This window comes from Carcharodon carcharias, chromosome 1 (assembly GCF_017639515.1).
Source record: "Carcharodon carcharias isolate sCarCar2 chromosome 1, sCarCar2.pri, whole genome shotgun sequence".
Taxonomy (NCBI): Eukaryota; Metazoa; Chordata; class Chondrichthyes; order Lamniformes; family Lamnidae; genus Carcharodon; species Carcharodon carcharias.
Genome location: NC_054467.1, coordinates 177,246,345 through 177,318,433, shown reverse-complemented (window position 1 = coordinate 177,318,433; position 72,089 = coordinate 177,246,345).

Here is a 72,089-nt window from a genome sequence, read left to right as displayed (position 1 = left end):
ATCTGAAACTCAGTTTGAGATGAGGGACTGGGGGGGTAAGTGAGCTGTGACTTCAGAAATTACTCTTTAACTATTTTTTAACCTTATGAAGGGCTGTATAAAGTAACCTTTACTGTCTACATATCTCTTTATCCTCATAAATCATGCAGAAAGATTCAAAGAAAAGAACATGCAATTTTGACCCTCGGGGTCAATCCATCTCCTTGTTCCATCAACAGCCCTTTCATCCTAGGGAAGCCAGCAATCTTGTGAAAGTTGTTTAACCTGTCTCTTTGCTGCACAGGGGGAAGGGGGAAGGGGGATGTTTGTACTTAATAAAGTCCAAGTTCCAATGCTCTGCAGAAAATGACAATTGTCACATTGAATGCAGGTCCTCAATGCTTGACAGCTAATGTCGGAAGTCTCCAGGGCCTGACTGGAAGAAGCCAGAGCCATAGAAATTGAGGGATGTTTGTACTTTTCTTGCCACTGTTAAGTCCTGATGGGAGCTGGGCCACAGTCTCAGGTCTTCAATATGGAGCATCACACAAACGTGGCCAATTGTTTCCTTGCTGAAGCACAGTCTGTATGTACAGAGCTCCTCAGACAGTGCCTCAAAAGATATCCTTTTCCTGTACATTGTGTGCGGGGATGTTGGGAGCATGTGGTAGCAGCGATATCGGTTCAGGCTTTAACCTACGATAAGTCTGCTTCCTCAGATCCTCCTCCAGGGCATCCCTAATAATCTGCAACTGGGAAATACCTAATGGATAAACTATTAAAATACTTTCACCTTCCTAATAGGTAAAACTAGCTGGGAGTTCTGAAAGCATTTGCCCTAAGGCACTAATTTCATGCTGGCTGACAAAACTGTCGAGAAAAGCTGGCCAAAAGTGAGAGACTTAGAAAAAGAGAATTCTGAAAACAATTTCAAGTCTGCCAGAGGAAGGCTTCACAGCTTTAATAGTTCCTTTGTTGGTCTCCCCAGCTGACAGTCAAGTGAGGGCCTTAAATCACATCAGTGCCAGCTTACCCAAACTTCATTTTTCAGTCTAAGTGCTTGCGGCGAAAATGATGATGTTAAGCCCTTCAAGTTGTGGATTGTCATTGACAAGAGAGGTTTCTGTATTGCAGTGGTTGGAAATCGGGTGGAAACATATTTTCCAGCACAGACACGATGGACAGAATGGCCTCATCTGTATTTTAAACTTCCATGACTCCATGATTTTCCGGCAATGGGGGCTGAGTGATGAGAATACACTTTTATTAACTTTGGCGAAGCTAATGGAACAGCAGCACAAATGTCCTAGCAGATTAAGGTGCAACATGAATAATGGCAAACACATTTCCTCCATTATCTTCTGGAATTGCATGTATTAAGAATGATACATGCCATTACTACAGGGCAAGTTTCCAGGAAATTCAGGCCTAATGTTACTAAATCCTATAGTTGCAGTGGAGAGTGAATTCTTTTTCTTGTCTAATTTCCTTGGTGGATTGTTTCCAATAATGAGCTCCAGTCTTCACCTTGGCCGAAGAAATTTATCTCAATTGTGATAAACAGATTTGAGTGACAGGCAGCCTTATTGATTTGTGTAATATAGGCTTGGATGTTCTGGGCTCTTTGAGGACAGAGCCAGGGGCAGGAAGACTGACAAAATGACAATTAGGTGGTGTGCCTAATGCCTTCCTGCAGCCATGCCATTTTTCCAGTGATAGGAAAGGTGGCAGGTGGCTGGCCCTGTCTGGAATCCAATTGAGACACTTAAGTGGTCAATTAAAGGCCTCTTCCCATCTCTTCTGGTATCTTACCAGCAGTGGAAGGTTCTCTGATGCATGGGCAGATCACAAGGTAAATCCTGACCAACTTCCAGTGGGCTCTGGAGCGGAGTATCAAGAGGCGCTCTTTGGTCCATGAAGGGCCAACCTCTCTTCCCCCTCAGCTGCAATAACTCCACCCTGGCCTCAATGCTGCCAGCCCTCAGGAATCACCTACCCCTGCTATCACCAGGCCTTTCTGACTGGCCACTTAATTGGCTGCCACCCATAAAATGAGACTGAGTCTATCATTGGTGAAACAGGGTCCCACAACCCCACCCTGCTTTGGGCTCCAGTGGCGGGACCCCTGCTGCCTCCAAAATACCCAACTATGAAGTCAAGATAACAAGGGCTAAAGGCTAAATAGTTTTCCAAATTGAACACATTTCACTGGAGGTCAAATGTTTGCAGTTAATGCATTAAATTAGATGTACTATTCTTTTTAATTTGAGGAAATTAGTTTAATGTTTTTGCAAAAAAAGGAAACTGATTTCCTCAGGATAAGGAAATAATCATTTTTTGGAATATAGTGGTTCCATTTTTGTTATAGACAACTTTTCTTGGACATATTTAACTTTATTTATAAGACAGCAGCAGCAACGACATGTGTGCATCAAACTCCATAACTAAAGAAGAACTCTCCTGTAGAGGTTCCCCTTGCTGCTAACTCTTTGGTTTACACAGGTCATATGATTTTACAACACAGGATTATTCTTACAGCAACAGCCTTACGTTAATCCAAATTAGTTCAATCTTTCAGGTGGTTTGCTGATCTGTGTGGAACGTCGCAGCTCTATGACTTCAGATTTTTTTAGTAGGAAACACATTCTCTGAAACCGCATTAACTTCAGGTACCTCATTAAGACTTGCAGTTCAGTGTCTTCCACTCTGACAGAAACATCGGGCATGTCTGTCCTTGGTTGAGCAACTTCAACAGGAACCACTGGTTCAGTAATGGTTATAGGTGGAACATCATTTTGTTGGGGTATCTCTCTTTTTCTTAAATGATCCACTTGCTTATGGGTGATCCGGCCCTCCACTTCCACGTGGTAATGCAATGGTCCGGTCACAGATCTCATTTTCCAGGTAACCACTTCGGTCCCCCAGCGAAATTCTTTACATATACTGCTTCTCCAACAGTAAACTGATGTTCATGACTATACAAATCACGAGTCGCTTTTTAGTTCCCTTGACATTTCTCCACCTTCCCTTCCAAATTGGGAAGTATCAGGCTTAATCTTGTTCAAAGATGGCACTTCATTGGTAATTCTGCATCCTTTTACCATGAGTCTTCTTCTTTTTACCACAGAATTTAGTCTCGGCCTTCATTTTGACTTCACTGTTGGTCAAATTTCTCTTAGATAAAACCTCAACTTGTCTTTCTTCAGTAGTTGAGCTATCCATGATTTCATTATCTGCACACATCTTGGGAAGTTCTTCAACGTTTGCTTTCAAAGCTTCTTTAGCTTCATTTAGCTCATTCTTCAGCTCTTCTGTCTTCTTTGTGTATCTGTTGGCTTCCTCCTGGAGCTTTGAACATTACAGTCTCTTCTCTGCCAACTGGTTCTTCAGTTTGTTCAGGGAAGTGTTACAGTATTCCTGTTTCTCTTTGTAATTTTCCAGAGGCACAAGTATTGACCTGAGGAATCCTTGTTGTGTGTGGAGGTCTTTCAACAGGTTTTCCTTTTCTTTGTGAAACTCACTTACTTCATCTTGAATTCTGTCATCCAGCAGAGCTTCCTTGAGTTTCTCCTGCTGTTCTTCCATGCTACTGTTTAAAACATTCTTCATTTCTTCAGGTTGCTGAATGGCGACAGACTCCTTTTTCACCCAGTTGCGGTACTTGGACTCTCCAGGCTCTTTCTGAAGCACTTTGCCTTGTTCCTTTCCCAACTCAGGAACTCTTCCAGCTTCCTTTTGAAATTTCACTGGCCAATCAAGGTTAATTTCCCTCAATCAGTTTCAACCTAGAAGGCTTGGTCTTCTGTCCATAACTGGGGGATGTGCTGATTAGTGTCTATGATGAATAGTTACTCTTGTGATACCTTTTACCTGTATTTCTTTGCCCATGTACAATTTCAACTTGGCAGATGTTTGTTCCAAATTTAATTGTTAATCACCTTTATTTAAATATCTGAAAGTGTGTTCTCCTATTACAGTGGCAGCAGCACCCTATTTCTACTTCCATTTTTAATGGCTAACCATTCACCACATTGTAACAAATATTGGCTCTGTCTTCCCTTTCATGTTGAATAATGAATAAATGGTTGTTTCTGGCTCTTCTACATTTTTGACTTTATTGGACTTGGTTTGTTATTTGGAGGCCTGTTCAAACCTCACTTTGCACTGTCTCATTATGTGTCCACTTCTGTGACAAAAGTAACATTCTACCTTTTTAAATTGCCAATTGCTAGAAGACTGATTGTTTCCAAGTTGATGAAAATTAGTTTTCGATTTATTTGCTAAGCTGTATCCTATCATTTATCGGTTAGCGGAGGCTGTTACCCGCTTTGTGGTGGAATCCCAGCTTTTCGTGCCACTTTTGACTGACTGTTCCCACCCAACTAGGAGAACAGCACCATTTTTTGCCCCTTGAATTGCTTGTGAATCCCTTACAGCGCTTTCCATCGCCAGCACTAATTCTAACACTTTCTTAAATTCAAAATTCACTTCAGCCAGCAATCTTCCCTGAATAGTATCCTCCTGCATGCCACATACTAAATGATCCCTGAGCATGCCATTCAGGGTTTTACCAAAGTCACAATATTCCGTTAGTTGTTTTAATTTTGCCACGTAGATAACAATAGTCTCCCCTGGGACTCCATTCTATGAATTGAACCTGAACCTCTGAATTTTGACTGAGGGCTTGAGTTGAAAATGTCCCTTAACATGGTTTACTAATTCACCGAAAGTCTTCAAATCTGGGGCACTGGGGGCCATCAGACTTTAAATTAAACTGTAGGTCTTGCACCCATAAGTACTCAGGAGAATCACTTTCCTCTTTTCCGCCCCATGATATTTTGTTGGCTTGAGAGAAGAACCCAAGACTTTCTATATATTGAGACCAGTCATCTGTGGCTGGTTCAAAGGGATCGATTCTGCCAAACTGTGGCATCTCAGATGAGTATATCTTCCTTTCTTTTTAATAAACCTAGATACTCACAATCGCTAGGCAAGATATAGCACTGAAGCTGATTTATCCTCATTGCCAGTTTGTTATAGACTTGATCTTCCAGCCAACTTTTCTTGGTGGAAGCATTTAGCTTTATTTACAAGACAGCAGCAGCATCAAACTTCACAATTAAAGGAAAACTCTCTTGGAGAGGTTCCCTGCACTGCTAACACATTGGCTTGGAGTTTTCCTATGGCGGGTGGGCTGGGCAGGAGCAGACGGGGGTGGGCGCAAAGCCGATTGCTGCCCATGATCGGTTGCGCGCTGCCATTTTACATGGGTGGGCCAATTAAGGCCCGCCCAACGTAATGTGCGGCCAGTAGCGCTGTGCACTATCTGTGCGGGCGGGGGCAGGAGGGAGAGTCGGGGCCCATTCATGAAAGAGCACGGAGCTGCCTCAGGGAGATTGAATAGTTATGAAAATAATTAAAGAATCGATTGGAAAATTTATTCAAACATGTCCCCTCTTGTGACTGTGTAACATGAGTTGGGACATGTTTGTAAAGTTGGGAAAATTTATTTTTTTATTTTATAAAAGCGTCAGGAAATTTCATCCCGCTCGTGGATGAGGCTTCCTAAAAAACGCAAAGACCACTTAGGCTTTTCGCCTGCCTGCCAACCTTAAGATTGGGCGGGCAAGGTTCTTACGTACTTTAATTAATCCCTAAGTAGCCTTAATGGGCCCTTAACATTTCGGCGGGCACACAGCCGACTCTGAACAAAATATCGCAATGACACGCGATGACTTCGGGATGCATGCCCAAAGTCATCGCACGTCATTTTATGCATTGGGCTTGCACCTGCACTCCGACCGGAAGGTTCTGCCCATTGGTTTACACAGTTCATGTAATCTTACAACACAGGATTATTCCTAAAGCTACAGTCCAAACTATAATTACTACAGTTTAGTTCATAGATTTATTGTGAAATAAGGATGGCCTCAGTTGTATAGGTCTTGTCATTATGTGGGATTATAAATGCAATTCAAAGAATCTTAGCATCTTACAATACAGAAGGAGGTCATTTGGCCCATTTGGCCTGTGCCAGCCCTTCGAAGAGCTATTTCATTAGCCCCAGTGCCCCATTTTTCCTCAAAGACCCACAATTTTTCCTTTTTCATGTGTGTATTGAATTTCTCTTTGGAAGTAACTATTCTACTATTCTTTAGGGTTCCAATCCCTCTCCAGGGCTTGAGCACAAAAATCAAGGCTGATACTCCAGTGCAGTACTGAGGAAGCACTGTACTAATGGAGGTGCCATCTTTCAAATGAGACATAAACTAAGGCCCCACTTGCATGCTCAGGTGGGCGCAAAAGATCCCATGGCACTATTTCCAAGGAGAGCAGGGGAATTACTCCTGGTGTCCTGGCCAACATTTATTCTCAGTCAACATCACAAAAACAAATTATCTGGCCATTATCACATTACTATTTGTTGAAACTTGCTGAGTGTAAATTAGCTGCTATGTTAAAGTGACTACACTTCAGAAAGTACCTTATCAGTCGTAAAGTACTTTGAGACATCCAGAGATCTTGAAAAGAGCTTTTTTTTCAGGCAGTGCATTGCTGATCATAATGACTTGCTAGGTAAAAATATTTTTCTTCATCTTCCTGTTAGCTCCTCTGCCTGTTAAATCTATGCTCTCTGGTTACCAACCCATCCAATGGTGGAAACAGTTGCTCCTTACTTACTGTATTAAAAGCTTTGTAATTTTGAAAACCTGGATTACATCTCCTCTTAACCTTTTCTGCTCTGAGGAACACAATCCTAGCTTCCCTAGTCCCTTCATATAACTGAAGTCCCTCATCCCTTGTATCATTCTCGTAAAACCCCTCTACAGGACTTTCAATTAAAAGATTTTCCAGAACGGCTTCATTTGCTTTTGGATTTTGCCATAACTACAAAAATGCATGTTTCGTTGATCTCTGGTACTGACATTTTCCATGTGTGCTCTTTTGCAAACAAGCAGGGTACTTTTGTGTTAAAAATTAATTCCTCATGGTTTATTATTATTTTCCTTATCTCTATCAAGTCTGTGTATAAAATAACCCCTAGAAGAATACAAGTAGCAGGTTTGCCCTTCACAGTATATGACTTTTAGCAGGTGAGGGTTGAGACGTGTTTAGGAATTTTGACTGTTTTCCCCACCCAGTCACTGTTAGAAAGACTGTTCTTTCGTTGTTGGACAAAGACCTTTGAGCTGAGTGAGACGTGTTTACGCTGTTACTATCAAAGGGTCTTTCATCTCCACAAAGCAAATTATTAACACATTCCTTTGAAAGAGGTGGGGGTGGATGCCGGCCCTAGCAAAAAAAAATAGTTGGCTAAAATGGAACAATTTCTTTCACAAACACTTTTATGATAGTGAATGGCTCCCTGCCAAGGACCTTATGCCCAGTGAAGCACTGCTAACCGATTGTTAGTCTGTAGAAGTCCTGTAGGCAAAGCCTTTTGTGTGTAGGAATTTCCAATAAAGCCAATGGTGTGGGAGGTGTAGGCTTCTCCAGACTCAGTCAGATGGGCTGTGTGCATTCAGCTTAGTCTGAACCTGCACCAGAGCAAATTTTTTTTCTTGGATGAATAACCATGTTTGTTCCAAAGCAGCTTCAAGGTTAGGAATTTAATTGCAGATTTTTTTTATTTTCAAGGTTAAAGTAGAAGTCTTTTTTTTTTGTCTTTTTAATAAATGGGTATATGGAAAACACAAAAACATTTTACATGAGAAAGACAGCAATAAAGTTTAATGACTACAGCAATGACTTAGGCTAGATGTGTACATCACAATCTACATCCAAAGGCCTTTAAGACCTTTCACAAATACCCTTGGTTGTCAAATGCTTGGCTTTGTGATCTGGGCAAAAATTGACAGAAATTAGATTAAAACAAAGAGAAAAATGTTGACATTCAGAACAATTGGAAATGACTCTGACAGAAAGGATTACCTGTCTGCTCCATGGCAGGCTGATTTGTGCAATGGTGTCTTCATGTATAAGTCCAGGAATTAGACCAGGCATTTGACCATTGAAACAAAATGCAAAAAGAACGAAGACCCAGGGAATTTGTTGCTGTCATGATGATGGGAAGTTCAGCCAGACAGTAAGTTACCATTGCCTTAATGTATTCTTATTTTTGAGGCTGCGAAGAAAATACTGACTAGTTTACCATAGCAAACGCGTTCCAGTAACTTGCACCAGCGATTACATTTCGTTTTCAGATACTGCAGTGCTAAAAAGCCATTCTGTTGTTAATGTTAAACTAATTACTAACAAGGGGCATAGTTTCCACTGAATGTCATCAGTTTCTTATTGAAGAACTATGCACAATAAGCATCAGTACTCTCTTTGATTTACAAGAATTTGGCATACGCAGGCCAGCATTACTTGCCAAGTGATGCAGGTGTTAAGGGACTGTTTACTAAAAGTAGCACTGCCATCGTTACACTACATCTCTTTAGCTGTTTTCATGGACAACAGCTATTGCAGGCGAAAGCATTCTCATGGCCTTAATGAAAACTTTATCTGCTACTGCTATAAATAGAACCATTCCTGGGCATGGTGAGATGAGGACCAAAAGGAAGGAGAATTTATGGAAATGACAGGAAGTCAAACCAGCCAGCAATTTAATTCTGCCTTTGGGCATTTTTTTCTCTGAATGCACATTTTTGTAGTCAACTGCAGCAATTATAAAGGAAGAGAGTCTGAGGCTCATTTAGTTGTAATGTCAAAATCTACAACACTGCCCAATTGATAGATGATTGAATGCATACACTTTTTATTCAAAAAGCAGGATAATATTTTACCTGAACAAGTACAAACTGGTGAAAAAATAGTTAAATATCATCAAACTGAGGATTACATTGCTTGCTTGGTTCACAAAGCTGATGTAATATTTCAGAAGTCAATTAGCTCAAGGAATGAAAACAGTGAAAGGTATTAGTGACAAAAGAGCATAGTCAGTGTTTACCTAACACGGTTCACATTACGCTTTGAATGGGTCCCATACACTAGACTTGTGATTATAGTCTTCTCAGATTCCAGTCAGGCAAATTAATTGGTAAGGGAACAGCATGCATCCCCTATTGGTACAATGAGGCCATAAGACTTTATCCACACACATCCATAGTTACCCTATATTACTGTAATACAGCTTTCTTCTAAGGAGTTTTCTTGAGTCCCTTGTATGCTTTAGAAACCTGATTTAAACCATCAGATTATCAAAAAGCATTGCAGGTGCTATTAAAATATTAAATTACAAGCTTCATCAGATAACATGAGAGGTGTTGTTTGCTTTTGTTACTTATTTGTCACTTCTCTTTAAAAACATGTCTTGAGAGCTGAAGTTAATAGCCCCAGTGGTGGTCTGATCCACTGGCCAGAAAGTTGGGGACCAACCCATCATGGTGACTTGCATAAGTCCTAACAAAATTCAGTGGCAATCAGGCAGCTAATTGCCTCCTGTCAGAGACAACGACCCTTTAAAAGCAGAGGTCCTGCCTCCAAGAGCTACTGGCCAATCAGAGGGCCGACACCCTTCAGCCCCAGCAATGCCACCGGGAGTGGTGGCCACTGCTGGCAGTGTAGCAGGCCTAGAGCAGCCGTATGGAGAAGGCCCCATAATTCAGCTGAGTTGTGGGGCTTTCCAGGGCCACTCAGGCAGGCCCCAGTGATGGGGTGGGGTGGGGAGTCATTGTGGAGGAAGGGAGGGGTTCTTTCAGCTGGGGTAGCCTTTGTTGCTGGGGGCATTCCATGGGCTACAGGGTGGTCGATCAGAAGGGCAGTCACCCCACCCCAATCCTGCAAGAAGGCCACCAGCTTTTAGTGGGTGACTGCCCCAAGTGGCGCACATCCCCCATTAATTGGCAATTTATGTGCCTCACTTGGCCTCTGGGAGGAAAGGATGTCCCTGACTTTACCTGTCTCTGACAATCGGGGGGAGTTTGGAAGGAAACAACCACTCCAACCACTAACACCCCCCATCCCTCCTCTTACCTTGCCTCCCAATTCTGAGGCACCAACCAACCTCAACTCACTCCCAAGGGCAGAAGTAAATTCCATCCAGAGTCACTGGCTCATGTAATATAGACCAAATCACTGTCCCATATACTCCCAGAGGCCAGTCAAAGAGAAACTTTTCAAGATTTGGTCTCCCTTTTTACCTGACACCAGCCACCAATGATTGTGGTGAAACACGATACAGGTTTTCAGGATAAATTGCCTCAGGGAGTTGATCAAAATTTGGTAGTTAAGATCTCCTTTTGTTAGTAACGATCTAGGAAAAGATTCAAATCTTCAAAATATGCAGTTTGTAATCATCAGTCTTTTGTTTTAATTACACAACCTTTAGATGTTAATAAAGACAGAGATAAAAACAAAAAACTGCGGATCCTGGAAATCCAAAACAAAAACAGAATTACCTGGAAAAACTCAGCAGGTCTGGCAGCATCGGCGGAGAAGAAAAGAGTTGACGTTTCGAGTCCTCATGACCCTTTAACTGTTGAAGGGTCATGAGGACTCGAAACGTCAACTCTTTTCTTCTCCGCCGATGCTGTCAGACCTGCTGAGTTTTTCCAGGTAATTCTGTTTTTGCTTCAGATGTTAATGACAGAAAAATATCTAGGTCAGAGGGAAATAGTCAGAAATCTTTCTGTACAGTTCTTAATGCACAGCCTTGATGTACTGCCCAGCCAGTGTAACCCATCTCTCATAAACAAATAAATATGGGCTTTACTTTCTGACCTTCCTCCCTCCTTTATGTAAGGTAGTACTTATACTCTCTCCATCCACCTGCCGCCCTCTACCCCCCACCTTCCCCCATAATGTTGGAATTGTCTTAAGGCAATTATTAATATGGGAAGCTATGAGCTGCAGTAAATACATTCCAGCTACTAGCTTACCACATTATAGTACTGGATCCTGAAACCGTCCCCTTTGTGGTACTGCTGCTTCCTTTGCAGCTTACATGTTTGAAATTCAGTGCTGCACATGTTAATGATCTGGACTTTTCTTGTCAGCTTTATTTATCTTTTAAATGGCTTCATTAAATCTAGTAGAAAGTAAAATATAATAGTGTCAAAATGCGTGAGTGTAGAAGAAGAGGCAGGATGTTCTTGTAACAATAATTCCTCACAGAAAATTCCTTTGTTCTCAACACGCTTTTGGGAGAGACTCTGAGCAGATGCTACATGCTTCCACACAGGTCAGAAAAGAACATTTGGGATCAGATGGCCACTGACCTCATTCGTGCACCTCCTAGTGGCTATTTATACATCAGCGCTGGCTAGAGCTTACATAAAGGTCATCTCACTGCCCTCTGATGCTGGAATGCTATATGGAGAGGGGAGGAGAGAATGTGATCTAAAATAGCTTTAAAATTGTTAAGAAAAATACAGAAATATAAAAGAAGGCAGTTATCTATACATTAGTGTTTTTTTTCCACGAAACATGACTTAATTTACACTCCTTTTAGATTAATGGGACTCCTTTGTATATCTAATGGACTCCTGCTTTGAAGCTCTGTTAGATGTTTCACATTGATATGATCCTATCTTTAGTAAAAGAGCTGGGCAAATCCTAATTTGTCCTCGAACTGACCCTATTTCATTCCCCATTCTTAATCTTGCAGCAAACAGTTATCTGACTACTAACAGTAAAAGGATTAAAATGTTTGCATTAATTGGATAGTCATCCCTTTTTAACAAACATGTGGCATTAATTTACTTAAAAGTTATTGACTACAAATATAAACTTTTATTAGGATAATGTTATGTAGAATCTCCAGCACGTGCCACACTGTCCAGTGTATTTCTATGCCAGACAAGTTCATAAAGTTGTACAATTATATTCTTACTGACATTGCTAATAAATGAAGTACTTTGATGTAGTGTTCTATTGCTTCAGATAGAAGATATCATGTTTGAACCATCTTTAATATAGGGGTGATTGACTTCATTTGAACAAAGCTTGACCATTATTATTTAGATTTTCTATGATATGATTATAATAAATGCTTCAGGATATTTATGAAGAAATAAGGAACTGAAGAAAACATGAGCAGCAACAGAGTATTTTATTTAACCCCAAGTTTCCTGTGGGACATGTTTACTGAATTTGTAAATGTAATCCAACATAGAAACATCAAAAATTTATAGCATGGAAAGAGACTATTTGGCCCATCATGTCTGTGCTGGCTGAAAAAGAACTATCCTGCTCAATTCCACTTTACAGCTGTTAGTCCATAGTCCTGAAGGTTTCTGCACTTCAAGTGCCTATCCAGGTATTGTGGGTTTCTGCCTCTACCACCCTTTCAGGCAGTGAGGTCCACACCCTCACTACCCTCTGGGTGATAAAAATTATCTTTAATTTCTGTCTAATCCTTCTGCCAATTACTTTAAATCTTTGCCCTCTGGTTATTGAATCTTTGCTAAGGGAAGTAGGTCCTTCCTATTCACTCTAAGCCCCTCAAAATTTTGTACACCTCAATTAACCCTTCCCTCAAAAAACAACCCCAGCCTTTCCAATCTTTCTTCATAGCTTAACCTCCCTTTTCTGGCAACATCCTCGTAAATCTCATATGTGTCCTCTCGAGTGCCATACCGCAGGGTTTGGCATTGGGACCCTTGCTACTCCTAATATGTATAAATGATCTAGATCTTGGTGTGCAGGGGACAATTTCAAAGTTTGCAGACGGCACAAAGCTAGGGAGAATTGTAAATTGTGAGGAAGACAGTGTAGAACTTCAAAAGGACATCGACACATTAGTGGAGTGGGCAGATAGGTGGCAGATGAAATTCAATGTGTTGAAGTGTAAGGTGATACACTTTGGTACAAAGAACATGGAGAGACAGTATAAAATAAAGGACACTATTCTATAGGTTGTGCAGGAGCAGAGAGACCTGGGTGTATATACATAAGTCATTTAAGGTGACAGGACAGGTAGAGACAGCTGTTTGTAAAGCATACAGTATTCTAGACTTCATTAATAGGGGCATAAAGTACAAGAGCAAGGAGGTTATGATGAACTTATATAAGATGCTGGTTAGGCCTCAGCTAGTGTACTGTGTACAGTTCTGGGTGCCACACTATAGGAAGGATGTGAACGCATTGGAGAGAGTGCAGAAGAGGTTTAGAAGGATGGTTTCAGGAATGAGACACTTCAATTATCAGGAAAGATTGGAGAAGTTGGAACTGTTTTCCTTGGAGAAGTGAAGGCTGAGAGGAGACTTGATAGAAGTTTTCAAATCATGAGGGGTCTGGACAGAGTAGATAGGGAGAAACTGTTCCTGATCGTAAATGGATTGAGAACCAGAGGGCACAGTTTTAGAGTGTTTTGCAAAAGAAGCAAATGCTAGGTGAGAAAAAACTTTTAGGGTTAGGGTTGCAGTTGGGGTTTGGAATGCACTGCCTGGAAGTGTGGTGGAGGCAGGTTCAACTGAAGCATTCAAGAGGCCATTGGATTATTATTTAAATAGAAACAATGTGCAGGGTTATGAAGAAAAGGCAGGAGATTGGCACTAAGTTAAAATGCTCAGAGAGCTGGTGCAGATACGATGGGCTGAATAGCCTCCTTCTACACTGTAACAGTTCTATGATTCTGTGATTCTGTGATCTTTTCTGTACTGTGGTGACCAGATTGTAAGCAGTTCTCTAGCTGTGGCCTGACTATTGTTTTATACAGTTCTGCCATAGCCTCTCTGCTCTTAAATTCTATGCCTCAGATAATAGAGGGATGTATCCTATATGAAATAAAAACAGAAAATGCTGGAAAAGCTCTGCAGGTCTGGCAGCATCTGTGGAGTGAGAAACAGAGTTAACGTTTCGAGTCTGACACTGGCGTGGAATGTTGACTCTGTTTCTCTCTGACAGACCTGCTGAGTTTTTCCAGCATTTTCTGTTTTTGTTTCAGATTCCCAGCAGCTGCAGTATTTTGCTTTTATTTTAGTGTATCCTGTATGAGTCAGAAGGTTGTGGGTTTAAGTTCCACTCCAGAGACTTGAGCACTGATAAGCCAGTGCTGTACTGAAGGAGACATGAAGACACCATCTTTTCAGTGAAGTATTAAACTGAGGCCCCATCTGCTCTCTCTGGTGGATGTAAAAGATCCCATGGAGCTATTTTGATCCAGAGCAGTGGATTTCTTCCTAGTGTCATGGCCAATATTTATCTCTCAGCCAGTATCACTAAACAAAACAAATTATCTGGCCATTATCACACTAGTTCATGGGACCTAGCTGCATGAAAATTGGTTGCTGCATTTCCTACATTACCACACATTAACTTCATTGGTAGTAAAGCACCCTGCGATATACAGAGATTGTGAAAAGCAATATATAAACCCAAGTATCTCACTTTCTATTTTTTACACTAGGTTTTACAGTTTGGTGTATGACATTAAGATTGTAATCAAGTACGATTCCCAGGATATTTTGTGATAACTTGCTGCCAAGAGGACCGATGTCAATTTTGACATAACTCGCCAATTGCGTCATTCAGGAAATTCGCTTGTACTACGCTTTCCAACTTATTGGCTCCAGTTGTGCCAGTTCTATAAACAGGTATTTTTAGGGATACCTGGTAACTGAATAAATTCAAAAATGAATCCAGCACTATTTGCAACACTGAGCATGGCAAAATTTGACACAGCTCCTCAACAATAATAGTTGTGTTAATTCTTGAAATGCAGAGATTAATGATTGCACTCTCAGCCAATGGAAAGAATCACAAGAATTGAGCCATCTAGCTAGCAATTAATCATAAGATGTCATTTAATGCAACTTTGTTTATAATTTATGCTCCTTCTTCAATTATTGTCTCTGTACTTACTTTATTAAACTGCTAGGGAAATAGATTTCCAGCTTCACCCTCTATTCATAACATTGTATCTTTCTTTAAAAGTAAGGTCTGCGAGCTGGGTGCAATTATTTAACCAATTAGTTTGCAGCATATCAAATTACAACTACAAATTATGGCAGAAACAGAGATAATGTTTCAAGTCCAAATAACTTCTTCAGAGCTCTGAAGAAGAGCCAAACTGACTCAAAATGTTAACTCTGTTTCTCTCCCCACAGATGTTGCCAGACCTGCTGAGTTTTTCCAGCACGTTTTCTGTTTTTATTTCAGATTTCCAGCAGCCACAGTATTTTTCTTTTACATAATTATGCTGAAACATTTAGCTGATCATAGTCATGTACAGCAGAAGAATACAAACTGTATGGATTCCAAGGAAAGATGCTTGTTTCTGATTAAATGTTTGGTCCATAAGTGAAATTTATCAGGGTAATCTACTGTTTACGTGCTTTGGAATCAAAATATTATCTTTCAGACTCTTTAAAATTCATCTGTTTCTGATGCTGAAAAGGCTTCTTTTCTGAAGATGATGCTTGTATAACACAAATAATTGTTCTCCTAAACTGATAACCCTATCCCAATGAGTACCACTATAGATCTTCAAAAAAAGTCAGTGATATTACAGTGTGGCCCCACAGTATAATGAGCCTTTGAAAAAGCAATGAAAACAACCAGCACATTGAGAATTAAGCACATTGTGATTCACCAACATTTTCTGCAAAATAGACCAAATAACAACCCAGTGGCAAAAACAGTATCAGAACTAATTATAGACACAGGCACAATTCGCTGTCATTAGAGCTTGTCTGGAACCACACAAGCTCTCACTGCTGCGGCGTATGTGTATGGCTGAGGGTCAATGCATCCCTGACGAGCCCTGGCTTTCTCATATGTTCTGGCAGCAAATCACATTATGATCTATTTGTTCTTTCATGCCTTGAATAAAGAAACAGTTGAATAATTACTGCTGAAAATAATGGGGTCACCTGAGGGTATTTTAAAAGTAAGGCAAGGGTAAGTTAAATTCAAAAAATCTTTAGCATTGTCTCGGTTAACCCATCTTTGTTGTTGAAAAACATGAGCAAGTATTAACTAAAGATTGCTGCGCTAATTAGTACTTTACAGTGCATAGTACAGTTGGTAACTGCTGCTGCTGTCAGGCCATTAACTTCATTTGACCTACTGGAATTGTTGTTCATGGCACTATCCTGTCAGTACCTATACATTCCCCATCAGTAAACGTTTGCTGTACCCTGAATTAAAGCATAAAGAAATAGTTTAGATAAATAAGAATTTTAGGCATTATTAATTGCCATAGTCCTTCCACAGAAGTGCACCTTTCAAGTTTCAGATCCAATCTGATCAGCCTGAGGACCCATCAGCTTCTGATCCACTGCACAAACTGAATTTCCACTAGATTTCTGTGGCCTCAGTACTGATGTGGCTGTACCAGTACACCACAAATCATGTGCTCATCCATGCTGTAAGTCACTAACTTTACCAAAATCTCAAAGGTGGTCCTAATTAAATATTCAGAGGGAACTCCTGGTGGAGAACATACCTACTGCTGGAAGGTTGTTAAGAAGGAGGAGAGGTGATAACATCTCCTGAATAACCATTGTCTTTTTTTAATGTCTTTCAATTTTAAAGGGTGTGCAAGAAGAGAGAGAGAGAGAGAGACCTGGAGTGTTTGTGCACAAATTGGTGGCAGGACAAAGTAACAAAGCAGTTAATAAAACATAAGGGATGCTGGGCTTTATAATTAAAGGCATAGAGTACAAATGACATGAAGCTATGCTAAACATATATAAAACACTGGGGTATTGTGTCCAATTCTGGCCACCACACTTTAGGAAGATCATGAAGGCTTTGGAGTGGGTACAAGAAGAGATTTGTTAGATTAGTTTATGCAACAAATGATTAGGATTTTGAATGCATGATAGGGTGGCTTGTATAAATTCTAATGATAGCCTTCAAAAAGGAATTAGATAAATAGTTAAAGGAAAAAAAATTATAGGATTATAGGGCGGGGGAGTGGAACTAATTGGATTGTTTTTTGGAAGAGCCAGCACAAACCCAATGGGCTGGATGGCCTTCCTTGGTGATACTATGATTCTAGGACTCTAACTCACATTTCCCTGAGAAGGTGGTGACAGACCTTCTCCTTGTGGTGATACTGCTCCTACCATGGTGGGCCCTTGTCTTAATTTGCTGCCATCTATGTGGCAAATGTACAGGCAGTGTGTTTAATTTACAATTCTGACTGCTGCTGACTTAAGAGCTTTTAAAACTCATTCTGGCTAAGGACTTAAATCTTTTAGCTCACCCCTTCTAGATCTTCTGACTCTGCACTCTTTGGGTATTGAAGCTGGACTACCTTGAGATTCAGTGGAGTCTTCTGTTATAGTGTGAAATTTTATTTCTGTCTTCTGCTTCCAATCCTACTTCAGAGCTTTTCTCTGGTGATTTCCTGTGCACCTTCACTTATGGTGCTTTTCATCAAGTCAAAATGCTTCTTTTCAATCTTCCATGTTTTAAATTTCTTCTCCAGCTCCTTTGAGGTTCTGGGTTGTTCCTATAGCTGCCATCATATTTAAGAAGTTGTGTGTAGTTTGGTAGGTCTCATGAAGAGGTCCTGCATCTTGTATCATTTAACTGTAAGTGTTTATTAACTACTAGTAACTATATACATATATACAGTATAAGGTCTAAGCTAGGAGCTGTCTCCATGCTTGCCTGTACACATGTCTCTATCCAGTACAAGACTGCCCTCTAGACTCAGGTCTTATGTTCCTTTACATCACACTGTGGGCAGTACTGCACCCAGTCCCAAGTTAACCCTTTCTATGCCAGACCCTTATGCTACAGTGAATGCAGCACATAACGAGGAAAGCGTGGTGGGGATAAGGAGGCAGTGGATATTTAGTCTACTCACAGGAGTGCCAATCAAGCAACTGTTGTATCTTGGAGGGAGTTGAGCTTCTCAAATATTATTGCTTGCCCATCTGGGGAGGATCTAAAAGTAAGTTTCATATACTTTGGAGCTTGTATAAGGATGGATGCTTTTACATTTTCCAGGATGTGTTGAGCGCTTGTTTGCTGTTTATTTATTCTTCCACTAAGCATTTTTTATTCTAGAATATGTTTGCATCAGAAAATATAAATGTGTGCAAAATTTTGGATAAGTTGACTTGTAGCTGAAGCATTTTTGTGACTTCAGCAGAATAAGTGAGTTCTAAAAAAGATGATTCAAAAGTGCTGGTACATTACAAACTGTTACGGGAATTGGATTTTACCCTCCCCCGGCGGGGGGGGGGCACATAAAATCCAGCAGGCAGCCTGTCCACCACCTACCAGCTCGGCGCTACCCCCACTGTAATTTGACCCATCCACCAATGAACCAACTAAAACCTTGAATGGCCTCATCCCGCCACCATGAGGATTTAACCAAGCTCAGGAGAGGCCCATGCCAAGCACCCAGCCTGGCAGGTTTCCCTGTGTGGGCTGATGGGGGATGGGGCGGGTAGCCTCCTGAACAGACCCCCTAAATCCATCAGGGGAGCCCCCTATGCTTTTAACCCCTTGGTTCCCCTTCCTCCCATGGTTTCTCAAACCAGGCCTCCCACCCCTTTTAGCGAGACCACCAAACACTTTCAAATCACAATCCAGCAATAAATGGCTTTTTATCGCCCGATTGTAGTAGAAGTCTGGGAGCAAAATGTATCTAGGTGCCAGGCAATTACGAAGACAAATTAATGATGGGTGTTAGTTTAAACGCAAAACAAATACAATATTTCATGACTAAAGTGGTACAAGATTAAAGACGCTGTGCCAAATAGATTGGTGATCCATCACTATCACACCTATCCAGCAATAACTAAAAGCAAATGCTTCTGCAGGCTCCCATGCAGCAGGGAGCTAGTTGTAGGCTGGTGCAAACTGCTACAAGGAGACTGGTAGCTCGTACAATAGGGATGAACTGTCATGGCTGCCAATTAAGTTTACCAGTGCCCTCAGAGGAGCAAAATTACACCTTACACTGAAACGTGCATTATTGTCTACACAAACTTTTACTCACAACATTTCTAACTGCAGTAAAGGAATCAATCCACTGACAAATGACAACAGATTCCTCGAATTAACCGGATTATATCTAATCAGTTACAAAGGAACAATATACCTCCAGGTTAAATGAGAGTAACAAAGCTTCTGACAATGCAGCCCCTGTACTGGGACTGCGGCCTCCCTATTGTGTCGGCCTATGTCCATCTGAGCTGACTTTGGATAGTTATATGGGAAACCTATTCCTGAAGCCAGCTAGTGACTCATCAGAGAGTCTATAAAAGAGACAGGCTTTTCAAATGGCACAATCAGTAAGGGGCACGTGAGGAGACAGGTGACTATGCCAGAGTGAGATGGAGACCAAGTGAGTAGCAAATTGGGTTCACATGGGAATTTGGTGTTTGGGGGAAAGAGGTGTGGTATACATAGGAATTATTCTAAATTAATTATGAGAATAATTAAATTAAGTTAACTAAATAACATAAGTAATAATGGCAGGTCAGGTGTTATAGAACAAGAACACAGAAAAGTACAGCACAGGAACAGGCCCTTCGGCCCTCCAAGCCTGCACCGATCATATTGCCCATCAACTAAAACATTTTGCATTTCCTGGGTCCGTATCCCTCTATTCCCATCCTCTTCATGTATTTGTCAAGCTGACTCTTAAACACCACTAGAGGAATTCTGGATCAGGATTATTGACATTGAAGTAAAACTGCAGACACTGTGCAACATAAGGGAGAGGGGGAAATATCTGGACTTTGATCCAGAAGACACTCATGCCTCTTAGAGTAGGGTTGTCTGTTTTGGTCAGTGGTCAGGGATAGGAGGATGTGACCGTGAGCGAGGCAGGTAAAGGGACTGAGCAGACAATAGCAGAGGAGACTCAGGCTTTGCAATTGTCAAACAGGTTTGAGGTACCCACAACCTGTGTGGATGAAAGTGAGGCCTGCAAGGTGGATAAACAGACTAACCATGGCACTATGGTACAGGAAGCTGTTCAAGTGAGGGGATCAAACAGGAATGTAATGGTAGTAGGGGACAGTATAGTGAGTGGGATTGACACTTCTCTGCGCAAACAGCAAGAATTCAGAAGGCTGTGTTACCTGTCCGCTGCAAGGGTTAGGGGCATATGCTGAGGGCTGGAGAGGAACTTGCAGTGGGATGGGGAGGACCAGTTGCCATGGCCCGTGTAGGTAGCAATGACATAGGAAAGAGGTTCTGCATAGTCAGTATGTGGAATTAGATGTCAAATCAAGAAGTAAAACCTCAAAGATAATAATCTCTGGATTATAGCTGGATTTATACTGTATGTGAAGTGAGTGCTGATTGGCTGGAAAGTGACCCTGATTGGCAGAGGCATTGCCATGGAGAATGCACCAGTGATGGTGACTGACAGTTAACTGCCAAGCATCATTTGAAATTTAAACCAGGCAGCTTGACCCTGATTAGTCAAGGCATTGCGCTGAGGAATGAGTCAGCAAATGGCTGTCACTTATTTTGTTTAGCTGAAACAGGCGCAATGTGTGTACCTGTCTTTCAGTCTGCAAAGAACAGAGCTCTGTGTATTAATACATGTAGCTTCCAGTACAGGCAAGTGCGTCACACTGTGAGACTGACTGCTAATCTTAAATTGACTGTCAGCGTAATTCTTAGCACATTGAGGATTATTTAGCAAATGTTGTCCAATCGTGGAATCCAATGTTGGACATGTCCTGAGTTCTGCAAACATGAGCTAGTTAGGTATGGTCTGTGCCTTACCCGTTGTAAACAACAGCTGGGACATGCTGTTTGACCAGTCTTTGGGACATATGGCTGATTTATCTAGCATCACACAGGCACTAAAATTCATATACCACATTATTCATTTGTGTGATAGGCAGAACATCTTTTTGGCTTGACGCCAGCATCCTGTTAGTGGCGAATACCACTTAGTTTGCTATTGCATAGTAGCAGCATGAAACAGCTATCTTCACCTGTTGCTTGAATTTTAGAGAAATTTTGCCCTTCCAGGGTAACCTGAGGTAGACTGGGCACTTCTCTGTTTCCTGTTGAATGCAAGATGAAAAGCTTAGACATGTCTCTTTTTTCAGCGAGATTCACAAAACATTAGTATACAGGTACAGCAAGCAACTAAAAAGGCTAATGGAATGCTATCCTTTATTACAAGAGGAATTGAAAATAAAAGTAAGGATGTTATTCTTCAGTTATACAGGGCATTGGTAAGACCACATCTCAAATACTGTGTGCAGTTTTGGCCCCCTTATTTAACAAGAGATGTAAATGCGTTGGAGGCAGTTCGGAGATTTACTAGATTGATACTTGGAATGAGTGGGTTGCCTTATGAGGAAAGGTTGGATAGGTTGGGCTTGTATCCACTGGAGTTTAAAAGAGTAAGGGGTGACTTGATTGAAGTATATAACATCCTGAACGGTATCAAGGTGGACAAAGCATAATTTTAAAATTAGTGCTCGACCTTTTAGGGCAGAGATGAGGAGAATTTTTTTCTCTGAGAGGGTTGTGCAACTTTGGAACTCTGCCTTAGAAGGCAGTGGAAGCGGGGTCATTAAATGTTTTTAAGACGGAGGTAGATAGATTCTTGTCAGGCAAGGGAATAAAAGGTTATCGGGGTAGGTGGGAATGTGGAATTCGAAACACAAACAGATCAGCCATGATCTTATTGAATGGTGGAGCAGGCTCGAGGGGCCAAATGGCCTACTTCTGCTCCTACTTTATTTGTTTGTTCATAAGTGTCGATATGATCCAATTGCTGTAGTTGTCTTTGCTTACACCCTGCTTCAACTAATAAAAAAACGCTAAACATTCTGCAAAAAGAGATTTTTTTGTACATCCAAACATGAAAAGAAATATCCATCATCAGGTTTTCTAGTTAATTTGCATTTCAGGGATCCACTTGCTTAGAGTCAGAACATAGAGTTTGGCACATGAGGTACAAGGGACATTAAAATGATTTTTGTGATTTTGAACAAAGAAGTAAAGGACAGGTAAAACTAAACAGATTGAATGATACTTGCTTTTTCTAACCTTCACAAACCAAGCTCACTATCAGCCACCCCATTGATACAGGGGTTCCTGTATTTTTTATAGTGTACTTAAAATTGTGGAACTGCAATGTAAGATAATAGCAGCAACAATTGAATTCCAAAAGGCATTATCAATTCTTTGCTGATGAGTAAACATAGGTGAGGCCCACAATGAACCCCCTGATACCCAGCTAACCAACACAGAGGGAAGAATTTCTCCCCCTTCGGGGGAGAAGTGCAGGAGCAGGCGTGGGCGGGTGTGCTTCCAATCAGTGCCCCCAATTGGGGGCGCACCACCATTTTACGTGGGTAGGCCAATTAAGGCCCGCCCTGTGTGACATCCGCCAGGAAGCACTATGTGCTCCTGTGTGGGCGGGTGGGATTCCCTCAGCTGGGAGTTACCTCTTTTGCACATGCGCACGAAAGAGCACACTCATCTCCCTGAGGCTAAGTGCTGCCTCAGGGAGATTGGTGCCAATTTTAAGAACATTGTAGGGGCAAAAATAAAATTTCCCTGACATGTCCCCTCATATGACACTGTCACATGAGCTGGGACATGTCCATCACTTTAAAGTTTACATTTATTAAAATTTTAAAAACCCTCATAAAACCTCATCCAGTCCATGGATGAGGTTGCATGCTTTCTCTGAAGCCCGCCAGGACTCCCGGCCTGCCCGCTATCCATAAGGTTGGACGGGCAGGTCCATTAAGTATCTCAATTACTTTTTAAATGGCTTCAATAGGCCTTTGACAAGTCGGCGGGCGCACAGTTGATTCGGCTGCGCCCCTGCTGACCTGAAAATGGAAATGACACGGCATCGGGAGTTCTGCCTGACGTCATCCCACATCATTTTACGTGTTGGCAAGCGGGCCCCATCCCCAGTTCGCTAACCTGGCCAGAGAATACTAGCGGACTTAGACTTCTAATTCACCTACCTAAGTGCAGAACAGTGAGCAAACTTGACGAGGCTGCTCACTGCATTTAAAGGCTTATGTGGAGACAAGCCAGGCTGCATCATACTAGCTCTACATGATGTGGATGTGGGAGAGGCCCCTCCCATAAGGCAACATCCCTATTGTCTAGGCCCAGAGAAACTGGCCCAGGTTCAGGAGGAGGTTAACCACATGCTGGAGCACCAACTAATAGAGCCTAGCAGCAGTAGTTGGAGCTCCCCACTTGTGCTTGTACCCAAGCCGGACGGCTCCACAAGATTCTGCATTGACTACCGAAAAGTTAATGTAGTGTTGCAGTTTTGAAAGATGAGAGGATCTGTGGTGTCAAACCATTCAGAGCTGGAGTCTGGTACCCAACTAGCACTCACTATTTAACTCTCAGATATTGGTGATCTAGTTTCATAATCTTACGAAAAATAATAGCATCCCCTATCAAAGTAAGCTATAAAGTGTAGTTAATGCAGTATCTACTCAGCCTAATCATACTAAACAACAATTATGTTTTAAATTTATAAGACACCTGGAGTCAGCATGAAAACAGTGCAACATGAAATAAAAAGAACCATGACACTTTCCACTCGCAGAAGATTATAATATTGACAGACAATGTGAGCTTGAAGTCCTAGCAGCACTAGAGCTTGGGTTTAACACACACAATTCAACTAGTGTTATGGGCACCAAAACTAAATTAAAATGAATGTGTTTCTCTATGTGAAGTCTAGCTAGTGAAACTGAGCAGAATGCAACAGTTTATACACACAAAGCAATTTACTTTCTGCAACTGGATAGAATCAAAGGCAGATGTTGCAATCCTTTTTTGATCGACTTCTTGTGAATGAAGACACTGGTGACTCATAACATTTTTTTAAAGACACCCCCTCCCCCCACCTCCTCCCACCCCCCATTACACCCCAAATCAGTAATTCTAATATAAAAGATAAAAGCAAAACACTGCGGATGCTGGTAATCTGAAACAAAAACAAAAACTGCTGGAGAAACTCAGCAGGTCTGACAGCATCTGTGGAGAGGAAGACAGAGTTAACATTTCGAGTCCAAATGACTCTTCTTCAGAGCTAAAGAGAAGTAGAAATGTGGTGAAATATATACTGTTTAAGGGGGGTGGGACAGGTGAAGCTGGAAAGAAGGCCAGTGATAGGTGGAGGCAAAGGAGAGATTGCAAAAGATGTCATAAACAAAAGGTCAAAGGGATGTTGATGGTGGTGATACTGGCTAAAGGAGGTGCGAATGGTGACATTAAGAGTAGAAAGCAGGATGAGCAAGTGACAGGTGGCCCTAGTGGGGGTGGGTTGGGGGCAGGGGATGGTGTGGGAGAAAAGATCAAAATAGGCTAAAAAGTGGGGATAAAACAATGAATAAATTTAAAAAATAATAATAATAGAAATAAGTGAGTAAAAAAAAAAATAAATATTTGAAAAAAGGGGATCAGAAAGGGGTGATGGAGGACAGGGTTCATGATCTGAAGTTGTTGAACTCAGTGTTAAGTCCAGAAGGCTGTAAAGTTCCTAATTGGAAGATGGACATCCAATCCGTCTAAACCTCCATCCCCCACCGGGATGATCTGATGGCTCTCTGCTTCTTCCTTGAACAGAGGCCCGAACAATCCCCATCCACCACCACTCTCCTCCGTCTGGCTGAACTTGTTCTCTTATTGAACAATTTCTCCTTAAACTCATCTCACTTCCTCCAAATAAAAGGTGTGGCTATGGATACCCGCATGGGCCCCAGCTATGCCTGTCTCTTTATGGGGTATGTGGAACATTCCTTGTTCCAGTCATACTCAGGCCCCCATAAATCTTTCTCTGGTGCATCAATGGCTGTTTCAGTGCTGCTTCATGCTTTTCTCTGAGCCTGGAAAAATGTATTAATGTTACTGCCAATTTCCACACCTCCATCACTTTCACATGGTCCATCACTGACACTTCCCTTCCCTTCCGTGACCTCTTTGCCTCAATTTCTGGTGATAAACTGTCCACTAATATTCATTACAAGCCCAATGACTCCCACAGGTACCTCGAATACAACTCCTCACACCCTGCTTCCTGTAAGGACTCAATCCCATTCTCTCAGTTCCTTCACCTCCGTTCCTCTAATCTGTTCAGATGATGCCAATTTCCAAAACAGTGCTTCTGACATGTTTTCCTTCTTCCTTAACTGAGATTTCCCACCCACGGTGGTTGACAGGGCCCTCAACCATGTCCGACCCACCTCCCGCACCTCTGCCCTCACACCTGCCTCTCCCTCCCAGAACCATGATAGGGTCCCCCTTGTCCTCACTTTACACCCCACCAGCCTTTGCATTCAAAGGATCATCCTCCGCCATTTCCGCCAACTCCAGCATGATGCCACCACCAAACACATCTTCCCTTCACTCCCCCCCCTCCTTTGCCGGCATTCCGTAGGGACTGTTCCCTCTGGGACACTCTAGTCAACTCCTCCATCATCCTTACACCTCAACCCCCTCCAATGGCACCTTCCCATGCAACCGCAGAAGGTGCAACACCTGCCCCTTTACTTCCCCCCCTCCTCACTGTCCAAGGGCCCAAACATTCTTTACAAGTGAAGCAATGGTCAATTTGGTGTACTGCATTTGTTGCTCTCAATGCGGTCTCCCCCACATTTGAGAGACCAAAGGCAGACTGGGTGACCGATTTGCGGAACACCTTCAGTCTGTCCACAAGCATGACCCAGACCTCCCTGTTGCTTGCCATTTCAACACATCACCCTGCTGTCATGCCCACATGTCCATCCTTGGCCTGCTGCAATGTTCCAGTGAAGCTCAACACAAACTGGAGGAACAGCACCTCATCTTCCAATTAGGCACTTTACAGCCTTCCGGACTTAACATTGAGTTCAATAATTTCAGATCATGAATCCTCTCCTCCATCCTCACCCCTTTTTGATCCCCTTTTTTCAAATATTTATTTTTAAATTTTTATATATATATATTTTCTCCCACTTATTTCTATTATTATTTTTTAAAAATGTATTTCCATTCATTGTTTAATCCCCACCTTTTAGCCTATTTCGATCTTTACTTCCACACTGTCCCCTCCCACCACCCTACCCCCCACTAGGGCCATCTGTCACTTGCTCATCCTGCTTTCTACTCTTAATGTCACCATTAGCACTTCCTGTAGCCAGTATCACCACCATCAACACCCCTTCGACCTTTTGTTTATGACATCTTTTGCAATCTCTCCTTTGCCTCCACCTATCACTGGCCTTCTTTCCAGCTTCACCTGTCCCACCCCCCTTAAACAGTATATATTTCACCACATTTTTACTTCTCTTTAGTTCTGAAGAAGAGTCATACCGATTCGAAACGTTAACTCTATCTTTCTCTCCACAGATGCTGTCCGACCTGCTGAGATTTTCCAGCAATTTTTGTTCTTGTTTCAGTAATTCTATTATTTTGCCTCTTATATTACAGCCTCTGGCTGAGAAGGTTGCGCAATCTGCCACATTTAAATTGCAAAATGGGTTTCATAGCACTACTCACAACCGAGAGTTGTGGCGAGTGTTTGTTCTTCAGACTGATAAGACGAATACAGTGGAGCTCCCCAAGGCTCAGTACTAGGCTGTTTTTGATGTATGTAAATGACTTTGAGTTAAGGATACAGAGTAAAGTTTCAAAATTTGCAGGTGACATGAAACTTGGAAGGGTAGCATGCAGGGAGGGAGTAACAGACTTTAAGAGGACAGACAAGCTGGTCAAATGGACAAGGTTAGAGAGACATACAGAGGAACTGAAATTTAATGCAAAAAAAAAGTATACATTTTGATAGAAAGAAAGAGGACAAATGTTACATGCTAAATGGTACAATTATAAAGGGGGCCAGAACTATATGTAGTATTCTAAGTGCAATCACACCAATGTTTTATAAAGTGGTAGCATTACCCCACTATTTGAGCTGAATATTGACCTGTCAATGTATTACACTGCATTGGCAGCAGGAATTCCAGGATTTTGATACAATGACAGTGAAGGTACAAAAATCTAGTGTCAATTAAATCAGGGTGGTGTGTGTTTTGGAGGGGAACTTTCAAATGGCAGTGTTTCCATGCATCTACTACCCTTGTTCTTCTAGGTGGTAGAGGTCGTGTGTTTAGGAGGCACTGCTGAAGGAGGCTTGGCAAGTTGCTGCAGTGCATCTTGTAGATGGTACACACTGCTGCTACTAAGTGTCAGTGATGGAAGGAGTGAATATTTAAGGTGGTGGATAGGGTACCAATCAAGCACGCTGCTTTGTCCTAGATGGTGTCAAGCTTCTTGAGTGTTATTGGAGCTGCACTCATCCAGGCAAGTGGAGATTATTCCATTACACTCCTGACTTGTGCCATGTAGATGATGGACAGGCTTTCGAGAGTCAGGAGGTGTGTTACTCTCTGCAGAATTCCTAGCCTCTGGCCCGCTCTTGTAGCCACAATATTTATATGGCTAGTCCAGTTCAGCTTCTGGTCAATGGCAACCCCCAGGATAGTAGAGGAACGATGGTAACGCCATTGAATGTCAAGGGAGGGATGGTTAAATTCTCTCTTGTTGGAGGTGGTCATTGCCTGGGACTAATCTGATGTGAATATATACTTGCAATTTATCAGCCCAAGCCTGAATGTTGTCCAAATCTTGCTGCATACAGACACAGTCTGCTTCAGTATCTGAGGAGTTGTGAATGATGCTGAACATTATGCAGTCATCAGCGAACATCCCCACTTCTGACCTTATAATGGAGCGAAGGTCATTGATGATGTAGCCGAAGATGGCTGGGCCTAGGACCTCCTGCAGTGATGTCTTGGAACTGAGATGATTAGCCTCCAACAACCACAACCATCTTCCTTTGTGCTATGTATGATTATAACCAGTGGAGAGTTGTCCCCCTGATTCCCATTGACTCCAGTTTAGCCAGGGTTCCTTGATGCCACACTCAGTCAAATTCTGCCTTGATGTCACTCTCACATCACCTCTTGAGTTAAGCTCTTTAGTCCATGTTTGGTCCAAGGCTTTAACGAGGTCAGAAGTCAAGTGGTCCTGATGGAATTGAAACTGAGTGCCAGTGAGCAGGTTACTGCTGTGTAAGGGCTGTTTGATAGCACTGTCAATGACACTTTCCATCATTTTGCTGATGATTGAGAGTTGGCTGATGGAATGGTAATTGGTTGTGTTGTATTTGACCTGCTTTTTATTGACAGGACATACCTGGGCAATTTTCCACCTTGTCAGGTAGATGCCAGCGTTCACATCTAAATCAGCCATTATTTGGGTTGTTTATGACTTGCTGCAGAAGCACCCAACATTCCACCATATCCCCTAAAGCCCTAGTGCTGGCACTCCTCTCTCCTACACCCCAATAGTTCATGTTACAGTAGAAGCTTGTTGATTTTTCCTCATTTTTTCCAAAGAAATTATAGGCTCTTTTCGATATGCATTGCTAAATATGTTGGTTAAATTATTTGAAAATTATTTATAGCACTGTCAGTGTCTTTACGCTCTGTTGCACTTTGTGGAGGCTCTTTTCACAATCTCTCCCTTCCCAGTTCATGCTGACACTTTTCTCCTTAGCTTCCAGCTCATGCTAGCGTTGTCAGCCCTTCTCCCCCAACAGCTCTTGCTAACATATCTTCCCTCTACACTCTTCAGTTTATGTTGCTCCTTAACTGCCCCCCACCACCCCCATCTCCCATATGTTCCATCATGCTTGCACTATCTTCATCCCTCAACCCTAACTTCATGTTGGTGGCCATACTCTCCCACCATCCTTCAATTCATGCAAGTATTCACCCCTGAGTCAGAAGCTTGTGGGTTCAAGTCCCAGAGATTTGAGTACAAAAACTGAGACTGACACTGCAGTGCTGTACTGAGGAAATGTTGCACTGTCGGAGGTGCTATCCTTTGAATGAGCCATTGAAACGAGATGCCTTCTGCATTCACAGCTCCAACAACACTCAAGAAGCTTGACACCATCCAGGACAAAGCAGCCCATTTGATTGGCACCCCTTCCACAAACATTCACTTCCTCCACCACCGACAAACAGTGACAGCAGTGTGTACCATCTACAAGATACACTGCAGAAACTCACCAAGGCTCCTTAGACAGCACCTTCCAAACCCATGACTGCTATTGTCTAGAAGAAAAAGGGCAGGAAATATATGGGAACACCATCCACCTGGAAGTTCCTCTCCAAGCCGTTCACCATCCTGACATGGAACTATATTGCTGTTCCTTCACTGTCGCTAGGTCAAAATCCTGGAACTCCCTCCCTAACAGCACTGTAGGTGTACCTACACCACAGAGACTGTAAAGGCTCGAGAAGGCAGCTCACCACCACCTTCTCAAGGGCAGTTAGGGGTGGACAATAAATGCTGGTCTAGCCAGCGAAGCCTGCATTCCGTGAATGAATAAAAAAAGCTGACATCCTGGGGAGGTATTTCATTTAAATTGTTTGTTCTGGGGAGCAATATGTATTTAAAAGATAAAGAAGCATTCCTGAAGCAACAATGCAGTGCTTACAGCAGAGGGGCATTAAAGGGCCCATGTATCTATAATGCTTCCAAAATTTTTCACTGTGAAAGGACAACAGGAAACAAATCACTGATATTAAACATGTTGAAACTGTGTCATGTCAACCCAAATATAGAAAAAAAGTGACCACAGACTGTTTTGACCAGAGGAATAAGAAACAGCTGTCTGAAATATTCCTAGTAATTAAGAGCAAGTAACAAAAGAAAGAGATTTAAGGGGTTTAGATTCCTTTAAACAATGCTTACATTATGTGATAATGGCTCTGTTATCTGCAATAAGTCCACTGTGGATTACCACTCAACTGCTTCATAATAATCATTAATCTGTCAATGTGGATAAAGTCAGACAGCAGCTGCATGAATCATTTTGTCCATGTGGTTTGCAAATTGTATACAAGTACCCATAACAATGTCACAGTACAAGGTGAATTTTTAAAATTTGTTTAGGATTTAGGCAATGCTGACCATATCACATTTATTACACATTCCTAGTTGGCCTGAAAACATGGTGATGGTTTTTTTCATCTAGCTGTATAGCAGCAGTGCTTGTACAGATTCTCCCACAATGGAGTTTTATATCATTGATTTTTGCAGCAAATGTTTTACAACTTATGACTTACTAGGTTGCCTCAAAAACCATTAAAAGTCACCAATACAGTGAGAGACTGGAGCCACATTTCTAATGGCAGGGAACCTTCTTTGGAGTCTGTTTGGAACTGGTTGGGCTTTTACAGTAAAATATTCAGGTAGCAGAGACTCATTCTCAATATTCAGTCAAGGCATTCAGAAGGGAATTAGATTGTTATTTGAAAAGGAACAATGTGCAGGATTATGGGGAGAAGTCAGGAGAATGGCAGTGGGTGAATTGCTCATTCAGAGAGCCAGTGCAGACACAGTGGGCAGAAGGGCCTCCTTCTGCACTGTAACAATTCAATGATTATGTGATTAAAGCCAGAGCAAATCAGTCATTCTATTGGGAGCAACCATATTGTGTGGTCAAAAAAATTGAATTTCTCATTGCTTCTGACATTTTTCCACAACTGAAGACTCACTCTCACAGTGGTTGACAAGGCCCTCAACCATGTCCAACCCATCTCCCGTACTTTTGCTCTCACCATTCCCCTCCCAACGAGAACCGTAATAGGGTTCCCCTTGTCCTCACTTCCCACGCCACCAGCACCCATATTCAAATGGTCATCTTCCATTGTTTCTGCCACCTCCAGCATGATACCATCAACAAACACTTCTTCCCCTTCTCTCCCCTCTCAGCACTCTGGGGGGACCATTCCTTCCCCGCACACTTGTCCACTCCTCAATCATCCCCTACATCTTATCCCCTTCCCACAGCACCTTCCCATGTAATCACAGGATAAGTTACATCTGCCCTTTTACTTCCTCTTTCCTCATTGTTCATGGCCCCAAACTCTCCTTCCAGGTGAAGTAGCAATTTACTTGAACTTCTTCCAATTTAGTATACTGCATTCTGTCAAGGAACTATCATATTTTTCCTAATATTATTGTGGGATATTTTAAAGCAGACTTACATGAGTATGTGTATAGTTCTGAGTGTGTAGATAATTTAATTAAACTGGAGATGGTTAGACTGCAAGGATTAAGTTATCAAAAAAATGAGGTGTAAAACAATCATTTGAAATGGGGCTGAGTAAGCTAAGGTGAGGTCTCAGCAGAGACAGTGTGAATGAAATTTGCATTTTTAGACAAGTAGAGAAATGTTTAATTTTCAAAGGGATGTGGAAAGTATTTACATCTGGCAAGATAAATAAGGCAAGGTTATACATTGGTTTTTCCCAAAGTGCTGATCATAATGATAACATGAAAGATTTTTATATTCTGGGAGAAGTAACTTCTAAAGGCAAGTTGAAACAATGGGATTTACAGATAAAAAATGGAGAAATATATTTGAAGAAGGCTGGAAGGCTGTGTGAGGTGTGGCTGCGGCTGCGTGAGGTCTTGAAAGGTGACTGTGTGAAACAGACTTGGAGAAAAGCCTCTAGCCACCCTGCAGAAATTTGCTGGTCCAGTAACCAAAGCTGTGTTAAAAGCCTTTGGAAATCTATTGTCCAGTGGGTGTTTGTGGTAATATTGCTGGATGACTTTATAAATTTGGAACTTATTTGGACTGTTGTCTTAAAGGGATGAGTAGTTGGGAGTCTGGTTAAGTAGAAATTTTGGGAACTGATATAACTGCGTAACTGTAATCCTGTGTATGTTTAAGTTGTTTCTTCTTTTGTTCATAATGTTTTAATTTAACCTTTAAAATCTCTAAAGATGGTTGTGGACTCATTACTTCTGACTTCAGTGCACAAGCCTTCTCGTAATAAATACAAATTGCAAAATTGTTATGATAGAATGGCCAACTTTCCCCTTGTGGATTTGGTCAGCCTAGCAAATACCACCTGCCATATTACAACAAAGCTGGGGGCTCTTTGCAGGATTTTCAAAATTCCTTGATTTGCTTGGAGTTGGTGAATCTAAAGGCTATGAGTACGAGAAGAACATTGATCTCAGGAGTTGGTGTTGAAGGATTTTACAGTGCTTAGACTGCAAATACGGCTTTAACAATTGCTAAGACTTTTCTGGGAGTAGAAGATGTAACCCTGATCGGTTTACAAAAAGTAACTAAGGCACAGTTAAAATAAATGGTGGATAAGATGCAGTTAGGATTAACCACAGGGACACAGAAGATGGACATAATTGAAGTAATAGTGCAGCATTTGAAATTGGAAGGGATGCCTGGAACTAGTGAATCACAGCTGGAGGTAGAGAGATTTCAGTTACAATGAAGAAGCTTAAACTTTAACAAGCAATGGAAATGAAAAAAACTTGAATTAGAAGAAAAGGTCAAGGAAAAGCATTTAAAAGAGACCAAGCAGAAAGGCGGGAGAGAGAAAGAAAGCAGGAAAGGGAATTGGAACTGAAGAAATTAGCAATGGAAGAAAGGGAAAATGAAAGAGAAAGAGAATCCCAGCTTAAAAGGCTGGAAGTTAAAAAAGAAACGTCAGATGCTGAGGAAGGTTCTGATGTGGAAACAACCATTTGCAACCCAAAACCCATTGGGGAGATGTTTAAATTTGTACAGGCTTTTCCAAAGTTTGAGGAAAGGGATGTAGGGGCTTCTTTATTTCATTTGAGAAGATAGCTAAGCAAATGAAATGGCCACCAGAAATCTGGGCATTACTTATAAAGTCTAGGTAGGTAGGTAGAGCTCATGAGGTATATGCATTGCTATTAGAAGACGTAGCAGTGGATTATGAGGCAGCAGAAAAGGCTATTCCAGGTGCATATGAGTTGGTTCGCTTAACATATGAGGAATGTTTGAGGACTCTGGGTCTATACTCGATGGAGTTTAGAAGGATGAGGGGGGATCTGATTGAAACTTACAGAATACTGAAAGGCCTGGATAGAGTGGATGTGGGGAAGATATTTCCATTAGTAGGAGAGACTAGCACCCGAAGGCACAGCCTCAGAGTAAAGGGAAGACCTTTTAGAACAGAGATGAGGAGAAACGTCTTTAGCCAGAGAGTGGTGAATCTATGGAATTCATTGCCACAGAAGGCTACGGAGGCCAGGTCAATGAGTGTATTTAAGAGTGAGATAGATAGGTTCTTGATTGGTAAGGGGATCAAAGGTTACGGGGAGAAGGCGGGAGAATGGGGTTGAGAAACTTATCAGCCATGATTGAATGGTGGAGCAGACTCGATGGGCCGAATGGCCTAATTTCTGCTCCTGTGTCTTATGGTCTTATGGTTCCTGAAGCGTACAGGCAGAAATTTTGGAAGGTAAAGAAACAGCCTGTCAGACATATATTGAGTTGGAGAGAGTAAAACAAAGTAATTTTTACCGATGGATACGGGAATTAAAGGTAGAGATGTATGCAGCTCTTAGAGAGGTAATTCTTTTGGAAGAATTTAAAGATTCAATTCCTTCAGTAATTAGAACTCATGGGAGAATAGAGGGTCAAAATGGTTAGGTAAGCAGCAGGATTAGCTGATGATTGTGAGCTAGTCCATAGATCAATTTTGTTTTCTGTCACCCTTTGAAATCCGAGAAGGATAGAAAGTGGGAAGGTGAAAGGAAGGCAGATTATCAGGGAAGAGAAGGAGCAGATAGAAATTTGCAGGAAGTTTCTCCTCAAACCCGAAAGGAAGGTGCTGAAGGTAGAAGTGACACTCGAAGACTTAAATGTTTCCATTGTAATAAGGTTGGGCACACAAAGTCAATGTGTTGGAGGTTACAGGGAAAACCTGTTGTAGTAGCTAGAACACATAAAAGCTCTGAAAATAAGACCTGCCGAGTTTTTCCAGGTGTTTCTGTTTTTGTTTTGGATTTCCAGCATCTGCAGTTTTTTGTTTTTATCTCTGAAAATAAGGTACTGTGGGTTCTGAGATTCATGGCAAGAAAAACCAATAGTTTGTGCATAGGTGGAGCAGGAAGAATCAGTGGTAGGTAAAGAAGTGAGAATGTGTTCACAATTTACCCAAGGGAGTTCTGAAGGGCAGGTTACAGAAATGTTTAAATATTTTGTATATATTCCATATGTGCAGGGTGGAGCAGGCAAAGTTATTAAAATTTTAAGGAATACAGGGGTCAGCCAGTCTGTTATGAGATAGTGCTATTTGTTGTCTAGAGGGAGTATTGCAGGAAAGAGTGGTAATAAGTGGAATTCATGGAGATGCTAAACCTAATCTGTTGTGGAAGGTAAATTTAAAAAGTAAGTTGAAAACAGATGTGGTTATTGTTGGAGTGGTGGAAAAATTGCCCATTGCAGGGGTTCAGTTTAGCTCAGGTAATGATATAGCTGGGTCACAGATGTTGGTGATGCTTATTGTAGTCGAGCAGCTTGTAGAGATGCATTCAACAGACATGTTGTAGAAAGAGCATCCTGGATTGTTTCCAGATTGTTTAGTAATGAGATCACAAACTCACAGCTTGAAACTGAAAGAGGAGGAATCTAAAAATCAGGGGAAGGATGCTGACATCCAATTAGCTGGATCTGTTTTTGAAAAGATTGTACAGGAGGAGAAGGTTAAAGAGAATGGGGTAAAAGTGTTTAGTTTGGTGAAATTGGTAGAGTTACACCAGAAGGATCCAGGAAGAAAGAAGTTATATCATACAGTTTATTCAGAAACAGAGGCAGAATGTATTCCAGAATGCTATTACCTTAAAGGCAACCTGTTAAGGAGGATATGGAAACCGCCTTATATTCCAGCAGATGAGAAGTGGGCAGTAGTAGGTCAAATAATTATGCTATCTGGATACAGAAAATAAATATTGAGAGTAGCTCTTGAAATTCCAATGGCTGAACATTTAGGAATTAGGAAAATACAGGCGAAAATACAAAAACATTTTTATTGGTCTGGGCTGCATAAAGATGTAGTCAAATTCTATAGATCATGTCACACATGGCAGGTGACAGGAAAACTTCAAACATGAATTCTGATTCAAGCATTTTAGGAACCTTTTACCAGGGTCCTGATTGATTGTGTAGGGCCCCTCCCTAAGATCAAAAGTAGAACTCAGTACCTGCTGACAATCATAGATGTGTCTACTAGGTTCCCGGAAGCAATACCTTTATGAAATATTACAGCAAAGAGAATTGTAAAGGAGTTGGCCCAATTTTTTTTTACAAGATATGGGTTACCAAAAGAAATACAGTCAGATCAGGGTTTGAATTTCATGTCACAGCTATTTAAGGAAGTAATGAACAGCCTGGGGATAAAGCAATTTAAGTCATCAGCTTATCACCCTGAATTACAAGGTGCTTTAGAGAAATGGCATCAAACTTTAAAAACTATGATGGGGGCTTATAGTCAAGACCACCCTAAGTACTGGGATCGGGGGATTCCATTCTTGTTATTCGCTATTAGGGATGCGTCTAATGAATCAACAGGATTTAGTCCTTTTGAATTAGTCTATGGTCATGAAGTAAGGGGACCAATTAAGTTGATTCAGGAGAAACTGATGGTTCAGAATTCAGAAACCACTCTCCTGGACTACGTGACAAAATTCAAAGAAAGATTGAACAGAGCATGTAAATTAGCTAAGGAACATTTAAAGATATCACAGCAGGTGATGAAGACAAATGCAGATAATAAGGCAAAAGCTCATAGTTTTGCTGCTGGAGAAAATGTGTTAGTTTTGTTACCAGTGTCAGATGAACTATTAAAGGCAAGGTTTAATGAGCCTTACAGGATTAGAAAGAGACTGAGTGAAGTAAATTATTTAATAAGTACTCCAAGTAGAAGGAAAAAGCAGAAGATGTATCATGTAAATATGTTTAAAAAGTATTTTGACAGGGAGGATAATCAAAAGGAGGTATTAATAGTGGTAGATAAAGAGAGAGAGGTAGAAATGTAGGATTCTGAAATTGATTTTCCTCTAATCAAATTGGATAATGAGAGACAACTTAAAAATTTAAGTGTAATATTGAGTTACCTTCCAGGCAAGTGTTGAAGTGATTTGGAAAAAGCTATTGCAGCTACAAAGCTATTTGTGGGAATAAGCTGGGGAAAACAAATTTAGCTACAAGTGATGTAGATGTGGGAGATTCAGTTTCAATAACGCAACATCCTTATAGGTTAAATCCTGTAAAATTAGCTCAAGTGCAAAAAGAAATTGATTGGAGTCTAGTTGCAGTAACTGGAGTTCACCTATAGTAATGGTGCCAAAACCAGATGGAACACAAAGACTGTGTGTGAATTATCAAAAAGTAAATGCAATGACAAAAACGAATTCATATCTTAGTCCACAGTTTGAAGATTGTATTGGGAAAGTGAGGAAATCTGGGTTTATCACAAAGATTGGCTTGCTGTGAAGATATTGACAAGTACCATTATCAGACAGAGCAAAAGAGACATCAGCTTTTGTAATGCCAGATGAAGAATGCACCAGCAACATTTCAAAAACTGAAAAACAAAGTACTTGCAGGACTGAACAATTGTGCTGTTTATATTGATGACTTGGTATTTTTCAGTCAAATGTGGGAGGAGCATTTACAACATCTGAAAGAACTGTTTGATCGACTGCAAGAAGCTAATTTGGTGGTGAACTTGGCTAAGACTGAATTTGCAAAAGCACAAGTTACATATCTAGGCCATACTGTTAGACATGGTTAGGTGACTCCAAGAGATGTGAAAGTAAAAGCCATCATGAATTTCTCAGTGTCCACAACAAAATGGGAAGTCTTTCACATTTCTGAGCATGAGTGGATTTTACCGGAAATTTGTACCAAATTTTAGCCAAGTGGTTGCTCTGCTGACTGAATTACTAAAAATGAACAGGAAGTTTCAATGGATGCAGGAGTGTCAGAATGCATTTGACAGATTAAAAACTATTGACTATAACACCAGTTTTGGCAGCACCTAATTATGCCAAGCAGTTTAAGTTGGCAATTGATGCAAATGATTTGGGTATTGATGCTGTTTTGTTATAAGAAGGTGAAACAGGAATTGAAAAGCCGGTAGGATATTTTTCATGGAAGCTGAATGTATACCAGAAAAGATACTCAATCATTAAAAAAGAGACTTTAGGTCTGGTGTTAGCATTGCAGCATTTTGAGGTTTAAGTTGGAAGCAATTCTTCAGACAGACCACAATCCTTTAAAATTTCTGGACAAATTTCAAAACCGAAATGCAAGACTGTCCAGATGGAATATATTATTGCAACCGTTTAATTTACAGATTATACATGTAGCTGGATGAGAAAACTTAATTGCAGATGAGTTGCTGAGAGTTTAACGTTCAAAGGAGATTGGACATTTGAAAGTGAAATGACCTCTGTTGATACAAAGGGTTTGTATATATTATGTTAATGCATTTATTTAGTAGTGTAATAGTTTTGTGCATATGGATAAGTATAGTAAGCAATGTAAGATGGTTTGAGAAAATGAAACCATCTTTTAAAATTACGACAGTTCATTTTTCCATAAAGATGGAGGTGTCAGAGAACTATAATATTTTTCCTAATATTATTGTGGAATATTTTAAAGCAGGCTTATGTGAGCGTGTGTGTATGATTCTGTATGTGTGGCTAATTTAATTAAACTAGAAATGGTTGGACTGCAAGTCTTAAATTATCCAAGTAATTGTAAAGCGGGCATTTGAAATGGAGATGAGTAAGCTAGGGTGAGGTCTCAGCATAGATGGTGTGAATGAAATTTGCATTTTAGACAAGTGGAGAATTTTTTTTATTCATTCACGGGATGTGGGCTTCGCTGCCAGGGCCATCCCTAGTTGCCCTTGAGAAGGTGGTGGTGAGATGCCTTCTTGAACCACTGTACTCCATGTGGTGTACGCACACCCACAGTGCTGTTAGGAAGGGAGTTCGAGGATTTTGAACCAACATTTTTGACCCATTTGATTTTCAAAGGGACATGGAAAATGTTTACAACTGGCAAGATAAATAAGGCAAGGTTATTACATTGGTTTATCCCAAAATACTGGCCATAATGATAACATGAAAGATTTTTATATTCTGGGAAAAGTAACTTCTAAAGGCAATTTGAAACAATTAGATTTATAAATCAAAAAGGGAGAAATATATTTGAAGAGGTTTGGAAGGCTTTGTGAGTTGTGGCCGTGAGAGATCGTGAAAGGTGACTGTGTGAAACAGACTTGGAGAAAAGCCTCTAGCCACCCTGCAGAAATTTGCTGGTCCAGTAACCAAAGTTGCATTAAAAGCCTTTGAAAATCCATTGTCCAGTGGGTGCTTGTGGTAATCTTGCTGGATGACTTTACAAATTTAGAATTTATTTGGACTGTTGTCTTAAGGGAGGTGTAGAGTCTGGTTAAGTAGAAATTTTGGGAACAGTTATAACCGTGTAACTGTAATCTTGTGTGTGTTTAAGTTTCTTTTCTTCTTTTGTTAATAATTATTTTAGTTTAATCTTTAAAACCTCTAAAGATAGTAGCAGACTCATTACTTCTGACATCAGTGCACAAGCCCCTCGTAATAAATAAATTATAAAATCGCTGTGATAGCATGGCCAACTTTCCCCTTGTGGATTTGGTCAGCCTGGCAAATACCAGCTGCCATATCATAACAATTTGCTGCTTGCAATAGTCACAGTATATGCTTCACAAGACAACCTTTCTATTATCATTTCAGTGATGAGTTGATAAAATAGATTACCTCTGTAATTTGAGAAAAAGCTTCTGCAATTGCCCAATATCATAAGAACTTAAAAATTGGTCCAGAAGAAGGCCATTCAGCCTCTCAAGGCTGTTCTGGCATTTAATAAAGTCATGGCTGATCCTCAACCTCAACTCCACTTTTCCACTCTCTCTCCATATCCCTTCATTCCTTTAGAGTCCAAGAGCAGGATTTTTTTCAGATTTGTGAAGACTCCATGGACCTTCAAAAATGGCAGGTAGAACCCAGATGCGGAAGTCCCACCTCCATTTCCAACAGATCCAATTTTTGCCAGTAGCGGATAGAGTGGGGCATGATTCACATAGGAGGGAAACCCAAACTCAGCAGGCATAACTTGCAGTGAGGGAATAGATATAAATGCTTTTGAGGGGCCGACCCAATTTTTTTTTTAATCCCCACTCTTCAGTCTATAAAAAAATGGCTGCAGGTATCAGTGAGAGTGAAAATAAAACCTGCCGTATTGCTTTGACTGAAATGCCAGGTGGTGTAGCATTTGTTCTAGTAGTTTCAATATATGTTTGTTGACATTTTCCTATGGGTTTTATGAATCCTTGGCTGAGTTCCAACAAGTATAATTACCTCAGCAGCAGTGGTTCGGAGTTCACAATTTGATTGACAAGTTAAATAGCCTATTACAGGATTAGCTGCCTTTGATGTGGGACATGAATGGAAATTTACTTATTACTGAAAAAAGAAACATGCTGTCAAAACTTTTGTCTTGCACTCATCACATCAGATTCACAAGAATACAAATTGTAAAGGGAACAACAATTTGTACTGCATGAGGAGTGAGTGGTTATTGGTTGGCAAGTGGACTCTGATTGGTAGTCTCTGATTAGTATGCAGAACACACCTGGGGACAGTTAACTGCCAAGCTTTTGTTTAAATTCAAACCAGGCAGGTTGACTCTCACTGGTCAAGGCGTTGCCCTAGGGAATGACCCAAGGAATGGCTGCCCCCAGGCTTTTGTTTAGTTGAAAGAAGTACAATGCATGGACATGCTCTTTCTGCCTGCAGAGGGCAGGGCCCTGTGTGTCAATATATGTAGCTTCTAGCACATGCAAATAAGCCACACTGCAATACCGACTGATAATGTTAAATTGGTTGTCAGTGTAATTCTTAACATAATCAGGATTGTAAGTGCTGTCCAATTCTGGAATCACAACTAATGTTGGACATTATGTTTTGAGTTTTGCAAGTATGGGCTGGTTGAGCAGTCAGTACTTTGCCTGTTGCAGACAGCTGAAGGGATGTGCTGTTTGATATGATCCACCAGTCTTTGGGATGTAAGGCTTACATAACTGGCATCACACCAACACTGAAATTCATGTACCACATTACCCATTTATGTGACAGGCAGAATGTCTTTTTGTCTTAATGGCAGCTCCCTATTAGTGCAGAATACCACTCGTGATACTAGTTCATAGAAGCAGCATGAAATGGCTACTGTTGTTCAAATTTTGAGACACCTTACCTTTCCAGGATTATCTGAGGTAGACTAGGCACTTTTCAGGACTGAACGTGGTGGTCTTAGGCACATATATGAGTTTGCATGATATACAGTAAACAATGAATTGATCAGGGTAGCCATTATTCCACTGGATGTCAGAAATTTGTTTTTATAAAGGATTAATCACTTGAGATTTTAAAAATTTGAATGGACTTTCATGAATAGGAGGTTTATTTCTACTATCAAGTTTATATAGTGAGAGCTACATTAGATTTTTTGAACTTTATTTTGTTTCATATCTACATGGCTCCTGAGTTTTGCCCATGGGCGGATACTGGATGAGTTGGCATTGCATTGGCATGGAAGTATAAGGGCCATGGGGGGGTAGGTAGGTGGTGTAAGAAATTATCATATAATAATTTTTGTATAATCCTAAGTAATATATTGCATAATATGGGAATAGCTCTCTCTCTCTCTCTCTTATAAGGAAAGCTCCTGCACCAGCTGCCTTGACTGACAAACACAAGACAGTAAAGGTCATTATCTCTGCCAAGGACATGACTCAAGCACAAACAGTCTGAAACAAAACATTAATAGTTCTGATTGGGGGTGGAGGGCTTGCGTGGTGGGAGTTGACCTCATGAGACATATGTGAACCAACTTTCTGAAGGTTTAACAGGGCACCCTAGGAAGCAATGAGCCACAAGATGACTAAATGCACTTCCGACGGAAATAGAAGGGATTACCATCAAATATCTGTCCTTTGCCAATGGATAACATCCCAGAAGTAAGCTATATAAATGGAATAACATATTGGACAACTCAAGAAGACTGAAGAAAACAGAAGAAACTGCCACTCTCAGTCCTCGCCTAGGAGAAGACTAAGAGCTTCCTAGTATCTCGACAGACTCGAGGAGGCAAAGGATAAAGAGAGAAGAAGACTGCTGTTAGCAAACAGACAATAGACTGTCACTTTCAGCCATGGAGATCAGCTTCATCAATCCGAGTGTATGATCCAGGGCCAGCAAACTGTTCTGAGGAGACGACCATCATCAGCCATGAAGATCAGCAGCTCCCTGCATCCTCCATCCGTTATTCCAATTTGGGACCAGTAAACTGTTCTCACCTGTTATGAGTTGTATTTCTTTTCTGCCTATTTAGATTATGTATCATACTTTTTCTGTCTATTTATCTTATGCATCATTTTAAATCTGCTGTTTCTTAATAAACTCAATAAACTACCTTAAAATCGCACATGAGTACTCAACAACCTATTCTAGGCGATACGTCAATTTCAAACCTTAAAATCTTACGGGTGTCAGAACTGGGATCACAGAAGTCGAGATATCACAGGCTTAAAGTTTTAAGAGCAACAGTCTTAAGTTGTACCCGCATGGGCCCCAGCTATGCCTGTCTCTTTATGGGGTATGTGAAACATTCCTTGTTCCAGTCCTACTCTGGCCCCCTTCCACAACTCTTTCTCTGGTACATCGATGATTACTTCGGTGCTGCTTCATGCTCTCGTCGGGACTTGGAAAAAGTTATTAATTTTGCTTCCAATCTCCACCCCTGCATCATTTTCACATGGTCCATCTCTGACATTTCCCTTCCCTTCCTTGACCTTTCTGTGTCAATCTCTGTGATAGACTGTCCACCAATATCCATTACAAGCCTACGACTCCCACAGCTACCTCGACTACAGCTCCTCACACCCTGCTTCCTGTAAGGACTCCATCCCATTCTCTCAGTTCCTTCGCCTCTGTCGCATCTGTTCTGATGATGCTACCTTCAAAAACGGTTCCTCTGACATGTCCTCCTTCTTCCTTAACTGAGGTTTTCCACCCACGGTAGTTGACAGGGCCCTCAACCGTGTCCGGCCCATCTCCTGCGCCTCTGCCCTCATGCCTTCTCCTCCCTCCCAGAAACATGATAGGGTCCCCCTTGTCCTCACTTATCACCCCACCAGCCTCCGCATTCAAAGGATCATCCTCCGCCATTTCCGCCAACTCCAGCATGACGCCACCACCAAACACATCTTCCCTTCACCCCCCCTGTCGGCATTCCGTAGGGATTGTTCCCTCCGGGACACCCTGGTCGACTCCTCCATCAACCCCTACTCCTCAACCCCCACCTATGGCACCTCCCCATGCCCACGCAAAAGATGCAACACCTGCCCTTTCACGTCCTCTCTCCTCACCGTCCAAGGGCCCAAACACTCCTTTCAAGTGAAGCAGCATTTCACTTGCATTTTCCCCAACTTAGTCTACTGCAGTCGTTGCTCCCAATGCGGTCTCCTCTACATTGGAGAGACCAAACGTAAACTGAGCAACCGCTTTGCAGAACACCTGCGTCTGTCCACAAGAATGACCCAAACCTCCCTGTCGCTTGCCATTTTAACACTCCACCCTGCTCTCTTGCCCCCATGTCTGTCCTTGGCTTGCTGCATTGTTCCAGTGAAGCCCAACTCAAACTGGAGGAACAACACCTCATCTTCCGACTAGGCACTTTACAGCCTTCCGGACTGAATATTGAATTCAGCAACTTTAGATTTTGAACTCCCTCCTCCATCCCCACCCTCTTTCTGTTTCTTCCCCATTCCTTTTGTTTTTTCCAATAATTTATATAGATTTTTCTTTTCCCACCTATTTCCATTATTTTTAAATCTTTTATGTCCCCAGCCCCACTAGAGCTGTACCTTGAGTGCCCTACCATCCATTCTTAATTAGCACATTTGTTTAGATAATATCACCAACTTCGACACCTCTGTGTTCTTTTGTTCTTTTGTCTGTGACATCTTTTGATTATCTGCTCCTATCACTGCTTGCTTGTCCCTACAACGACACCACCCCTCTCCACTTCTCTCCCCCAAACCCCCCCCCCCCACCACCCCATACCTTAAACGAGCTTATATTTCACTCCTCTCCTTGGATTCACCTAGTTCTGCTGAAGGGTCATGAGGACTCGAAACGTCAACTCTTTTCTTCTCCGCTGATGCTGCCAGACCTGCTGAGTTTTTCCAGGTAATTCTGTTTTTGTTTTGGATTTCTAGCATCTGCAGTTTTTTGTTTTTATAACTTCTGCTCCTGTTGTTCATACGTATGTTCGTATGAATTTATCACCTAAAATCTGTCCAGAATTGTGCATTCGTTGTATCCAAGATGTCAACATGCAAGTTGTCTGCAGTTCATGCCATGCTGACAACATGGGCAGGATGCGTGCACTTCCCTAGATCACATTTTTTCAGCAATTGTAACAAAGGCTGTGTTATTTGGATTTTTCAAATGGACCCTGGATGTAATATTTTGCAATGCACAAACATCTGTCCATCATTCTTGGTTATGTATGGAGTGAAAACAGTAGTTTACTGACATGATTACAACACTTGTAATCCCCTAAAGGCTGCCTTTATAGGTCTTGCTGCTTCTTTAAACTGCAGCAAATGGCATTCTCTCGTTTCTAGTTCGGGAGCAAGGACAGCAATGCACTGACACACATACCACACTGATAGGTCCCGGAAAACTGACGTCATTAATCAATGGCTGATTCATATCACACACTGAAGTATTACTTACTAATAGTATTATCACAGAAGCTCCAACAATTTTGATTGTCCCACTATCAGTGAGAGATAAGTTGGTGTGTTCAATGATCAGAGGTACCGAATTTTCCACAAGGGTTACCAACAGGAAACCGGCAGAATGTTTGGAGAAACAGTGTAAATGGCTAAAAACAATCACTGGTGCTCTTTCTTCACAGTTCCCACTGATCCCCTGCTGAAGTTACAGTTGGAGACCAGGAGAACCTCATGGAAACTTAGGGTCAGTTCCTCATGAAAATAAAATGCTCTCGGAGATTGGTAAGGTTTTGATCTTGAGCTCCTCAAAAATGGTGATAATGAAATGTGCAAATAATTGTGTGTTATAATTCTGCTTGTCTAGTTTTTTTTTTCAGTTCCTTGCTTTCCTGATGTTTACAGTGTTCAAGTAAAAAAACTCTACTAATTTTCTGCAAATTTATCCAGGGGTTTTGGAGTCACAGTTTTTTGGCATTGATTTTCTCCTTGCTCTTTCATTCAGAATGATTTAAGGGTTTCTAAATTGACAATAACACTGGCTTTAATGGGGTAATTTTGCCCCCAAAAGCAGGTGGATTTGGTTCAGGTGGGAGGTTAAACAGCTAAAATTCCAAAACAGGAACCCAAACACTCCCACATCTGCTTTTAACAGAGACAGGTGAAGTGGCCAACTAATTTGCCATCAGGAGGCGAGTTGGTTATTTAGATATTTTAATAAGGCCAATGCCTTATTTTAACAGTAATGCTATTTTTTTGTCCAAAAAGCATTAGTTCATTTTAACACCTAGGTGAGAAGACAGCAAAGCCAGCTATGTACCTGTCTGGATAAGGCAGCTGGCGGGTTCAAGCAATTTTAATGGCCACTTGCCGACTGCCCATGCAAAGAGACCGGGAAGAAGGCAGAAAGTGGCTGTCCAGCCATTAAAATTGGCCAGCAGGAGGCCACTGCTAGGATCAGTCCATTGCACAAGTGTCCCAGAAGGGGCTTTCAATCTGGCCAGGGAGAAAACTGGGTCAGGAAATACTCAAAGAGCCGGATTTATCAGATGCCGGAGTCTCCCCACCACCCCCCACAACCCGAAGAGTCGGCAGAGAATGCATTCCCACCAATTACAGCAGCCCCTTAGCCATTTAGCACTCCAAGGAGCATTACTTGACTGGAGACAGATTTCCATCCTTCCCTTGGGCGGAAGGGAACTGCATGAGGGATCTGCCGCCCAATCTGATTGGCTAGCAGCTCTGTAGCCCCGGCAGCCCCCCTGGCAACTATGAGCAATCCCAGGTTCTAAGTCCCAGAGTTCAGGGCCAGGTAAGTATGGTGATCTCATGGCAGGTTGAGAAAGTGAGGCCCTGGGGTTGGGGAGAGGGGGCTGGAGGTCTTGATGGAGAAGACGGGATAGGTTAGAAGGAGCACCTGCACAGGGCAGACTTTAGAGGGTGCCCATTGTGGAAAGAAAGGCCCTTTAAAATTACAGTGCACCAGATCAGATTGGAAAAGAAATGTGTATGCCCCAGTTCAATTACCACTCCTCTGCCTGCCTAGGGAAATTAAAATTGACCCCAACTGTCTACTGGACAATTTTTTCCCGTCAACAAGACAGCGTAGATAGAAAGAAACTGTTTCCATTAGCAGAAGGGTTGAGAACCAGATGACGCAGATTTAAGGTGGTTGGCAAGAGACACAAAGATAACACGAGGAAAAACCTTTTTATGCAGTGAGTGGTTACAATCTGGAATGCATTGCCTGAAAGGATGGTGGAGCAGATTTCAAATGAGACTTTCAAAAATGAATTAGATAAGTACATGAAGGGGAAAAAGTTGCAGATCTATGGGCAAAGAACGGGGTGGGGGGTGGAACTAGTTGAATTGCTCTTGCAGAGAGCAAGACTCAATGGGCTGAGTGACCTTGTGTGCTGTAACTATTTTATGATTGCTTGATTCTATGAACAAAATCCTTACTCAATAACGTAAACAACTACTTTGAATTTGTTGATACTAGTCACAATTAATCACAACCTTTACAATTATTTGCAAATAAGTTACTGGTTCATAAATATTCAGTTTTTCATACTGGATGAAATTGGCATAGACAAGCTACACGTTAAGAAAATAGGAAGCTAAAATGACTAGTACAAATGAACAAAGATTCAAATTCAAATTTTACAAAAACAGTATTTATTGCCCAACCAAACACGCAACTAGAAATAGAATGGAATTGTTTTATTTATCACTTGGTTGAGAGTTATTTTTTCCATCTATTATCTGACATTCCTGGAATAAAAAATAACTAAAAAGTTCATGCTAAGGTCATGTACCAATAGCCTGTTTTAAAAAATTGAAAGCAATAATTTATTTTTGTGTTGAAATAGGGCCCAAGCCATTTGATCACCATGCAAGCTTGATGCTGAAATAGGGCTCATCAAAGGCATCCTGTGGGACAATGGCTACCCTGATCAAATCATTTTGCGCTGTATGTTACGCAAACTCATGAACGGGTCTAAGGCCATTACTTTTGGCCCTGAAAAGTGACCAGTCTATCTCAGATTACCCTGGAAGGACAAGGTATCTCAAAAATTTGAGCAATAGGTAAAGCTAGCTGTTTCACATTGCTAGCAACGAGAGCGGTATTCGCCACTAACAGGGTGCTGCCATCAAGCCAAAAAGACATTCTGCCTATCACACAAATGAGTAATGTGGTATTTGAATTTCAGTGCCAGTGTGATGCTAGGTGCATAAGCCATACATCTCAAAGACTGGCAGATCGTGTCAAACAGCATGTCCCAGCTGCTGTTTACAATGGGCAAGGTACAGACTGTACCTAACCCATCTGTGCTTGCAAAACTCAAAACAGTGTCCAACATTAGATGTGATTCCACGATTCGACAACATTTGCAAAATAATCCTCAGTGTGCTAAGAATTACACTGACAGCCAATTTAAGATTGTCAGTAGGGCTTTCAGTGTGACATATTTTACGTGAACTGGAAGCTACGTATATTAACACACAGGGCTCTGTTCTTTGCAGACAGAAATAACATGTTGTCATGACTGGTCCCTGGATGAGATCCCCAACTTGTTAGATTCCTGGACAAGATCCCCAATTTGTTATGGAGGAATGAGCTGGCTCCTCTCTTTATTCGACCCCCTTGGCTGGTCGCAACAAGATTGGTTTAAAAATACTTTCCCCATGGATACTGTTTCCTGGTCCAAATATATTTACTTTTATTAAGAAGCCAGTTTAAACAGGCTTTCTTGAGTCAAAGAAAGAGTAAGTTTATTAGTTATTAAAAATCAAGAAAAATAATAAAAATGCAACACACATACACACAGATCAGAAGTGAGAAGTTAAGAGTCCAAATAAAAGTTTAAAAAATACGCAAATCAGCCCTTTGCTTGTTTGTGAGGCATAGGTGGCAGTATGCTGTGGCTTGTAAGTTGGGTGATTCCAGTATAGCTGACCTTAGCAGATTTGCAGTTAGTTGGAGACATTTAGTTTTGCAGGGTAGCTGAAGAGGCTGTCCTATTTCCATATTGATTATGGCTTCTGCTGAGCCTTGCCTCCAGAACAGAGAGAGAGATCCAGGGGAGATTGCCCAAGCAATGTTAGGATGGCATGCCCAAGCATTGCTGGCAATGAAGTAGACTAAAAAAATTTCTTTAAAAAGTGGCAGTCTGTTTGATCAGTCTAGTTTGAGGTGACCACACACTGGTACCTTTACTAAGTGGCCATTCTTTATGTTTGAGTTGAGATTGTGCATGTTGGAAAGCTACCTCCCTATCCTCACTGGCATCCACATACATCCAGCAAGCATCACTAGGCAGTAATCCACATTGAGAACCATGACCTTGACTCATTTTTCCTTCTTTGCCCAAGGGTACTGAGGCCAGTTACGGCATTCCTACTGCTACCTGGTTTGAGATTAACTATTTTAATGGAGAGGGTCTTCTGATCTGTTTGGCTGTTGAGCATTCAGTGGCTGTGTTTACCCAAATGAGTCATTGAGAATTGACTTTAAGAACTTTCACAATGGCCTGAATTTTCCTGTCGGCGATTTCGGGGTGAGGCCCACTCATCCGACAGGAAAATGACACGGGATGATGTCGGGAGGACCCCCTGATGTCATCCCGCCCCATTTAAATATTCAGGAAGATGGGTGGGCAGCAAAATCAGCTGTGCGCCTGCCGACCTGTCAATGGCCAATTGAGGCCATTGACAGGATAATTGAAGTAATTAAAGGCCCTACCCGTCTAACCTTAAGGCTGGCAGGCAGGCCAGGAGCCCCAGTGGGCTTCTGATAATACATGAAACCTCATCCACTGGAAGGATGAGGTTTCATGTACGTTTTAAAAATCTTAAATAAACTTTATGTGAGATTTATTAACATGTCTCATCTTGTGTGGCATCGTCACATTAGGGGGACATGTTAATATTTTTTTTATTTTTCTACTTTGACACTTTGAAGCACTGTCATTAATCTTCCTGAGACAGCACTTAGTCTCAGGGAGCAGTGCACTCTTTCGTGCGCATGCGCAAATGAGCGCACTTTGACGGTTGGGGAAATCCCTCCCCCCCCCACCCCCCACCCCCACCGCACAGGAAGCGATAGCATTTCTCATCGGGCAGGCTGCTGGGCGGGCCTTAATTGGCCCACCCACATAAAATGGCGGCGGGGCCTGCTTCGGCGGTGGAGTTCGGCTGCCCGTCCGCCGCCAAGCCGGTGGGGCCCGCCCGCCTATCAAGGGCAAAATCCTGCCCAATGTCTTCTATAATATGTTTGTCAATAATATAAAGTATGATTTTGACAAGCTGGTGTAGAATGTTCACTACCCATTATCAATTATTGTACCTGAAAAATATAAAGTAACTTTTGCTCTTCTAACTTCCAGAAACTTTTATTGTAAAAATATCCTCAGTATATGACAGGCCAAAGACAATTTATGAAAGTCTTCACAGCTCCATAGAATCTTTTTTCACATTCAGAGATTCAGATTTCTAAGAACTGGGCCCCGCCGTAGTTTTGGAGAAATGTGTGGGGAGGGGTGGCTGCGTGGTGGTGGTCAGGCCAGGACAATGTTGAGCAAGATGACGATGAGTTCATTGCACAGGGAGGGACCACCACATTTTCTAAAGATAAAGGATTTGGGGTGCATTCCATAATCTGTGCTGCCAAGATGTCTGAGAGCTTCATATCTTTTGCAATGTTCCCTATAAGATCACCTTGGGAATGCAAACAGGAAATGTGCTGGCCCTTGGTCACTACCACCATACATATTCAAAAGAAAAGTATTGTTTTGAAACAAGCTTGGCAAATTGTTGATGAAACTGCCTAATCTGGTCTCAACTAGATAGACAATAATGTGACAATGCTGCATAAAATATGCAATTTGTTCAGCTACAATTGACGGAGCAGGTTGGCTGTGCTGTTACTTTTCATGCCAAACAGCTCAAAAACCCAGGAGTCATCTCCTTACAGCTCTAAAATGTTGGTATTCAGAACCCCCTTGAGCCTATGAAGGCCAGTATGTGGGGGTTTGGAGGGAAACTCCAGCTGCACTCTGCGAATGATAAATTATTTCATTCAGAGTGTGATCCTGTGGAATGATCCATCCTCCCAACACTTGTAAAATGGATTGCTGCAAATTCTGTAGATAGGAAATAGATATAATAGTTTTAGACAAATTATTAAACATTTTTTTTCAAAAATACACCTGTATTTTTTATGATTAAATCTTTTTTTCTGTAGCAATCAGTATTCATACTGTGCTTTTTTTATCAATTGTTAACTTTAAGTGATTATTGTTTATTTTGTATCATTGTATTTTTTTTCTCCATGGTCACGTTTCATAAATAAAAATAGTTCATTGCAGCAGGCTGATTCTTCGACGTCCAAGTCTTACAGTTTTGAGGATTTTCAGGCATACGGTGGCCCCCTCCCCTCCCACTCTACTGTCCACCTTTCTGGTTTCTGTTTTCATCACTCTACACGTGAAGAAGGTAACTTTGCTTGTGAATGTTTATTCAAGTATTCCAATACAGAGTTGCCTAAGCCAATTTTGCATGTTCTTATAATTCATGCAAATTAGAAATGAAACAAAGTTGGGATTTGAATTTTGCAATAGGATTTAAGAGAATTGGAAAAAGAACCGGTGGGCGGGGGCAGGGGGAGGGAGGGGGGCGTTGGTGGGAGGGAGTGGGGAGATAGGAATCTTATGTTATGGAGTGAGTTGTTACTAAATGGTACAATCTTAAAAGAAGTCCAGGAACAAAAGTGTATTGAAGGGCTTCATATATACAAATCTTTGAAAGTGGGAAGACAAGTTGATAATTTTGTTGAAAGTGCATACACAATCCTGGGTTTTATAAATAGCAGCATAAAGCACAAAGTCAAGGAAGCTATTGTGAACCTTTGTATATTATGTACACAATTCTAGAGACACCACTTTGGAACAGATATCAAGCCTTGGAGAGAGTGCATAGATGATGATTTTAGTTCTGTGCAGGGACTAGAGAAGCTGAAATTGTTCTCTTTAGAGCAGGCGCAGGGGAGATTTAATAGAGATGTCAAAATTATGAAAGGTTTTTATAAAGAGTACATTTTTAAAAAAAAATTATTCAGGTGATGCTGGCAAGGCAAAAACAGCATTTATTGTTCATCACTAATTCCCCTAAGAAGCTAGTGGTGAGATCCCTTCTTGACAATTAGAGTGGCTTGCTAAGCCATTTCAGAGCGCAGCTAAAGGTCAACGAAATTGCTGTGGATCTGGAGTCACATGTAGAGCAGAGCAGGTAAAGATAACAGGTTTCTTTCCATAAAGAATATTGGCGAACATGATGGGTTTTTATGACAATTGATTGTTTCATAACCACTATTACTAATACTAGCTTTTTATTTTCAGATGTATTTAATTAACTGGATTTAAATTCCACAGCTGCCTTGATGGAATTTGAATTTATGTCTGTGGATTATAATTCCAGACATCTAGACCACTAGTCCAGTAGCATAACCCCTATGCTTCCATACCTTTATTTGGATTAAAAGAAACTGTTCGTACTGGCAGGAGACTGGATAACCAGAGGGCACATATTTAGGATAATTGTCAAAAGAACCAGAAAAAAGACAAGATTTTTTTTTCACACAGCAAATTGAGAGCTTGAGAGAATTCCTGTCCCATTAGGGAAGGCAGCCATGAGAGGTCATGACAAGGCAGAGAAGCCATGCCCTCTTGATGTCAGCAGTGGAAGGAATCCAGTATATGATCCAGTAGACTTTGTTATGGTGAGGTTTCCAAAATTCTTATGCATTCTTTGACTATTTTTATTCTTCCAAAGCCTTTTAATTGCTTTTCTGAGATGTTATAACCTTTAATTTGATATAAGTAAACATCGAAAAGCCTTGACATGAATCGAGAAAGTACTTAAAATGGAATAAATGATAAAGTGTATTAGATCTTAGAGTGTATTGATTTTTTAAATATTATTGTTTAACCAATGGATTAAAAGAGCACAGCTGTTCCCAAATGTACTAGGGCTCTGAATGCAATGTTTTTTTTTAATGACTGAAGGGATTAGTGGTGGACAGGGGCTGTTTTAATGTAGGGTGAGGGTGTGGGGGAAAGGTTTGGGGAAGGCAGGGGTGTAGGGAACATTTGGAGTGGGTTGGGGTTGGTGGAGTGATAAGGGGGCACTCTTGCTTCTCCTGGGCAAGAAGTAATTTTTTAAAACCTACTGTAGCCTCTTCAGCCAATTGGCACCCTCCAAGGTTTTGCTGCCAGGCTGCAGACAGTAAATTGTTCCACCTGACATTAAGTTATGGTTACACTGAAATACCAATGATATCATCAGGCCAGCACTAGGTCCTCCTCGCCTGCCTATAGCTGCAGCCTTAATGGATATCAGAGTCTGTGAAGGTAATAAGGTGCCTTGTGGGAATGGAGAAACCCCAGGCATTTACTTGACCTAATTTTAACTCTTCCTATGTACTATTCTTCCTGGAAGAAGGGTGTTAAATTCCAGCCTATGATTTTGAAGGTTAGATAAAAAACATGTGGAGACAAAGGGAGGAACTTTAACATGAGCGAGCAAGTGGGACTGGGTGCAAGTGGGGGTGGTTAAATCAGTCAAAACTATAAGCGTGCCAGGAACCCACTTCCAACCCACCCACTTCCAGATATAATGGAGACGGGACAAGGAAGAGGCAAACAACTTGCTCCCAGAAGGCATGTTGGCAATTTATATACTTTAATGAGGATGACAGCCTCTGATTTAACCTTTGCAGGTTTGATTTTATGTGAGCAGGTTTCCCAGGCCTCAGGGGACATGGTGTGGTCTGCTGCAATGATGTGTGGCAAGGACATCTTTGGGGAGAAATGCCTTCACAGCACGGCTTATGAGTCAGAAGAAGCAGGGGTGCTTGATCCATGCCCCTCAAACTCTTCACCATCACATCCCTCCCCATTGAAAGGTTCTTGGGATTGGAAGGCCGCCTCCCTGGGAACAGGAAATTGCACCCAACCTCACCCTAGGGTTAGAACCCTGGGCTTCAGAGACCAAGCCTACCCCTGGGGTGTTGGATCGGACCTAACTGTCCCTGTGGTCTCCTTCAGAATGTTCCTCTGCTGACTGGAAGCCCAGCCAGGAAAACAGTTAAGGCTAAAAAACACAGGCTGTGCAGTTAAAATCTATAGCATCCAGGAATGTCCGAACTACTAATTGGTTGGTTACCTGTCTAAAACTCCCCACATATACAGTTGACAAGGCAAAGTCTATGGATGTAGTTGTGGACTTTCAGAAGGCATTCAATAAGGTTCCACATAATAAACTGTAAGTTAAAGTTATAGCTTATGGAATTGAAGGCAAATTATTAACCTGGTTGGGAGATTGGCTGAGTGATAGAAGACAGAGACTGAGGATAACGGGTATGTACTAGAATTGGAGAGGAGTGATGAATGGTATTTAAAAAGGATCTGTGCTGGAGTCTGTACTATCTAACAGATTTATTAATGAATTAGATAACAAAATAGAGTGCCATGTATCCAAGTCTATTGATGAAACAATGGTTGGTGACATAGTGAGTTATCTAGATGGAAACATAAAATCACAAAGAGACATTGATAGATTAAATGAGTGGATGAAACTTTGGCAGATGAGATGGCAACATGGGTTGAGGTTATTCATTTTATGTAGTATTTGGAGCACAGAAACAGACCATTCGGTCCAATTGGTCTATGCCATTGTTTATGCTTCGCTCAAGCCTTCCCCCATCCTTCTTTGTCTAACCTCATCAACATATCCTCCTGCAGAAGGACCATGATTCTTTCTCCCTCATGTGTTTATCTAGCTTTCCTTTAAATGCATCTATACTAGTTACCTTAATGACTCTTTGTAATGAGTTCGATATACTAACCACTCTCTGGCTTAAGAATTTTCTCCTGAATTCCCTGTTGAATTTATTAGTGATTATCTTATATTTTATGCTCCTGAGTTTTTGACTTCCCTACAAGTGGAAATATCAGATTGTATTTAATGGAGGTGACAGGGTCTCACTTGCTGACTGGAGAGTTGGCGGAGACCTATGTCGCCTCTTTAGGGAAGGCACACTGAAGTAAGTGTCGTCAGGCACGTAACTGGCAGTGGCAGGTCTTCTCCAGGATTAAGGACCCTGGGAAGTTTCACCCACTGAGAACTGCTGGCCAAGCAGAGGCCGGCAGCTCCAATGGAGAGCAGTGCCACCAAGGAGGCAATGGCTGCTGTCGGTATTACATTCACCTGAGGCCTAGGATCATCAATGGATCCCAGGCCACAAGTGAGTGATGGCAGGAAGGCGTTGCAGGGGAGTTGGGAAGGAGTGAGGTTGGGAGCAAGAGCAGGGGGCTGGCTATCAGCGGGACCTCCCCTTCCCAATGCCAGGTCCCTTGAGCAGGCTCTGACTGCCTTTGAATGAATGACCTCTCCACCCTCCTGGGAGTCTGCAGGAAACTCCACACGGGTTTGTTTGTCATGCTCCCTGCATTCCTTGCATGGTGAGCACCAGCCTCCCCCCCAACCCACCACTCAAACTTTCACTGTGTTAATACCAGTGGGGGTGGGATGACATCCTTAAATGTGCATTAATTGCCACTTAATGGCTTCATTTGGCAGCAGGGCTGAAGACTTCCTGCCACATACTTAATCAAGGTAGACCCTGTGTTGGGGGTTTGGCCTCAGTTGCCTGCCTGCCCTTCTTTCCTCTCCTGTGCCCTCCTGATGCCCAGGGTTCTGCCTTCCTGCAGAGTGTTAGCCCTCATTGCCATTGGGCCCAAAACCTGACATTCGTGCACCTATTTCCAGCTAGAGTCTTCCTCCTGGCCAGATGGCTTATTATCCTTGGCTTCTTACTCCCTGCTCTGCTGCCTCTGCAATTCCAAGGGGAAGTTGACCCTGTTCAATGCCTCAGTGCTGATTGTCCACTTCCCTTGCCACTTGTGCATTGCCAAAAGCACCCTCTTACCATGTGCCCAGTCTCCCTCTGCCCTGCTGACCCTCTTATGGAGCTGGAGTGATACCCTTGGACAAACACTCTATACCCACATGCCTTCAGCTCGTCAATTTCTAAAGGCACGGGTGAGCTGTCCGACTCTTTAAAAATTGCAGCTTCAGCCCCTGGCAGGTTCTGAATGAGATTTTTAAACTAATTTAATGGCCTTGATTGGGGATAAGAATAGGATTCTTGTTCGAATGAAAGGTCATCAACCTGAAATGTTAGACAAATCTTCCAGTCCCACCAGCAGTGGATAGCTTGGTGGGTAGGGGAATTTAAATGGGTGGGAGGTAAGAAATCAATTTCCCGACAGCGGGATGAACTTTAGCAATTTATGTTCTCAGGACTTTTAAAGGTGGGTTAAAGGCAGGTTGAGCTTCGCGACAAACAATTTCAGAAAGTGCCTTTGCACGCATTAGCATGCCATGCAAGCTCAATAAGAGGCCAGTTCACTGGAATTAAGTCCCCCCTTCAAATTAAATTCCCCGCCAGCAAGAAATTAGAATATTCACTTTTGCGACTGCACGTTTGGCATGCACCTGGCGAGGTGACTTCTTCTGTGATTACCGGTGAGTTGTTGCTGCATTGTCTTCTTTGGGGAGCGTCTGTAAATCCCAGCCTATGCTTGAGACTGGGTGGTGGCAGTGCAGGTTACGTGGAGGGTGACCAAGGAAGGAAGGAACGGTTAGCAGGGAAGGGTGGAGCAGTGATCGAGCAAAGGTGGAAGGAATAGAGCAGGCTGTCCACGTGCCCTTTAAGCATGGTGCTCAGACCTTTAAACCCAGGAGGCAAAGGCAGAGACAGCAACTTCCTGCCTGCCCCCGCCGCGAGAGTCGGCTAGGTCCTCATGGATGCATATTTAATGAGCTGATCGTACGTGGTCAACTGTCCCACCACCTCCCTCCCCAATCAGCAGAAATCACTCCCACTCCCATGTCTGCCACCGAACTTAGACTCCAAAACACAAGATTCTGGCCTGTAAGACTGTTTCTCACCCAGATGCTGCCTGACCTGCTGAATATTTCTTGGGGCAGAATTTTATGTCCTGCCAGAGGGTGCGCGCCCAATCTGATTGGGTGTAAAATTGTGCAAGTTGACGTCGGGCGGGCATGCGCAAAAAATCAGAAGCGCGCCCGCCGACAATTAAGAGGGCAATTAAGCCCATTAATGGTGCAATTGTCTCCGATTTTCATGGCCCGTCCAGCCTTATGGTTGGCGGGCGGGTGAATCGGCCAGGCGGCCTTTACATTTTTCATCAAACCTCATCCAAGGGCAAGTTGAAATCTCCGTTATGAAATAAAATAAAAATAAATATCAGTGGACAACATTCTTATAAGGTATATTTTCAGGTGCTTGATTGTGATGCATGGACATTTTTTTGCAGCTTTTTAAACCTTTATTGAATCATTTGAAGGTCTGCAGCTCCCTGAGGCAGCTGTCTGCTTTCAGGGAGTTCTCTTGTAGCGCTCAACCGTGCCTGCATTGATGTCATCGCCTGTCCTCTTCCTGCCCCCACAGCAGCAGCGCTGAGCTTCTCAGTGCACATTTCATGCTAGCTGACTGCTAATTGGCCAGCCAGTGTGAAATTGTGGTCAGGGGCCGATTGTGGTAGGTGGTCTGTTTCCCGGCTGATCACTCGCCCACCGATCGCATGCGCCCTCCAGAGGTAAAATTCTGACCCGCATTTTTTGTTTTTATTTCAGATTTCCAGCATCTGCAGTATTTTGGTTTTGTCCAAATGCTCTGATCTTAGTCATAAGTCTACTATCGCAGCCCTTTTGAAAATCCAAATATATTGTGTTCACTTTATGATACTTATCTACCCATTCTGTTACTTCTTCAAAGAATTCAATAAAATTGGTCAACTATGACCTTCATTTTTGAAATCCACATTGTCTATTCTTCATGATATTTTTAGTTTCTAGATATTTGGCTATTAAGCCTTTGAATAAGGATTCCATATCTTTCCTGTCACTGACATTAACCTAATTGGCCTATAGTTCCCTGGACATTTTCCATCTCCCTTTTTATGGATGGGAATCCCATTAGCTGTGCATTAGTCCTCTGGTGCTGTGCACTTTTCTAATGAATTTTTACATACATTTAATGCTATCTCTTTCCTCATTTGCTTTTAGTTTGTGTAGATACAATCCATCAAGACCAGTGGTTTCATTCCTTTATCAGCTATTTCCTCTTTCCCTCGTAAATGTCTTTACATATTTTTAAATCTCTTTTTCTAATGTCATGCCCACCTTGTTAGTCTCCCTGGTAACTACTGAGCCAAAGTAATGATTTAATATCTCTGCCATTTTGCTGTGATTATTTGTGATCGGATTATATGTAGCTTTAGCCGTCTCCTGATTTTTCTTTCATAAAAGCAAAATACTGCAGATGTTGGAAATCTGAAATATTAACAGAGAATGTCAGAAGTACTCAGCAGTTCACAGCAGCTGTGAAGAGTGAAACAGAGTTAATATTGCAAGTCAATGGCTTTGTCACCTAGTCACATAACAGTCTAGTACAAGAAGGGTGGATGTGAAATAGAACACACCGTGCTGTTGCACAGGGCCCCCAAACAACAGGGGGGCCCCAAAATGCAGGATGCATTATAAACCCGAGAGCTTTGTATGATAATACAGCCCGATGACTGCTGCTTTTTTAGTTTGAATGTGGATTTAAGATTAGCATGAGATAATATAGAACAAGCTTGTCCAACCTCCGGCCTGCGATGAAGCCCCCCAGTGTGGCCACCTGAGGTAATTGCAATGGAAGATTCTTAAAGCGCTCCTCCAATCACAGGCTGTTGTTCTCCCGCGTTCGCTGCTGATAGGCTCACTTGGGGGAGTGATTGCGGGTGTGGGTGGGAGTGAGTGTGGGAGTGGGAATGGCAGTGGGAGTGGGTGTGGGGGTGAGTATGAGTGTTGGAATGGGTGTGGGAGCGAGTGAGTGTGTACATGAGGGAATATGTGGGAGTGGGCGTGAGTGGGGTGTGGGAGTGGGAGTGAGTGAGTGGGGTTGTGGGAGTGGGAGTGAGTGAGTGTGTATGGGTGTGGGAGTGGGAGTGAGTGAGTGAGTATGTGTTTAGGTGGGAGTGGGTGAGTATGTGGGAGCAGACCCCAGGCAAAGCAGTGGACTGACCTCAGTTGAGGCAGCAGGGAGCAGTGGACCTCAGGAGAGTTGAGAGAGAGTGTGAGAATGGTAGGGGAGAGAGTATGTGAAAAGCACTGATCAATTTTTGCATGTTCTTGGCTTCAGCCTTTGGGTCCTGGGCGAGGGGGGGTTGGAGGGGGGGGGAGGCTGAAAATTAACCTGAGCACAGGGCCCCACTAACTGTAAATCAGCCACTGAGTACAAAGCGACATCATTTTAAAACCACAGCCAGGCCATTTAGGAAAGATGTCAGAAAATATTGCTTTGCCCAAAGGGTGGAACTCTCTCACAAAAAGCAGTAGATGCTACCTCAATTAATAACCTTAAATCTGAGATCGATAGATTTTTGCTCGCGAAGGATATGAAAAGATATGGAGCCAAGCCAAGTAAATGGAGCTAGGATACAGATCAGCCATGATCTCACTGAATGGCATGACAGGCTGAATGGCCTACTCCTGTTCCTATATTCTTATTCGGAGGTGTACCTCTGTTGTGCAATACTTTGGCTGGAATTTTCCAGTCCCTCACACGGCAGGATCTTCCGGTCCCACTGATGTGAATGGAAATTTCAATGGCTCGCCAGCCCCACCATGAGGGATGCCAACGCGGGAGGGCTGGAAAATTCAGGCCTTTATGTCAGGTTAGCAAAAGCAGAAAGTTAACCATGCAATGCCTACTGTGCTGAAGTTGCAAAAGAATATGGGATGGGGGTGCCATAGCTGTTTACTAGTGAAGTAGTACTGTAATTCCATGGTATACAATATGTACTGTACTCAGAGGCAGAAGGAATACAGAACAACTATTGTATCCATGATCAAATGTGCTACACAACAGCACATCTCTTCTTTCACTTCCTCTCCTTCCTCTTATGCAGTATCTCAGCTCTAAACCAATCTCCTTTTATGTGTGAGACAGTGGAGGAAAAAGCAAATTGAAGCAGTTGACTATTTATTGTTCCGATGAATTAAATGAGAATTTAAGTTTTGTAATTGTCAAGGTCATGCATTAGCGGACAATGGTTAACACAGCATTTATAGAAATTCTTTCTTGAAACCAAAGGTGATGAATTCAGATTGTACTTTAGCTAGCACTCGAGGGATTAGTTGGAACTATAACATTGCCATTACTGTAACTGAATCTCCATAGTACAGTGAATATTCCTTGACATAACATATTGGTTTGTGCATTGAGGACCACAATCTTTTACAGCACTTTTGTGATTCACGTAGGCCAGAATTGTCCCAGATTTGCACTAAGTGCGGTAGCGGGCAGGAAAAGCAACATTTTTCCCGTTGCCACAATGGAGGCTTCTCACGCCGCATCATCCTAATCCCATCTCATTGATTATGCATTCCTGGGAAACACGCCATTTCAATGGTGGGTAGGCTCAGATTCGCCCGCTACGTCATCACCTTGCCACTTCATCACACCGGGTGCCATATTTAAAGTATAGCCACGTGCACACCTCTCAGTGCTCCCAGCCCACGGTTACTGCAAAGGAGACATTGCCCTGAAAGGCAAGAAGATTGCAGCCCCCAGGTTTAGTGAGTCGCTCGAATGCCTTTTGGATGCTGTGAAGTCCTGCTGTGATGTCCTCTACCCCCAATCTGGGCGCAGGAGGGTCAGCAACAGTACCACTCCAGCTTGGTAGGCAATGGCAGTAGTGATCAGTGCCAATGCTGCACAGAAGAGGTCGGCCATCCAACGCAGGTAGAGGATGAATGATCTCATCTGTGCTGCTAGGTTAAGGCAACCATCTCATCACTCTAAACTCACACACTCAAGCCCATCACACATTCACTGGCATCTCATTCACTGCCAGCTCAAGGGACACCACCACTCACTCTCTCACATACCCTCACATGTCCATCTTGCCTCATCTTGTCTGGAGACTGCCTCCTCAGCACTCACCATCTTGAGCCCACTTGCACAGATCAACATGTGCCCCCACACACACCCTGGGATACCCTCCTTCCCTAGTACAGCCCTCGCCCTGCGGTCTCTTCCCTTGCCTGAGGCCACTTCTCCCCCTTCCCCAAGCAAGCCCTAGCCCTGTAGCCAATGAAAAGCCACCCCCGCCTTACAGCTGGTCTGACAGGTAGAGATCTGCCTATGTGCACCCCAAAAAGTGATGTGGTGCTGTCTGTGAAGCCTGGCGCTGATGACTGCGAGTGATGACCGAAGCAAGGTTCGCAAACAAACCTTGAAGTCCCAAGCGAAGCGGAACCCACTGAGTACACGCCTTATATATGCTGTTGTGAAACATGTTGGTGTGCTATCATGCTGATGTGCTTGGACGATCCAGTGCGGGCCGATGATTCTGGCAAGCTGGGCTTATACTGATATGCAGATGTATTACAATGAAGTTCTGATGTCTGACGGCAGGAATCTTGTCCCGTCATCGACGTGAAAAATGATCAGTTGCAAACTGGTATTATGATGTTGTGAAACTGATTTTTGGCCTTCTTGTCATATTGTCTGCTCTTGCCGTCAAATATGCCCGCCGCCAGCGGGCACGGAAAATTCCGCCCTTAGCTGGCTCATTAAACAATTAGGCATTGTTCAATTAGGAAATCTTTCTCAAAAAAGTCAGGGAATAACTGAACATGTATAAATTGAACAATTAGGAATCACTTTAGGAGGAATCTTTCCTTTGGTCACTGTTTGTTAGCAAAATCATAAAGATGGTGAGAAGATGTCCTGTATTCAGCATGATAAACTGTTCTAAAAAGTGTTTACAATTTAATCAAAAGTAGCAATTAAAGTAAATCTTTTTCATTTAGGTTAGAAGAGCAAAATTGGTGCAAAGCAAGTTCACAAAGAACAGAGAACTATTTATGTGAGTGGGTGTAAGGAAACTATCATACATACTTGCATAATCTGTTTTACATAATCGGCTGGCTTAACTGCTTAAGGAAAATACTTTTCATTGAGCTTGTAATTCACATAGACCCACAATTGAGTAGGTTTTCCTAGGTACTTGGTTGCAAATAACACTCAGAGCATTGCAGAGACAAACTGGATGGGGATCACATAGCTGCAGCCTACCCAACTCACACTTATATCTTAAATGGATAAAAAAAAATCTGATGGACTCCATTATGGTTGCTGTGATCCTTATGTGCTAATTTTCCTTCATGAGCTTCACCTAAGCTCAAGTGCAAAAGAGAAAAGGCTGCTTCCATATATTTATCAGGAAGGGAACCTGAAACCAGAGAATCATACAGCACAGGAGTCCATTCAGCCCATCAATACCTACTGTTTGAAAGTGTGATCTGGGTGCGGGTGAAGGGCAGTGAGTGTGAGAAGAGGTGCTGCTTTAATTAATTTGTTTAAGGCGGCATCCAACAAATGATAGCTTCCTTATTTGCATATACAAAGGGATTAACGCCTGTGTCAGACATAGGTTTTGGATGCCTTTATTGGTGCCTACACTAATATGGCAGATGTCGCACTTTCAGCTCAGACAGCGATACTATCCAATCCATGTCTAGGCTCACAAAGGGTGAGGTACCAATGGATTAATAAAACCATTGCATGGACTAAGCCTTAACAAGAAAGAAGGGGTGAAAATTTGGGAGGAATTTGTTCATCAGGGAATATATCTCATTGATCCATTACAAAAGAAATTCAGGTACAAACGTTTAAAACTTAGAAGGGATAAAGCAGATTGGTGAGACAGAGTAGTATAAATACATGAATAGGATGGGAATAGAGGGATATGGACCCCGGAAGTGCAAAATATTTTAGTTGATGGACAATATGATCGGCACAGGCTTGGAGGGCCGAAGGGCCTGTTCCTGGGCTGTACTTTTCTTTGGTCTTTGTTTTTTTTTGGAGCTAATTTCACTTTGTACCGAACTGTGCTTCAGGTGTACTAATGTAGTAATGTTGACACTGGGGTTCAAGCTGGGGAAGTGTTCCACTTCCACCACTAACATCTTTCACCATCACAAGCATAAAATTCACTAAAATAAACCTAAGACTGCAAACCTTGGCGATGCTGAATTCCAGCCTCCCACTTTTTCCAAAATGTATTAATGAAAGAAATAACAGGGACACCATGAATTAACAGCTTTATGCAGCAAAGTTGCTATCAGCACAAGATTTATGTATTTAATGCCATGGATATTAGATAATAAACTGAAAGATGGTCCAGATTTTGTAGTGGTTATGATGGCAAAACTGACAGCATATGCCATTATGACTCAACTGAAACTAATGGCTACGGTGCAGAATGACAGAAAAATAATCCAGAAGTTGCTTTCAGTGATACTATGCTTCTGCACAGGGTGCGCTGTTGAGGACCCACAGAGTGTAATCCTCAAGCAATCAGTGGGTTTCACACTGTTAGGACAGAATTATGCCCTTGGTGGGCGGTCTCAGCGGGTGCAGTCGGGAAGCCAGCCGCCGCCTGCGATTGGGACTGGACCGCGATTTCACGCTGGTGGGCCAATTAAGGCTCACCCAGTGTGAAATGCGAATGGCAGTGCTCTGCGCTGCCTGTGCACAGGGGCAAGGAGGAAGGTGAGCGGGCCAAGCACGAACTTCATACTTGCGCATGAGTGAGTGCTTCATAATCTCCCTGAAGCACAGAGCTACCTCAGGGAGATGAAGCGTTGTTAAAAAAAAGAAAATAAAAATGTAATGAAACAAGTCCCCCCATGTTTCTCTGTCACATTAGCAAGGACATGCTATTAATTCAATTTTAAAACTTTTATTTTATTTTTATTGCTTTTGGAAACCTCATCCCACCCGAAGATGAGGTTTCCAAAACAATACAAAGGCTGCTTGGCCTTTTTGCCTGCCCGCCAACCATTAGGTTGGACAGGCAGTGAAAAATGTACGTTAATTAATTATTTAATGGCCTTAACAGGCCTTTTAATTGTGGCAGGCACGTTGCCAACTCTGGCGCACGTCCCACCCAATCTATCGCATGACTGCGCGTTGATGTTGGTATGCTCAGCTGACATCAACGCGCGTCATTTCACGCTCAAGCGGGTTGGGCGCACGCCCGCCCTCCAAGTGAAAATTTCTGCCCTTAGTGTCACTGTAAAATCCCTTGGAAAAGTGACACCTTGTGAATGAGGGGTAACTGGGCTTTTAACACTATTCTAACTTCATAACCACTGCTAAGCACTCTCACTGGCCCTAAAGAGCTAATTTGCGGAATGTCAATTTCTCCATTGTGATGAAAACATCCTGTATATTTATAAAACATGTAACTTTTATTATTATGACACAATAGTTGGTAAAGGCTGAGTTATTTAAAATCCCAGAGAGAAACTTTAAACAACTATCATAACTTATATTTTCAAGTGGTATGTTTTGAGTTGCAGCTCTAAAGTCAGGAATAAGACCAGCAGTTCTCCAGTGGTTTTTATATCAAACTAAATTAGACATTTATTAATTTACAACAAATTAAATACATACACAAGACTACAAATTACTACCATCATAGCTTTTACAAATTCCCAAATTAATCTCCACTAAGGCAACAATAACCAATAGATTTTAAGCAGACACCAGGTAGAGCATTTTCACCTTACGAATTCAAAAAGAGGTTCCTTTCAATTTGTTCCTTTGCAGAGTTGTTGGCTTACAGGCTTAGATCTTATATGCCTCTGACCTGTACACACAACCTCCTCTCAGGTTATACCTGGCCGTCACTTTTGAATGCAAATTCTTATTGTATCACCAGGCCCTTTGAACTCCACCTCTTCTAACAATAAAACCCCTTTCATAGTACCAATTTTTTTACTAATATAAACATTGCTTGGTGTCTCCTAGCTAGGTGCAAAATTTCACTCCCACTTTTGAATGCTCTATTCAACGAAATCCAAATGTACCTCTACCTCTGTTTGCATCTCAAAACTACTATACATCGAAGCACCCAGACTAGCTGGCTTTAATTCAATTAACACACCTCTACTTTAAAAAAAATAATTTCCAATAACATTATATACATTAATATATCTTGCTGACATTAGTTTTAAAGCTTTATTTATGTTGATATTTTGGTTTCTATCTAAACCGAATAAAAACCATTTATTTCACCATCTGAAAATTTAAATTAAAAGTGGAGGATAAAGTGCCTTAAACTTCCTGGTTTGCTGTCTATGAGAATACTCTAATGTGGTTGGCAGATTACTTTGTTCACTGAAATTACTGCTGCTGCATGCCAGGAAATCCCATTGACTTGGTGCCAGATGTCAACTGCCATCGGGAAAGGGAAAGTTTACACCAAAGAGGTATATAGACCAACTTTCTTCAAGGTCAGCAGCAAGTGCCATTGCTTCACTGCTGACTGCCAAATTTAGCCCAATATGTTAGAAAATGTACAGATTAAAGATTGTTCCTAGTATTTTCTAGGAAGTGCCTTTTATTTGTCTTTCTAGTTTTGTATCTGTGCAGTTTTTCCAAGTATCTATTTACTTTTATGTTCTATGTCTGAGTCAGCACTTTCCCCAGGCAGACTGAATGCCTCCCTTTTCAGAGTTCAGGCTGAATTCATCCATGATTTTAGCTTTTTAAAACAACTCATATCAATAATTCAATAACTTTTAGGAAATGTTTCTAAATAGTCTTTATTTAAATCACAATATTAATTATTTTCATTACTTCAGTATGTCAGCCTCTGAACCTTTCTTCATCCATGTGGTTTTATATGGCTAAAATAAAGTTTAATGAATCTACAGAACATCCAGGTTTCAATCTTTATGTATTAGCTGACGATTCCCTAACAGCTCAACAAGAAATAGTGTAGGATGAGCTATGCGGGAATGGAAAGCCCCAGCTTTGATCCCCAGTCTGTGTTGGGTGACCCAGCTAACCTGAGAAGAAAGAAAGCTTTGCATTTATATAGAGCCTTTCATACTTCAGAATGTCCGAAACCTCTTTTCAGCCAATGAAGTCATTTGAAGTGTAGTTACTACTGTAAAGTATGAAACAAGGCAGCTAATTTGTACACAGCAAGGTCTCACAAACAGCAATAAGACAATGGCTGGTGATTTTTTTGGGGCACTGTTGGGGTTTTATGCTCAGCCTCAGTGTCTCTCAACAGGAGGGCGAAGGTGGGAACAGGAAGGTGGAATTAATTGGCCAGGGTTCCAATTCCTGATTTCTAACCAGTGACATGCTGTACATCAGGTAGAAACAAAATCAGGTTTATGATCCCTCCCAAGCAAGCACTAACATGGTCAAATACACTCTGGAAACCATGCCCTGGCATCATAACCTAAAGAAGGGCCATTTAGGGGAGATATCAGGTGGGAGTTAGTGACTCTGGAATGATGCTTCACAAAATGGGCAAGGAAGGGGAAAACAGCTATTTAAAAAATATAGCTTAGAGACTTTGAAGATGCTAAAATAATTTCATGAGCTAAAATGTATAGGTGTTAAAGGGGTTGTCTACAGGGGCTCTCTTAGTTGTCATAAATTCAGTAGAAGATCCCTGAAAAATCCAGGGACATGGCACAAATCTATACCTTATATCAAAGGGTTTCTGTGGACCCTCTGCTGAAGTTACAGTGAACAAAAGAAGGTAAGGCCTGCAGGAATTTAACCTCAATGTGCTTTGGTCAACCACTAAATAGCCAACTTCTAACAGGTGAGACCAATCTCTTTTTACAAAATGGTTCCGGGTTTGCAAAACCACAGGACTGATTAGTTTTCATAGGAAAGAAACAAAACACAATTTTTTAAATCAATTATCTGGCTGATACAGCTGTCCCTTTTTCCTTCCACCCTCACTGCCAAAACAAAGAAAAAAAACTGGTATCTTCGCTCGTTTTACATGGCCTGACCTCCAGCTGCCATTTTTGTGAGTTTTTGTGTCAGGAAAGAGTGAAGAAAAGAAAGAAAGGAAGGGGAAAAGCATTCTGAATGGGGAAATTCCTTTCTGTGCTGCTCTTGGACAGAAAGCAGCGAGCTGAGCCATGATTTGCAGCCATCAAGTAGTTTCAGCACAAAAGCTACAGAAAGATCCAGCACAAAAGCCACTGGTACAAGATTGGCAGATCATTAGGGTCCATTTAAAGGCAGGTCAATATAGATGACAGGGTCAATCACGCGACTATGCCAAGGTTAGCATCACATACACATAACTTGTGGCAACATTGCAGCAAAGGAAAATAGACTTTTGATTATTCTTATTATTTGAACGTGGTACTGGTTCCTAAAAAAACCTAAATATATTAAGTACATAATTGCACATGTACTTTATGTCATTCATAATCTAGCATAATATAGGCAAATAAGTCATGTAGGCTTTTGGTGGACTGGATAATCTCCTGTGGTCAGACACACATTGTTCTCTTGTCAACAACAGCCATCTAGAATTGGCCTCACTGTCTGGAACTCATCCAGGATAAACAAGTACCCTCCCTGATGGAGACTTGTAGCCGCCCAGTGTCAAGAGACAGTCTAACTCTTGATATGCCAAACTGAAGAATAATAATTCTTTAATAAATTATTTTAGATATCATTGATACCTTTTGCATATTTTCAAGAGGTTCTGAAGGTTCTTTGACAAAGGACATCATTATTTTTTCATACATCAATGACTTATTTTTCACAAGAAATATCCGTTAGCTCCTAAATATTATTTTTGGTCTAACAAATAGCACAGAAAACTTGCATGAAACTGTAAAACTTGAATAATTGCAATGACTTAGGAAAACGAACAAGCATTATTCTCTACCTTTAGAGAATCATGTCCAGTGCAATACATCACTGTGTTTGGACTATCTGGGGTTAAGTCACACTTCCTAACTAAACCTCAAAGAGCAATGCAAGAAATGTTGGCACAACTGCATGTAGAAACATGCACAAACAAAAGGATCAAAGTCATGACACTAGCAACATTGTGCAAGCATGGCCAGTAATAATGTGGTCCTTAACACTGAGCTAGTAAAGGAAGGGATTACCATTTATATAAAACAATTCTGTATTATATATTTGATACTCAAAGGATTTAAAAATGCCTATATAGTCCTATGGAATGTGACAAACATCTACCCTCCTCCCTCCTTCATGCATTTCACTCATGGATATCTAGTTGCTCTGATTAAATTGATTACATTAATTAAACAAGTTCATTATATTTTGGTTTAAATATTAATTATCTTAGTACACATCACGTTGCTTTGGTGTAAAGTTTTGCTGTACTATTACTGGGTGAACCATGACACACACTGCCTACCTTTTCCCTCCCCAACACAATGAGAATGACTTATTGGACAAACTAATCTCTCTCACAATACAGAACTCCTCAGACTGAAATGGAATGTAGTCATGTGATTCCTTCATGCAAAGTTATGTCAGATACAATGGTTCAATGTGCCAGTCAGTGCTGGGCACATACCAGATAACATATTAAAGAATGTTGTGCAACAGAAGAATTCACCCATAAATGTTGCTCATTTATACTGTTTATATTAATTGCTTACAACAAAGAGCCAATAACATTAGATATAAAACTTGCCCAACTCTAATATGCAGTTGGATCAACTGCTGTAGCCTCTGTTCTGGGCCAGTTATACTACAAAATTTATGTCATTGGAAATGGTTTTGTCTCCACATTCACATAATCCAAACACTGCATTTCTGCTGCAAAGATCCCAAATCTGATTTCAGTAAACGCACATAAGATCACCTCTAATACTTAGGCTATCACAGCTTCGAGGCCTTTATAAAATAATTGCAATAGATGCAAGGTACAGATGCACAATCGATGCCTCTTGAGAATTACATTTATAATAATTTCAGTGTAAACAAAGAGCTGATTGGTTTATTAGGTCATTGTTAACATTAAACTTTAACTTTAAAGGTGAGTTGAACTTTGTACACATGTGGAATGATCCATGTAAGTAACTCCCTTTTCTCTAACCTGAGGATATATAAAGCCAGCAGTATAACTTGGGTCTGCTGGCTTCATGTTACTCTAGGTAGGTATTGGTCTCAATGTAGTACCTCAAATATAATGGCAACGTAAGAATACATTCTTCCTAGAACATATCTAGCATGATTTTGGCAGGAAAACCATGAGTAATTTTATTCCTAACATAGTATATAGTGAGTTTCTTTCATTTTTCTATTAATCCTTAAAACAGAATAAAATCCATTAAATGCAATTTTCTAGGCAAACTGAATAAAGCTATTATCTTAGGCTGTTCAAAAAACCTTAATTAAGTCACTTTCAGGGTCCACTATTGTATTAAATGAAAACAAGCATAAATGCAAGGCTAAAGGCAAAATACTGCGGATGCTGGAAATCTGGAACAAAAAATGCTGGAAAAACTCAGCAGGCCTGATAGCAACTGTGGAGAGAAAGATAAAGTTAACGTTTTGAGTCTGTATGGCTCTGAAGAAGAGTCATATGGACTCAAAACATTAACTCTGTCTTTCTCTCCATAAACACAAGGCTAATTGCTACTTTTATAGCACTTATTCTTTCATTAGCAATGTGCAATACAATATTTTCATTATTAAGGTGAAGGAAATAACCATCTATTTATCTACCAAGTTGAAAACAAGGAATATGTAAGACAAAAATAAAAATACCTGGAAAAACTCAGCAGGTCCGGCAGCATCTGCAGAGAGGAACACATTTAATGTTTCGAGTCCGAATGACCCTTCAACAGAACTAAGTAAAAATAGAAAAGAGGTGAAATATAAGCTGGTCTAAGGGGGCGGGGGACAAGTAGAGCTGGATAGAGGGCCAGTGATAGGTGGAGATAGCCAAAAGATGTCATAGACAAAAGGACAAAGAGGTGTGGAAGGTGGTGATATTATCTAAGGAATATGCTGATTAAGGGTAGAAAGCAGGACAAGCAAGGCACAGATAGCCAGGGTGGGGTGAAGGAATCGAAATAGGCTAAAAGGTAGAGATAAAACAATGGATGGAAATACATTTAAAAATAATGGAAATAGGTGGGAAAAGAAAAATCTATATAAATTATTGAAAAAAAGGGGGTGGGGATGGAGAAGAGAGTTCATGCTCTAAAATTGTTGAACTCAGTATTCAGTCCGGAAGACTGTAAAGTGCCTAGTCGGAAGATGAGGTGTTGTTCCTCCAGTTTGCGTTGAGCTTCACTGGAACAATGCAGCAGGCCAAGGACGGACATGTGAGCATGAGAGCAGGGTGGAGTGTTGAAATGGCAAGCGACAGCAGGGTCTAGGTCATGCTTGCGGACAGACCGAAGGTGTTCCACAAAGCAGTCACCCAGTCTGCATTTGGTCTCTCCAATGTAGAGGAAACCACATTGGGAGCAACGAATGCAGTAGACTAAATTGAGGGAATTTCAAGTGAAATGCTGCTTCACTCGAAAGGAGTGTTTGGGCCCTTGGATGGTGATGATAGGGGAAGTAAAGGGGCAGGTGTTGCACCTTCTGCAGTTGCATGCGGAGGTGTTGTTGGAGGGGGTTGAGGTGTAGGGGGTGATGGAGGAGTGGGCCAGGGTGTCCCAGAGGGTACGATCCCTGTGGAATGCCACCGGGGGGGGTGAAGGGAAGATGTGTTTGGTGGTGGCATCATGCTGGAGTTGGCGGAAATGGCGGAGGATGATCCTTTGAATGCGGAGACTGGTGGGGTGATAAGTGAGGACAAGGGGGACCCTATCATGTTTCTGGGCGGGAGAGGAAGGTGTGAGGGCGGATGCGCAGGAGATGGGCCGGACACGGTTGAGGGCCCTGTCAACCACCGTGGGTGGAAAACCTCAGTTAAGGAAGAATGAAGACATGTCAGAGGAACTGTTTTTAAAAGTGGCATCATCAGAACAGATGCGACAGAGGCGAAGAAACTGAGAGAATGGGATGGAGTCCTTACAGGAACCGGGGCGTGAGGAGCTGTAGTCAAGGTAGCTGTGGGAGTCGGAAGGCTTATAATGGATATTGGTGGACAGTCTATCACCAGAAATTGAGACAGAGAGATCAAGAAAGGGAAGGGAAGTGTCAGAGATGGACCAAGTGAATACGATGGAGGGGTGGAAATTGGAAGCAAAAATAATAATTTTTTCCAGGTCCAGACGAGAGCATGAAGCAGCACCGAAGCAATCATCGATGTACTGGAGAAAGAGTTGTGGGAGAGGGCCAGAGCAGGACTGAGAAAAAGAGTGTTCCACATACCTCATAAAGAGACAGGCATAACTCGGGCCCATGCAGGTACCCATAGCCACAACTTTTATTTGGAAGAAGTGAGAGGAGTTGAAGGAGAAATTGTTCAGTGTGAGAACAAGTTCAGCCAGACGGAGGAGAGTGCTTTTACATGGGGATTGTTCGGGCCTCTGTTCAAGGAGGATGCGGAGAGACATCAGATCATCCCGGTAAGGGATGGAGGTGCAGAGGGATTGGACGTCCATGGTGAAGAGGAGGCGGTTGGGGCCAGGGAACTGGAAATTGTTGATATGATGTAGGGTGTCAGAGGAATCACGGATGTAGGTGGGAAGGGACTGGACAAGGGGAGAAAGAATGGAGTCAAGATAGCAAGAAATGAGTTCCGTGGGGCAGGAACAGGCTGACACAATCGGTCTGCCGGGACAGTCCTGTTTGTGGATTTTGGGTAGGAGTTAGAAGTGGGCCGTCCGAGGTTGGGCAACTATCAGGTTGGAAGATGTGGAAGGAAGATCTCCAGAGGAGATGAGGTCCAGTGACAGTCCTGGAAACAATGACTTGATGTTCAGTGGTGGGGTCATGGTCCAGGGGGAGGTAGGAGGAATTGTCTGCGAGTTGATGCTCAGCCTCTGCGAGGTAGAGATCAGTGCGCCAGACAACAACAGCACCACCCTTGTCAGCGGGTTTGATGACAATGTCAGGGTTGGACCTGAGAGAACGGAGTAGAGCAAGTTCAGAGAGAAACAGGTTAGAGTGGGTGAGAGGAGCAGAGAAATTGAGATGATTAATGTCACGCCGACAGTTCTCGATGAAAAGATCAAGAGAAGGTAAGGATCCAGAGGGTGGGGTCCAGGTGGAGGGAGAATACTGGAGATGGGTAAAAGGATCTGTTGAACTGGGAGAGGACTCCTGCCCAAAGAAGTGAGCATGGAGGCGAAGGCGATAGAAAGAGTTCAGCATCATGCCCGAAATTCATTGAGATGACGGTGTAAGGGTATGAAACTAAGTCCTTTGCTGAGCACTGATCATTCTGCATCGGAGAGGGGAAGGTCAGGGGGTATGGTGAATACATGGCCGGGGCTGGGATTGGATACGAGATGGGGACAGAGGGACAGGCAGGGGTGGAGGGACCCTCCAGCATGATGCCACCACCAAACACATCTTCCCTTCATCCCCCCCCCCCCCCCACCAACCCCCCCCCCCCCCCCCCCCCACCATTAGCACATTCCTTAGATAATATCACCACCTTCAACACCTCTTTGTCCTTTTGTCTATGACATCTTTTGTCTATCTCCACCTATCACTAGTCCTCTATCCAGCTTTACCCTCTGCCCCCCCCCGCCTTAAACCAGCTTATATTTCACCTCTTTTCTATTTTTACTTAGTTCTGTTGAAGAGTCATTCAGACTCGAAATGTTAACTGTGTTCCTCTCCGCAGATGCTGCCAGACCTGCTGAGTTTTTCCAGGTATTTTTATTTTTGTTTTGGATTTCCAGCATCCACAGTTTTTTGCTTTTATCTTAAGGAATATGTGAGAACTGTTTATTGCTCTGAATCTAATGTACTAATTATTTATAGCAACTGGGAGACTCTCTTTAAGTGTAAACGTTCAAATAAAGACGAAAGCAAAATACTGCTTATGCTGGAGACCCGAAATAAAAACAGAAAATGCTGGAAATGCTGAGGGCATTTGGCAGCATCTGTGAAACAGAGTTAAAGTTTTGAGTCCAATATGACTCTTCTTTGGAACTACAAAGATGCCGGTCTGACAAAACCCAGTTCCTGTTTTTATTCGTGCTACCATGAGGCCAGGTATTATATATAAGCATTCCTTACATGTGAAAATTGCTTGTTGAATTTATTGTTACAAGTGGAATTGTATAAATCATTGCTGTGCATGCTTTCCGGGATGGGGGGGCTGGTTGGGGGCGGTGGGGGTGTGGGTGGTGTGGGATTTCTGCACTGCTAACACCAAATTTCTGGAAACAATTCTGAATAGGACTGAAACCCAAGTCTTCTAACCTTAAAAGTTCACTTGCAGTTTGACATTTCCTCTGAACTGTCTCAAGTCTAGTTTCTAACATTCAGCTCCGAGCTTAATAGCCTGTTCATATACGGTTAGATATGACCAGATTTGATGCAACCTTATATCTAAACAAGGATCAACATACTCCTAACAATCCATTGCAAGCACCTTCCTACTCTTATAAATTACCCAAAGTTTATGGGTTATATCCATTTATTTTAGACCTATGCTTTAGATCAATGGCATCTGGAAGAGCAAAAACCTGCATAGAATCCATTGGCTAAAGTAGAAAACAATTGTATAAGTTTAAAATTGTATCCTAATTTACATCTAGTTTTTCGAGGAGGCATTGCATAGGACCACAAGCTGCCACTCTGCTCAACCTACCAGTCAAAAATGCCTTATGGTATTTTTCTCCCACTTAAAAAAATCCCTCACTATTTTGGACTAGCGTAATGACTACTAAAAGGCTCATAAATCTTTTTTTATCTGTTGTAAATCAAGCCCTCTCACTCTTGAGTTAAGTCAGTATTTCTGGCATACTTTATGCCTCGTTGATCCTGAAGTGGCAATAGGTAATCTGAAAGAAAATATCACCTGTATAGCTTGAAAACAGCTTGCACTAATTAAACAAGTTCATGATATCTTTTTGGAAGTGTTGATCACAGTGTTGCTGTGTTAT